The sequence below is a fragment of the Coturnix japonica genome, chromosome 25, assembly GCF_054131305.1.
Source record: "Coturnix japonica strain WE chromosome 25, WE-NBRP24, whole genome shotgun sequence".
Taxonomy (NCBI): Eukaryota; Metazoa; Chordata; class Aves; order Galliformes; family Phasianidae; genus Coturnix; species Coturnix japonica.
In genome coordinates, this window is record NC_140687.1 from 6404367 (window position 1) to 6474960 (window position 70594).

General features: G+C 46.7%; 4 protein-coding genes across 4 annotated transcripts; 1 reads left to right on the forward strand and 3 right to left on the reverse strand.

Moving 5' to 3' along the window:
• Window positions 1–3298: 3298 nt before the first annotated feature.
• On the reverse strand, window positions 3299–5466 carry LOC146756846 (rho GTPase-activating protein 32-like). The gene is made up of 2 exons (XM_085523944.1): window positions 5280–5466; window positions 3299–5069 (listed from the first exon to the last, which is right to left on the reverse strand). Exons 1-2 carry the CDS (start codon window positions 5344–5346, stop codon window positions 4612–4614), a joined length of 525 nt encoding a protein of 174 aa, XP_085380070.1. The 5' UTR covers window positions 5347–5466; the 3' UTR covers window positions 3299–4611.
• An 8348-nt stretch (window positions 5467–13814) lies between these two features.
• Window positions 13815–17383, reverse strand: LOC146756847 (C-Jun-amino-terminal kinase-interacting protein 3-like). The gene is made up of 3 exons (XM_085523946.1): window positions 17268–17383; window positions 16537–16655; window positions 13815–15144 (listed from the first exon to the last, which is right to left on the reverse strand). The coding sequence occupies exons 1-3, from the start codon at window positions 17366–17368 to the stop codon at window positions 15011–15013; spliced, it is 354 nt and encodes a 117-aa protein (XP_085380072.1). The 5' UTR covers window positions 17369–17383; the 3' UTR covers window positions 13815–15010.
• A 2361-nt stretch (window positions 17384–19744) lies between these two features.
• Window positions 19745–35489, reverse strand: LOC146756848 (C-Jun-amino-terminal kinase-interacting protein 3-like). The gene is made up of 5 exons (XM_085523947.1): window positions 35157–35489; window positions 27857–27977; window positions 27511–27581; window positions 27006–27097; window positions 19745–22040 (listed from the first exon to the last, which is right to left on the reverse strand). Exons 1-5 carry the CDS (start codon window positions 35472–35474, stop codon window positions 21752–21754), a joined length of 891 nt encoding a protein of 296 aa, XP_085380073.1. The 5' UTR covers window positions 35475–35489; the 3' UTR covers window positions 19745–21751.
• Window positions 35490–37046: 1557 nt separating this feature from the next.
• Window positions 37047–41907, forward strand: LOC146756849 (uncharacterized). The gene is made up of 8 exons (XM_085523824.1): window positions 37047–39083; window positions 39265–39384; window positions 39911–40034; window positions 40362–40448; window positions 40535–40639; window positions 40951–41090; window positions 41268–41335; window positions 41814–41907. The coding sequence occupies exons 1-8, from the start codon at window positions 39030–39032 to the stop codon at window positions 41905–41907; spliced, it is 792 nt and encodes a 263-aa protein (XP_085379950.1). The 5' UTR covers window positions 37047–39029.
• The last annotated feature ends 28687 nt before the right edge of the window (window positions 41908–70594 follow it).

Genomic DNA, 70594 nt, shown 5'->3' on the forward strand with positions numbered 1-70594 from the left:
TGACTGAAGCTTTGCTGAGGAAATTTTAATTTCTCACTTTCCTTTTTACTATACGCTCTGGGTGTCTGGATGAGGAGCTATGAGATGTGGTTGTGGCAGCAATGGCGATGGGAGGGCGGTTGGACTGGATGATCTTGTAGGTCCTTTCCAACCTTGTGATTCTATGATTCTATGAGAAGCAAAATCACAGAAGATAAGCAGGCAGCAGGAGGGTCTCTCAGTGCCGTGAAACATCCCAAGTTTCTAAAACCATCTTTCTCTAGCAGATGAGAATATTCTCCATTTCCTACAGGCCAAACTTAGTTAGGACTGAATAAAGAAGTTGAACCCACTGAGAGACCAGGCAAAGGCAGAAGAGGCAAAACTTACACGGTGTTCACAGCCCAGAACAGGAAGGCCTGTCTGTTTCAGAAAGACTTTGGCTAAATGACACTCTAAATGGATACATATAATAGTCATTAAGAACCTCACGTTAAATGAAATCCAGTGAACCCTGGCAAAACAGAAAATGGAAGCATTAAATGAAGAGAATCACCCTGCCACAATTAGCTTCTGCTTCTTCCCTCTCATTCAAAGTAGTTTCAGGTTTGCTGTTGTAAACTCAGCATTCACGAGCTGCTTCTGCACATCAAGTTCCTCAAATTTCAGAAGCAAGGTGTGCAATTTAAAGTTTGGTTCCATTGCAGTTCATTCAGTGCTGTTCTGTTCCAACACATACAAACCTTACTCTTATTTTCGGGCAAAAACCAAAATTGGAATAAAAACCCAACCACTAAAATTGGCCTAAGAAATGTACAAAGTAACACAGAGTTCAACTGCAAGAGGGAAAAGTGGCCAGGGACTGTTCTGCTGCTTTGTTCCACCCAGACACATCACCATCTGCCAGGACTCAGCTGGTGCTATTTTCCTCTTAAAGTAAGTTACTTTAAGCTCCGAATATATCCAAATAAAGAAGTACCTCAAGGAGGCTGATTTCTAAACCCACTACAGCATCCAGATTTGATGTCAGAAAACTGAGGAACTCCCCCATCACCTGGTGAGTGCTGCTTGCTGTGGCAGATGGACTTACTGACTTTCTGTCTTTGTTATCTCATGGATTTCACTGTACAATGGAATTTTATCTCTCACTGTCTTGTTTGTAAATAGGTGATAATTCTTCCACAGCTTCCAAGTGAGCTGTTAAAATAAATGGAGAGATTTCTTGTAAAATATTTGGATTATCTTCTAATCTACAGGTCATATGCCTTCCCATTCTTGATTGGATAGAACAGCCAGCTCCTTTCGACTCCATATGAATATTCCCCCAAAACACACTTCTTGTGAGAAGTGGTAGAGGTGGGTGAAGCTCAGAAATAAAGGGAGGAACAGATTCTCCTTCAGGAACAGCAATAGTAGAGGCTACACGGTGCCTGGGTTAGTTCACTCAAGAAACTAACAACTATTCCCTCCATGTTGTTCTTCTGTGTTTGCTCTTATAAATGAAGCTTATCGTTCGTGCTTGCTTGTGGATTTGACCAGCTGCACACTTAGATAGCTGAGAGAATTTCTATCAAAACACTATTTAAAAGCTCCAGCCATTCAAGGAACTTCAGGCTTAAGGTCTGGGATTTAAAAATACATATATATAAATATATATGTTACATATGTTATAGTTATTTGACTACCTTCTATATTTAGTTTACATACCACCGGGTCAGGGAAAGTATAAAGTCCTCCCAGCTCCCAGTCTTAGCCACAAGTTACCTAGAAAAGACAAAGCTTTCATCCTCTGCCTTGAGGATTAGATATAAAGGATCCTGACACCTTGCGAGGTATATTCTTTTTCTGTCAGCGTTTTCTGCTTGTATGTTTCTTTCTTTGTTTGTTTTGTATATGATTTTATTATTATTGTTCTGTTTTTCCTTGCTTACTATGGGAGTTGGAGAAAAGTACAAGGTATAAAACGTCCCATCAACTCTAAAGCTTAATGCCCTTCTTAAATGGTTTAATATGTTCTGAATTGGTCAACAGGGAGAAGTGTTTGGAGGCTGAATGAATGTCTTGCATGTTGTTGTGTGTGCCCTTTATTGCTGTACACTGTAGTCTGTGTAAGGACTTGTTCTCCAAACCATCTGAATGTTTGTTTGCCATGATGCAGCAGCTGTCTCCTTCGTAAAGAAGGAAGCACGAAAAAGACCACATTAAATTCATTCATTCTTAGCAGAAAGGAAACAAAGAAAAGAATTTTTAACCTGCTGTTAGCCATGTTTGGAAATAAAAAATCACTGTTTAGAAATACCTGGAAAGTAAGTACACCATTCTGGAAAGTCAAATAAATGTGGTGCAAAGCAAACTGTCTCTGGCTTTGCCAAATCAGGCCTTCATTAGCCAAAGGATCCCTCCCTTTTTCTCGTAGTGATAAAGAAATTCCTTTTATGGTTCTACTATTTTCATTAGTTATTTTGGGAAGATTATCTCCAGTCCAGCAACTCAAAGGTTTTGGGATGTACCTCTGGTCCCAGTTCACCTTGCTGAACCTGTCAACAAAACTAACATCACCTGTCACAGAATGATAGAATCATGAGAGCTGGAAAAGACCACTTAGATCATCCAGCCCAATCATCAGCCCATCACCACCATGTCCACTAAGCCTCCTCTCCTCCTTCTTCACTGACCTTGGTGACTGCAGGGCTGTTTGTCTCACATCATTCCTGCTCATAGCTCTCACATATGCTATGCAGTGGTTTTAACCTTCCTTAACAAAGTTATCACAGAAGTGCCAGCAGCATCACTCCTTGACTCAGCTTTGGCCAGCACTTGAACTGGTTCTGTCTGACATGGGGCAACTACTGGCCTCTTCCTACAGAGAACAACACTGCAGCCTCTTTTCTGCCACAGTCCAGACATTAGATACACATGTGAAACCCCTTCCTTTCACTCCCAAAGTGCACGCACACACCGGTACCACAATGTCCTTGTGCAGCTCCAACACTCTGCACACCCCTGTGCACACACATATATGTGCATGCTCATCCTTGCACACATACCCACAGACCTATACACACCTGAGCAACCCCACTGGTTTGGGCAAAGGACATCTGAACATCAAGACAGTAGTTTCGGTCTCTGAGTTTACACTTAGAGAAGTCTAATCTGGGACAACACAAGTCAGTGAATATTGGGCCAAATCCTTCTGTACTTAATTTTCTTCATCATCATTGTGAAGACGAATAAAACAACAGCACGTTTCTCATTGTTTTTAATGTTCTTTTATTTCTATTGTACAATAAAATTTACATATAAATATGTTCACTATAAATTTATTTTTCCCATGAAACACCTAGACATTTTATAGTTTGAATAAGAACTGCGTCTGCTTTGTGTTTCTTTCCCATTTACAAAACTCAGTGCTTTTAGGTTTATGCAAAATTGTTGAGGATGAGATCACATTGATCTGCTTGGTTCATGCAATCTAACCTGGATACATATGACATAGGAACGTGGTCATCCAAGAAATTCTCAGGAATCAGTGAAGTAAGATTTAGGGTGATTGGGCCCTGGAACAGCCTCCCCAGATTAAGTAGTCACAGCACTGAGCTTGCCAGATTTCAGGAAGTATTTTGGACAGTGCTCTCAGACACAGGGTCTGATTTTTGGGTAGTCCTGTGTGGATCCAGGAGTTGTACTTGATGATCTTTTTGGGTTCCTTCCAAACTGGGATATTCTATGGTTCTATGGTGCTAAAAGTATGTTTAGTCAACAATGCAAACCATCTCTCATACTCTAATAACAGAGCATAAGATGATTCTGTCTGTATTAGGTGGGATGAACTCAGGATATATTCTGAAGTAGGAGCAGTGTTTGGTCATGTGTTATTTCACTCGGAAAATCTGGTAAGACCATACCATAATTCAGGGCATACAGCAGGCCAAATCTTCACTGAGCTGAGAAGGTAGCAGGATCTTTGGCAGGTACAAGTGGAGTTCAGACACAGTATTCATGTGAATAAATCACCACATCTTTCTGTTTTGCAAAAGGTGATGTTGATCTCTTAAAAGAGGCCTACATATGCCACAAAGACTTCTGACCACATTTCTAGTGCTCCTACCAGGAAGTTTCAGAGAAAATATCAACTCGTTGTTCCTGTAACATTTCCTCTGAATCTTGTTGGATTTGATGAACTTTGCTGAATTCAAATCAGGGTTTCCAGGGGAACTCTGCCAGTTTTTCAGCAGTGCACTGTGACGTTCACAGCTCCGAGGCAAATCAGTTACATGGACTAACTGAGGACCAAGGATTCTTTTACTTCAGGGTCTCCAGCTCAGGAAGATGCCCTCTGTGATGACAGCTCTTGAAATGAAGAAAAGGGTCTGGGGCCATGAGCTGGCACTCAGGGTGGTATTTTTAGTGATTGGGTATATCCATAAACAGTTATTTTCTGCTCTTATCCAAGTTTCCTCAAGATGGACTTTCCCAAAATTTGATGAGGTGCCCTTTATCTGTCAACATCTGCTTATTCTATCTTCTTCTCTTTTTAAAAATGCCATATTTTAAAATGAACACTGGAAATTTTCTCTTCTAAGCATTTCTTCTTCCAACACCCCATCCCGTTGACTGAGCACGAGCGTGCCTTTAGTCACTTGGAAAGACAGGACTCATCCTTTGCTGTTGAGGAGAGAGTGGCTCGGAGCTCGTGCTGCTGCCGGGTGCCTGGGACTGGAGGCCTGACTCCAAGTCCCCCTCCAAGAGGCTCGGCTGCTCCTCAGTGACAGTGACTTCGTCCTGCTTGGAGGTGCTGCTGTTGGGGCACTCGGGTTGTGTTTGGTCTGGGCTGCTCTGCAAAGGCACCAGGCCACAGTCCAGGCTGGTGACTGTGTTTTCTGGCAGGCTCAGATCAGCCCCTTCAGCAGAGCTGGGAGAAATGAGTGCCTGAACAATGACCTCCTGCTCTCCGTCGCTGCTGGCACACGGGAGGCTCTCATTTGAATTGCAGCAACTTGTGCTTCCCATGAGGTCTCTGTTGATGGAAGCACTCTCTGAGCAATCAGCACTTGACCGGGCTCTTCTGGGTTCACAAGAGCTCGATTCACCTAGGAAGGAGTGGATACACAGGGGTTAGCATCCAACTTCCTCTGCCCATGGAGGCAAAGGCTTCAGAGGCTCCTTTGGGAAAACAGGGGTCAGCTGAAGATGTCAGGTATGGGCTTGAACGCCAGAAGGAGGTACAAGCCCACTGAAAGCATGAATTCTACCCATGTTGCTGACAAGCAGTGCTTTGAAAGCTGGATTTGCACCCTTACCTGCCAGGACCACGCGTTCTGCTTTGGAAGGCTCCCTGGCACTGCTCTGCAATTGGTGTTTGGCCATATGGGATCGTTTGCGCAGGCAGAAACAGGAACACCAACTGCCAGCAGGTGATTCCTTCCTCTTGCCGGGAGAACATGGTCTGCAGAGAAAACAGAGCAGTCGTGGTGCAGGGTGAGGGAAGAGCTGCACCGAGCCCTTGCCAGCAGCTCCCTACTCCTGGCACTGCTCATTCTTGCTCATAGCTCTCACATATGCTATGCAGTGGTTTGAACCTTCCTTAACAAAGTTATCACAGAAGTGCCAGCAGCATCACTCCTTGACTCAGCTTTGGCCAGCACTTGAAATGGTTCTGTCTGACATGGGGCAACTACTGGCCTCTTCCTACAGAGAACAACACTGCAGCCTCTTTGCTGCCACAGTCCAGACATTAGACATGTAATACAACCTGAGAAAAATATACAACTTGAAATTATGTAGTTCTTTTATTGAAAATCTCTTTTTAAACCCTGTGTTTGTCTCAGTATTTCATGACCTCTACCACAGTTCTCTATTTCCCTCAGCATCACTTTGCGTTTGTCTTCTGAATGTCATGCTTGGATCTGAATTGATAAGTGAAAAAGCTGCATCTGACAGTCCTTTCCAGATGTGCCTGTTTGACTCCAGCTGGTGAAGTTGTTTCTCAAGACTTGCTTCCTCTCATTCATGTTCTTTCATACTGAACTGTAAAATCAACTCCCACCTCCCGGTCTTTAGGATAAGTGGCACCTTTTTGAATTTCTGATGGGTTTCAGCTTGAGGGAGATGCCATGAAGATGAACAGCAGGAAGTCAGTGAGAGAATTGTTTAAGGATATTGAAAATGAGAGATGGTTGAGTGTCAGGGAGTCATTTGTTTCCTCAAGGCATAATATATCCACAGGATAAACTTTCATCTCCACTGATCACAGCAAAGTGGTGGTGATAGTTAAAATAGAAAAGCAGGTTTCAATGTAACAAAACGTTGCTGGAAAAACTAAATAAAAGCCAATACTTGGCATTACAATTCAGGGCAGATAGCAGGCCAAATCTTCACTGAGCTGAGAAGGTAGCAGGATCTTTGGCAGGTACAAGTGGAGTTCAGACACAGTATTCATGTGAATGATGTGATACCAAGAATACAGATTATTTCCTCAATAATGAGAAAGGACAAATAGAAGCTGCTTCACCCCATCTGAGGTCAGGCTGTTTCCACACATAGGAAAATTGCAGGTAAGTGGAGGGGATTTTATCTAAGTGTAGGAACCAGGGGTGAAAATGTTGATTTTCTCCTCTATGAGAAGGGCAGAGCCAGCCATGCACACCCACAGAGTTCAGAGCTTTTCATTGCTTCTTCATTTTTAAGTAAAATCATAGGGAAACTGTCAGACAATCAATGTGCAGAAGTGGTACAATCTCTTGAAAAGCCACTTACAGATCTGCAAAACTTGCAAATAACAATTTTCTGTTTATCCAATTGTTTTCCCATCTCCAGATAAGACCCCGTGCTCTGATCCATTTTTTGTGCGTGCATCAACAGATTTACAAAAAGAAACAAGTCAGCAACTGGCAATTTATTCAAGGTGTTGAAAGTATCAGACAGTTGGTAGATTAGAAAGCAAACTGATTCCTCCAGAATTTCTTGTGGGACTCTCAGGAAATGGGATCCAGTAGGAGCTGGTCTGAAGTGGGGACTACTCCATTTCTAAGGAACTGTACGTCAATGAGGAACTAGTTCAATGCTTTCTCAATCAAAGAAAAACCTGACTTCAGTACACGTCTGACCAAATGCCCAAGCTGTACAAACCTAAGTCAAGGTGTGAATGCAACTCTCTGAAAGGAAATTTTGTCATTTATTTCATTTATTTCATTACTAAACATGGAAGTTTGGTGGCCCTTCCAGGCAGGGGGGCTGGAGCTTCATGATCCTTGGGGTCCCTTCCAACCCGGGTCATTCTGTGATTCTGTGATTCATTTCTCTGCATTGACAAGACTATCTTCCTTGTGTAAGCAGAAAGAAGAGCTGCTGGAGAGGAGCTCTGCTGAGAGGGACCTGGGCGTCCTGGTGGACGACAGATTGACCATGAGCCAGCAGTGTGCCCTTGTAGCCAAAAATGCCAGGGGTGGGTAAAAGATCTAACACACATCTCTATGATGGGGGTGGCCCAATCACAAGCAGTGCTGCGCTCAGTTGTTCTGCTTGCCTGCTCCTCGAGGAGTTAGGAGAAATCTATGCCTGTTGCGTGTTCGAGTGCGTGTGCAATGCCATGTGGAGGGCTTATCGCAATAAAGATTGGCGGATTTGCTGCGTAGACCGGTCAGAACTCAGATCTGCGTTGTGCTTCCTGCGGCACCAAACGCCCAACAGTGGCAGTTCCGAGTATTGACCAGCAGGTGGCAGCAGAGACCACGGAAAGGACGTCTGCGGGACAGAACCTGGGGATCCGTTCTCTTTTGATTATAGGGGAAATATATTGAAAGCTTCAGATTTCATTAATCTTTGTGGGAATCATATAATGTGCAACTCAAATCTACCTCTTCGTGCAGTGACTGCCTGTAAATTTGCTAGAGCCTGATATAATATGGCCTTGTGCTTTCCGCTAACTCACCATCATTTCATTTTCATTACATTTGCTTGGTAGTCAGATTTTGGTGTGTGGATATTTTAAAACAATCTAACTGACATTGGCAAAAAAAAAAAAAAAATAATTAAAAAAAAATGCACGACAGCATCAATTGTATCAATTTTTATAGATAAGATAAAGAAGAGCAGTTTCCCTTAGTTTTCTGTGCCTCTTTACTTTCTTACCCTCTCCCCTTGTGTGAGAAACTCTCAAAGTCAAAGATTTCTAGTTAGGCAAAGCTGGCAGCGATAGCAGCAGTGCTTATTCATTACTGCAATACTGCGTGCACATCCCCTGTTGGCAAGGGAGAAATTGCACACCAGTCAGTGACATTAATTCTGTTCTATGCCCTAAACCCAATGCAGGTGATGCTCTCATGGCTCTCATTGGTTGAGCATCTCAGGCTCACACACTCCTTCAGACTGTTGCTAGGATTCATTTCCATAGAAGGTCAATTACCAACCTCTTGTTTTTAGGTCTGCCTTGTACTTTTCTGCGGACAGAGAAGGGCAATGTTTCCAACAGTCAGTACATTCATTCTGTGCTGTGCTGGGCTCTACCCACCCTGTGTATTTATCTTGTGCTTGTCTCAATTCTCCCCATGTCAGAATGCCCCCAGTCTGAACTTAACTCTGTTCAGCAACTTTCTTGGTGGAAAAACTACTTATACAGCTGTTTTACAAGAGGGTTATACATTCAGTTAGGGCCTACACTATGTACTGAAAATACTGGAAACTTCCACTGCAAAAACACAATCTACCTCTCCCATCTGTGCAGCCTTGCAGACCCAGAGCACGCCAGGTTATTTCTGCTTTCATAGCATTTGCATGCTGTAGGGTGAGCACAAGGTTCTGCTGCTTGATTCTTCTGCAAGAGCTGCCTACCGGCAAATGGTTGCAGGGATGGAGGATGTGACAGAAAGCATTTGTCTCCACAAGAGCAGAGTTACATTCAGTGCAGAGTGTGAGAGTCAGGTTGGTGTGGAAAAGCACTGACACGCTGGGGATGATGCAGTGCTCACATGTCTAACACTCACAGACATTACTGTCAGAAGGATGGTGCTGTGTTGTGCTTCTACCTTTGGCAGCCCCTGGAGAAATGCTATGGCACACAGAACGCCTTTGTATTGCACTGACTGCTGCCATGCAGCATGGATTTAACACACCAAATCCAGAGGAGCATGACTGCATCTAACTGCCCTGAGAAAAACTACTGTAGCTGAAGAGATGAGGAGGCAGCTGCTCATCTGCAGATCAAGCAGCACTGCCAGACACTGGGCCAGGTGAGCACCTCCTGCTGCAGCGTGATGATGACAGGGCTGGAGATGATCTGCAAAGCCAGCTTCAAAGTGGGAGACATGAGTCAACATGGCAGGAGGACAGAGGTGTTAGGGAGCAGCCAAGGCATCAAAGAGTATCAAAAGGCTTTAAAAGGTATCACAAAGCGACAGCCAGGAAGACTGGGATTATCATGAGCAGCAACCTGGATGCTAGAGATTATTTGCTGCCATACAAAATGGTAGAGATCTTGCTGCTGACATCCCAAAGCCATGCAAAATGGGAACCCAGAGCTCTGCCTGCACGAACCCCACAGCCATAGCATTGCAAGCTGAGCTGCCTTGCTGTTTGTTGCATTCATCCCAATCCCTGTGAATGAAGACTCGGAATGCAGCCAAGGCGAGGATTGAGCATGAGAGTGACTTTATTCAATAAAAGACAGGAGGGCTTGAGAGGTCAAGGGTGAAGATGGGACTCCTCTTGTCAAGATGAGAGTGGCTCAGAGCTGGTGCTGCTGCCTGGTGCCTGGGACTGGCAGCCTGACTCTAAGTCCCCATCTAAGATGCTCAGCTTCACCTCACTGATGCTGCCCTGCTCCTGCATGGTGGTGCTGCTGCTGGGACACTCGGGCTGTGCTTGGGATGGGCAGCACTGCAAAGGCGCTGGGTCACAATCCAGGCAGGTGACTGCTGTGTCTGGCAGGCTCAGGTCAGGAGCTTCAGCAGAGCCAGGAGATATGAGAGCATGAACGTGGATGAGCCCCTTGTGTCCATCACTGTTACCATGTGGAAGGCTGTCATCCGAATTGCAGCGATTTGTACTTAATAAGAACTCTCCATTGATGGAAACACACTGCACATCACTACTTGGTTTGGATCTTTGGGGTTGACAAGGGCTCGAATTATCTAGGAAGGCACAGAAACACAAGGGTTAGTGTCAAACGTTTGCAAGTTGAATCATGCAAGAGGTTGTTGATACTTGGTAATAGAGTGGCGGCAGGACGAAGCAAATAAGCTTGAAGCAACAGAGCCACTGTCTTGAAAGTGATCCTCGTGCAGGTCCATAAGTTTTGACTCTGCCTGGACTTCATATGGGGTAGTATGACATCACAAAGGGGTGATATGATGTCACAAAGGGGAATTATGATGTCACAAATAAGCATTATGATGTCACAAAGGGGCATTATGATGTAAGAAAGGGGCATTATGATGTAGCAAAGAGGCATTATGATGTCAAAAAGGGGCTTTATGACATCACAAATAAGCATTATGACGTCACAAAGGGGTATTATGACGTCACAAAGGATCGTTATGATGTCACAAAGAGCCATTATGACATCACAAAGGGGTATTGTGACGTCATAAAGGGGCATTGTGATATCACAAAGGAGCATTATGACATCACAAAGGGCATTATGACATCACAAAGAAGCATTATGATGTCACAAAGGGGCATTGTGACGTCACAAAGGGGAGACATTATGTCATCACAAAGGGGCATTGTGATATCACAAAGGAGCATTATGACATCACAAAGAAGCATTGTGATGTCACAAAGAAGCATTATGATGTCACAAAGGGGCATTGTGATGTCACAAAGGGGCATTGTGACGCCACAAAGGGGCGTTATGATGTCACAAAGGGGCATTATGATGTCACAAAGGGGCATTATGACGTCACAAAGGAGCATTATTATGTCACAAAGGAGCATTATGACGTCACAGAGGGATGTTACCATCACCCTGCGCCCAACTTCTCTCTCCCTCCTATTGGCTCCCTCTCCCACCAATCCCTGATCTCCCCTCCCCTTAGGCATTGAATTCTCTTCTCACTACCTCCTCCCATTCCTCTCCTAGGAACAGAAACCATTCAGATTCTACAGCAAACTACAGCATCTGCACTGCAAGAGCACACTGAACCACCTGCAACAGTGAAACATGGTTTTGGAGAGTGGGTTTGAAAACACACCTTTAGACAGCTGTCTCCCTGTAGCCAAAAGGAAACCAAGCAGCCAAAGAAGAGTCCAGCCTGAAACATGCCCATGCTACTAGCCCAGGTTTTTCACAGTCAATGCAGAATCCATCCTGTTCTTGAGGTAACAAATGACCAGTGGGTCTCCCCTTGCTCCACCCCTTCTCCTTCAAAGCCAGAAAAAGAAAGAAAAAACAAGCAGAAGAAACCCAGACGTACCTTTCCACACACAGAGCAGAAAGTGGAACAGCAGTTGTCTCCTTCCTGAGACATGGTGGGGAGCATCCCAGAGGAAGCCCAAGTTCTTTGCTTCTCTCCACAGGGACTTCAAGCACTCTTGGCAAGAGCTGCTTTGGTTCTTTCTTCAACTGCTTCCAGCACCAGAATCTCCTTTGGAAAAGGATCCCTAAAGAAAGAATCAGCAAATGAAAAAGAATGAGCAATAACCACTTTCCCAGTTTTCTTCTGACATGCAATTTAGACTCTCAACTCTGGCAGGGTCTTAAAATCAGCTGGTTACAAGAACTGTCCCACAATATATCCAGCTTCTGTACAGCTGCCGTTATTTCTGACAGCGAGTGTAATCACAGAATCATAGAATGGCCTGGGTTGGAAGGGACCTCAAGGATCATGAAGATCAATCGCCTCCCTGTCACTGCTGGCCATCCCCTCTTCTGATGGAGCCCAGGGGACCATTTGCTCTCTGAGCTGCAAGAGCACGCTGATGGCTCACGTTCTGTTTTTCATCCACCAGGACCCCCAGGTCCTTCTCTGCGGGGCTTCTCTTAAGGACTGCTCCTCCCAGTCTGTAGAAATGCCTGGGATTCCTCCAGCCCAAGTGCAAAACTTGCACTTTGCTGTGTTCCACCTCATTAGATTCACCTAGGCCAACCTCTCAGTTGAGCTCCCTCTGAATGGCATCCCTTCCTTCCACTGCATCAGCCGCACCACTCAGCAAACAGCAGAGGGTGCACTCCATTGCATCATTGGTGTCACTGATAACCATGTAAAAAAGCACTGGTCCCAAGAACTGGTCCTGAACACCTCCAGGGATCCCACCACCTCCCCGGGCAGCCTGTGCCAGTTAATTCTGTGGGCAGAACTGCCAGTATGAAATATTATGCTATCGTGACAAAGAAAGAGAAGAAAAGCAAAATTAAGACTAGCTGACAAGCCTTGGCAGGGTGTTCTGCTCTCCTTAAATTTATACCCATTATTCAATTCTCTTTGGAGCTGTCTCCATGCCTCTCTGGAGTTTGTTCTTTGAGAAGAAGCAATTAAGTAAGCTCTCCAATGCCAAAGTGCATACACTACTCTAGGGCTTTCTCGTCTCTCCATGGATCAACAAGGGTGACAAGCCAGCAGAATATGATGAAGAGCCTCATGCATACTCAGTGTAAAAAAAAAAAAAAGGCAATTGTTGCTGGGAAGAAGGTGCATTTGCATTTGTGTCATTTGCAGAGGGTACTGCAGAAATGGAAAGTCTTCCACTGGAGCAAACAAAGGGCTCTCATTTATTGCAATCAAGGCCCAGCGTGTGGATCTCAGAGATCAGACCTACACCCTGCAGCAAAACAGAGACCTGCGTGGGAAAGTTCAGTTTCTCTCTACATCTGTGTAAGAAAAAGCCCACCATGGAATGACAGCTAAGGAAACATCCCTGTGACTCTTCACAGGTCTCTTCTACATTTGGGATCACTGCTACAAAAAGAGCTGTTTACATCATATCTCGTGGCCAACCTGAGAGAAGAGCAGGAAGGCTGGGATGCTCTTTTTCCTATCTTTCCCTTGATTTCCTCTATATCTTAGGGACGAATCACAGGACAGAACACAGAAATCAAATGGCTCTACAAAGCAGATTGGCCAGTTCAAGTCAAAACAGCCACTGAAAACACCCCAGATGCTGTCTGACAACAGCTGGACTGTCGGGGAGTCAGGTGAATGCAGTCTGCTGGCCCTGGGCAGGAAGAGGACAGCCCAGACTGTCACATACCTTTCACTGAAAGCTGATAGAGCATTTTATCCCCCTCACACATGCACTGACAACTTCCAGCATCATCCATTGAGACGCTGTGAATTTTCAGGGTGTGTTTCTTCCCCACAATTTGCAGTTCATAATTTTCACTGGCCTTGAGCTCCTTCCCATCCTTCATCCACCCCACAGTAGCGCCTGTGTCTGAAAGCTCAGCCTGCAATTTGGCTTCCTCATGCAGCCGAGCGGAGATCTTTTCTACATCTTTGCTCTTATTGGTAAATCTCACTGCAGCACCTGTCAGGAGCAAAGACCTCGTTATTTCAATTTAGATCAGGCTAATGTGGTCAATGTTTGCTGCAACATCTCTGAAAAAGTATCACCTTCTGTTCCTGCACTCATCATTGTGTCAGTGCTGAGCAATTCAAGATATTTCATTTGGTCTTCTTGCCGGATTTACTAAGTAAAAATCAACCAAACATCTCCTTCTACTGATTAATAATGCTCTAAACATGCTTCTGCAGAGGTTTCAACCCAATGACAAACAGCTCCTCCCATCATGAATGTTTATTTGTAATATTTTGTCATGCAAAGCTGATTGATAAAGATATTATTGGAATGATTGCTCCCCTACTTCTAAACTATTCCAGTGCAATCAGAAAGGCTGTCTGAACCTGGAGCTGAAAGTACTGCTCTATGGTGATGCAGTGGTAAACCTGCTGACTGAATGCACTGGCCAATAGCTGTGAACTGCAGACATTCATCAGCTGGCATGAAGCAGTCTGGTTCAGATACCAAGCAGCTGGGTAGATTGGCTTACCCTACACTCAGTGCTATCATGTTTAGGTCACTTACCCTGGACTAAATATCTCTGTGCATTCCAACCCCACCACAGTGGCAAGTCAACAGACATGATGAACAGGGTGAAGGAAGGGCAGGAGAAAAAACAAAACGGGAGGGATATCAGAGCTGTTATCTGGCCTTCCTGCACAGATCCAAATCCACTTTGCTACTGAGATAAATTCCAGTGCCACTTCAGAGGGGGAGTCTCTGAGAAAAGACCACCCAAAAATGGCCTACAGTGACAGCCCAAACAATCTGAACTAAGAGAGAAGATGATGCCGTTCCTTCCTCCCTTTTGTGACCTTACAGACCCAACATCAGGAGGTTCCGTGCAGAGGAATGTGACAGAGCTCAGCACTGCACAATTATGCCACAGATTTTGTACCGTATCAGCCCAAGTCGCCTGTCCTTATTACAGGTGAAGCTTCATCCAGTTTGCACTGAAATCAACAGCGATTTCCTTGATTTCATCTAATTATTTTTTTTATCAGTACCCAAATGCATTTTACAGAGAGGTGAAAATTCTGCAATTTAGGCCTGCTGACCTTCGTATGGGACAAAAGGCAACAGAGGCGGCACTTCAAACTTCTACTGAAAAGACAAAACAAACAAAAAAAGGCCTGTGGTTCTGCCACTCTCTTCCCTACAGAAAAGTCTTTCTTTTCACTGCAGCTGTGGGTCAGGATGCATTAAGAAACTCATAGTGAGCATCATGCAAGCAGAGGGACTCCTCACAGTCTTGTTTACTTGAAGAACAGGAGTGAACTATGTAAATCCTGTGCTCAGCTGAGCTCAGCGCAGAGCACAGCGCCTGCCCTAAAACGAGGCACTTTGCACCCCAAAGCAAAGGAAAGGCACAGCGTGGTTTTCTCAAGACCTTGAGACGGGCCAGTGTCAAAACCTGCAGAAAGCTACACAAAAAGCGGATCAAAACACAGCAGACACGTGAACACCAAGCAGGAATAGCCTCCTGCCCAGGAACCCGCCAGTGCAAGGAACCAAGCAAGGCAAAGGTGGGAGAAAGTCAGCAAAGCCAACCGTGATTGGACAAGAGCAGGGGAGTATCACACGTGTATACCATATCATTGAGTCTCAACGAGGTAAAAACAAACAAGAAAGGAAACTGAGCAGAGCAGAGATACACACCTGAGAACTCCCCTATGGGCCATGTCCAGCGAAGCACAGAGAGACAAGGGAAAAAAGGAAGTGAAAAAAAGGATCGATCAGTGACTGAAACCAACAAAACTAAAAGTTTGTTTCAAAAAAAAAAGAATTAACAATGATTCAGCCATTTCAGTGTCATAAGGCATGAAATAGTAAGGACGGGAACTGCCACGACTCTACATACAGGACAAAAAAACCAAGGAGAGGGAACCCCTGTTAGAACTGCATCCACACGCCTCAGCCACTCCCAGCCTTCCAGACACGAGTCTCAGACAGTCGCATCTCAGCCTGGATAAACCTTTCTTTTCTCAGTCACACAGCACTAAGTGCAGAACGGCCAGTTTCCACTGCCTTCTTGTTCCCCTCCCTTTGTGATCATTCTCCTGTTAGCAGACAGATCTGCTGAAATTAAACGTGCACTTCAGCCACATTTCAGCATGCAAAGGACAGCTGCATTTTACAACATTTTTTTTTTTCCAACAGCAGCGCCAGGGCTCAGTCTGATAATTTCATTTAAACTTCTGTATAGAAAAACATCATTTATATACATGAACTTACCACTAATGTAACAACTGCTGTTTTCACCATAAAACACCCATTAAATGAAGTAAGATTTTAATCTCCAAGCAAACACAGGAGGCCACCCTAACACTGAAAAAAAGGACTTTGCAGGGCCCATTACCCAACTGTTAGTCCTACCCTATGTCCAGAGTAAAGGGATAATGAAGACCAGGAAAGGAGTTATGAGAGAAAGGGGGAACAACCCACAAGCAGCTGGGACTGCTACACTTTCACAGCTTTATCAGACTGCTACCTGACACAAAGCTGCTTCTCTGACTGCTTCAAAGTCCTCATTGGGAACATAGAACATAATCAGACTTCAGATACAAGAAGCTCCTTCAATATCAGCCTAAAAGGAGAATGCAAAACTCTCTTGGATTGACTAAGAAGGTAAAAACTGCAGTGAAATCTATGATGTTTCCATACGAGAACGACAATTGTTCCCCTTAAACTTAAAGAAATCATAACAAAAGGGTTTTTTTTTCTTGCAAACTTCCAAGAAAAGCTCTATTCCAAGTGAAGCTGCCAGAATGCAGAATTACTGGCGTGAAGATTTGTGGGAGGAGGGGAAGAAGCAATCTTCAAACAAAGGAAAATAACTTACAGACACAAAGACAGCCCAAATACACAGCCATTAACTCAAGCTGTTGGGTAAGAATTACTGCTGTAGGTGCATATTTCTGTCACAGTGTATCCCAAATTCCATGCCATTTTCTAAAGGTCAAACATCCAAGTTCGGAAAAAAGAGTGAATCTAAATGCTTCTAGAAGCCTAACGGAGCTGTCTTTGCTTCAGAGAAAACAGAACAGTCCCAACAAATTTTACCTAGCAGATCTGCTCCTTCATCAACATCTCCGATCACCTCGGATCCTGCTGTGGAAAGTTCATGATAGAGGGAGTCTGTGTTGATGCCAAACGCTTTGTTCACAATCCCCTGGGTTGGGCTGTGGTTGGAAGAAAGAAAGGCAAGGATTCTTCTTACTTGGTGATGTTTAAGCCAGAACATAACTCTGAAATACTGAGCATCACAGACCAGTACAGTCAAAACTCTGAGAGTGGATTCTGCCACGGGTTGACTGAGGGAATTCAGTAAGTAAAGGAAAAAGAATGTTTTATTCCCCATACCATGTACCAATACCTACCTTGCATGACCTCAGACTTGCCTCGCTGATGCCTTTTCAAATAGCTGATAACTACTCAAAAATTCATAGAAAACCTTCCACTGGCAGTCCTAAGGCTGTGCAGTGATGCCTACACTCCCACCAACTTCAACAGCAACCCTCACAGCAGTAAGATCAGATAAGGACTCAAATGCTGTGAACAGCCCTGGGTTTCTTTTTTCCTGTCTCAGAGCAGCCTGGGCCACTCACACAGATCCTTCCATATTACTGATATGTGCCTTCCCTGGAGATCTCAAAGGCTGCCAGCACCTCATTTTTGCATTAGGCAGAATTTATGCATTTTCTGAAACAGCTGCATCTTGAGCTCTGGACCACAATATCCACCCTTCACAAAAACAAGACAGAGGGCCAAGAGCAGAAAGTCACAACCAATACCTGTTACCAGGGCGCTCCAGGCGGGGATCCTGACACATATCCAGCTCAGGAGTAGAGTCTATGATGTCCTGAACATCGGACCACTCATCACTGCTTCCCATACCTACGTAAGACAACACATGATCTATGGCAACAGTGCTCCTTAAAGGCATTTCTGCAGCTGCAAATAGCACAGCTTGACAATGTCATGGTGCTGCATATAGTTAAAATTTCACTTTGAAACTCCACAGTTCAGTGCATGAAATCTAACCTGGTCTCTGTATAATCTGTAGCCTAAGACCAATATTTGAGGAAGAAAATAAGGGACTCCCCCTTTTGCCAACTTACATAGAAACCAACATGCTTAGAAACCAAAACATTTGAAAGCTGAGGCAAGCAACATAAACACAATGTCTGTTTGCATAGAGAATTCCCGAAGGATTAAGGATGTCACCTGTGTACTACATTAGCCCCTTTAATGTGTTAGAGGTGACATTTTTGTCCTTTCCAAGCTGCCCCAGAAGTAAAATCTACCAAGCCCATGAGAACAAGAGCGTTCATTGCTTGGTTGAGGCTGGCACTGTGGGCAAGCAATAATAAAATACAGAACTGGACTCAGCTGTGAGTCTTTTTATTCAAATGCTACACTAGAGGATGTTGCACGTTGTTTTATAGTCTCAACCTGTTAGGAAACAGCTGGTGAACGTTAGCACAGGAATTTCCTCTGTATTACACAGAAAAGGTTCTGGTTCTGATGCTAACCTCAGAAACCTGTATTCATAAACATGCTCCAGCTCCCATACCTATGCTGACATTCCTCATCTCCTGCGTGACCTGGACTTCCATGTTCCGGCTGTTCCGCTTTTCTCGTGTCCTCTTGTTGCTCTTGGTTGTGCCATTGTATTCGCTGATGGGTTGGATGCTCTCATTCAGGGATGTGACAGCAGCAGAGGGCACAGATGATGTGGGAGTGTTGGACTTGGTTCCAGTGGTGCTCGGCGTGGCAGCTGCTGAGGACTGCCCAGATTCAGACATTTCATCTTGGGGACATTATGGCAATTCCAGGGTAGGGAAAGAATAAAAAGGGAAAAGCAGAGCTATATATTTCAGTTAATCTCCGGTTTGTTGGTATATGGCTGCCTTAAAGCATTAAGCAAAATGAGCCTTGCTCACTGCACTGACTAAATGCCCAGTGTTCACTGGAGACACGTGGCACTGCAACCAGAATGCAGCAGTGAGTTCCCATGCTGAACTCAGCAAGCAAATCCTACCTGTGAAAGGATTGACATCCTTCTTCTCTTACTATGAAGAGTTATCTTCACAAGCCACATCATTATGCGACCTCTTCATCATGCACCTCAAGGAAGAAGGTCTTTTCATAAGTGAAAAGCACCTCCAATTGCCACTGACTACAGCAGAAGCTGAAGGGCTTTGGCACTCGCAGTAAGCCAGGACAGCATTTCCCAAGACTGGAAGGTAACACGGACATTGCTTGGGAAAGATGCGAGCTCTTAGAGGATCCAGAAGCTGCCATTACAGTAAGCCACTGACATAACAAGAATGAGAATCCCCTGCGTTGAGAGAACAGCAGCGTATTTCTTACACCAAGCTGCAGAAGCAAAGCAGATAACAAACTGATGGTCCGATTTTGCTAGTGGGGGAAGCCCTATGTCCCCGCATGATGTTACACAGAAGCTTGCCAAGCATGGGTCTGGCTTGACAGCACAGAAGAAACAGGTGTGGTCTACCCAAATTGATAAGTGATACCCCACCCAAAAAAACACTTCTGTTGGATGAACAGATTCAGAGCTCCTTCTTGTACCCACAACCTTTAAGCATAACTGAAGTCTGTGAGAATTTCAGCCCTGCAAAAGGGATGTGCAGATGTCAATTCTTGGACTTGGGATCTAGATGTCATTTAGAAGTTCTACAGCATCTATAGAGTGATACTTGTATTGAGAATACAAGCTTCCTGCTTGTTGACATTATCCTTCTCTCACCCAGAACACATCAGGGAGTTATTACAAATGTAATTACACTCTATGATTATACACTTGTAGTTTGTAGTCATCTAGAGAGTGTCCTTTATTAAGACTACCAACCTGCCCTGGAGAAATTCCTCTCAAATGTTAACACTACCAAGGCACTTTTCTTCGCAGTCCAGAACATCTATTAAACTTCGCTGGTATCTTCCTTCTACTGTCCTTCTGATTGTTCCACTATTACTGTTCCAGATATTTTACCGACTGTACAGCTCTCCTCTGCAGTCCAGGAGGCACACTGCATTGCCCAGAGCTCACCCAAAGAAAACTCCACAGCCACCACTTACCTACAGCCATACCTGTCAACCTCCTAAACATCAAATGTGCAGTAGTGACCTCCAAAATGCATTGCAAAGGCTCAACATTCATAGCAGTCATATGTCACCATGAGTAGTCACACTTGTATGGTTATAACACTGAAAGCATAGTACATAAAAACGTTAAGGACTTTCATCTCCAAATCATTATGTAAAATAAATGTGCAACTGAATATAAAAAGAAAATAACAAAGGACAGCAACTTAAACAGAAAATAGTCATAATAAGTACACAAGTCCAATTAAAACATAACTAATGTATGGCCCCGTAAGAAGGAAAACTAGCCAGAAAAGTCAAGATACACATATTGGGAAAATAAAGTCAGTTACGTGTCTGCAGTCGATGTCAGTGAAATATCAGAGCAGATGAAGAAGAAGCAAGAAGTGCACAAGCACCACTGCTGAGATTTCAGCCATGCAGAAGAGCTGAAAAACAGCATTTTTAGTCAGAGTGCACACAAGTAGCTCGCAGGAGGAAAATTTTCCATTCCAAACTGCAAATCCAGAGTCAGATAATCAGTCCTTTTAATTATTCATATGTTTCTTCAACAGCCTTAGGAAATCCTCCCTAACACCCCAGCTATCCAAGTCTTCCATAGCCCGAGCTCTATCTGCACACTATCAGCTGACCTCCTTATTGTGTTTCCCACTTCTGAATTTTCCTAGCAAGCATCAACACAAGCCCCAGACCCACCCATCAAATACATGTAGAGCAGCACGGTACTATTTCTGCATGTTTTCTTTTTACCAGAAATGGACTTTTTGCCTGACATCACCAATAATAAATGACAAAGTCATCAAGTCAGTAACTCTCCATTACTTGAGCTTGGAAACCAAAGCTTACAATCTATGTGGATTCCCGCTGTATTCTCCTGCAATGCAGATCCTGAATTACTGCTGAGTTCCCCTCAGCTCTCACTGAAAACCTCTCAGAAGCCCCGCAATGATATCTCTGAAAGAATGATGCCTTCAGTAGTCTGGAAGGTGGATCTCACCTCAACTTTGTTCCAGCTCCTCTAAAGGCTTACACCTGCCACACATGCCTGACCAACAGAGAGCTCAAGAGCACACCCATACCACAGTGTGCAGTGCTGTTCAGAGATCCAAAGGAATAAATTTTTTCCAGAAGTACAAATACGCTCTCTGTACATTTTGGCTGCCGTGTGATTGTGTGCAGCAATGTGCTGGCACACGTCAGACTATCTGAAGCTACACCTTTACTTCCACATCCCACTGCACTGTGGTTTTGCTATTCCCTAACTGCAGTAAAGCTCTCCAGAAATTAGTGTAGGATCTGATTAGTGCCTTTTAAGACACCTTTAAAGCAGACCAGAAGCTCTGCAGGGAGGACACACTGCAAGCCATGCTGGGTGGATGCATCACTGGCTGTCAGGGCTGACACCAGGCACCTGGGAAACATCGTTTAAGAATCTGGTAGGATTCTGAGCAAAGACTGAGAAGTTTGCAGGCACAGAATGTGGGAAAGATGGCTCATCATGAGCGGCCTCAGCTGTTAATAAATGCACAGATCTGTCAACTAAGAGCACAATCTCTGGGTCTTTGAACTCAGACCAGTCTCCAAATGGCACAGCACCTGAAGCAAAAGGCACAACGATCCAGCTGCTCTGGTGTGGCTGCCATGCTGTGAGGCTTTTGGCAAGCCCCAGTGCAGAAGGCAGTGCACTGAATGTGACAGGCGTACTGGATATACACAGCACAAGACTAGAGCTGCAGACCAGATGTGTGAGGAAGTGAAGAGCTTTAAAAGCACAGTGCAGGACTTGGGCAGTCAGATGTTTAGTACCCCTTTTAGCTGAAAATAGGAAGGCCAGAAGAGTGGTAAGTCAAAAAGAACAACTGCTGAAGAGCAAGAGTAACTCTACTTCTAGCCCCATCTGAGGAGCAAAAGCTTTGCTCTTAGAGAGGGAAAGAGAGGAGGCAGGTTCCATCATTTCCTCTCACAAATAAGCTAAAAAAGGTAAGGATTTTATCTTCACTATATTTCTAACTGTCCTCACATATACTCTTTTCAACTTAGGGCCAGCCAAGAGATTAACACTGAGACAAGGGGGTAACAAGCATGAGGAGCCTTATAAATCCATCCCACACTGTACACCAGATCTGCGATGGGACATCCTCCCACCTCATCACAGCCACCACAAGAGTAAACTCACAGCAGGAAGAGGCTGCAAAGGGTTATGGACACAGGTTAACCTCCACCTTAATGAAAACATGGATGCTATTGACAGTGGCAGAGTGGGAAACCCTCGCTCTGTGATGGTCTGTAAATCCTTGTAGCTGGAGTTGGACTGCAGCTGCCCGAGGCCACGCAGGTGCCAGTGGTCCAGTGTTGGGACGATCTTGGCCCCTATCTGCCCACGTACCATGCCATCCGCGAGGGGGAAGACATTCAGAGAGTTAGGACGCTCCTTCCTGCTAAACAGAGAAACAGAGAGAGAGGGAAAGCCAATCTGTTAGCTGTTTACGAGCTTCATACACAAAAGAAACAGCACACTAGCTCATGCAAAATGTTAGTCATTAGAAACTGAACCGCACTCCTTGCCCCAGCTTAGCAGTTGTGTGGATTCCCAAACCCACAGCTCCATGGTGCTGTTTGTTCAGACCCAGAGTGTCTACAGGTAGAGCCAACCATCTGCCTAGAAAGTCAAAGGGGGTCAAGTGACCAGGACAGGCACAACTGACATCAGCACCCCCATGCAGTGTTTGAAGGAAAAGCAAAAGTGCAAAGAAACCGAGCAAATTCAAACCAATGTGTCCTTTGAGAAATGGGTGCACCGTGGGAAAATGCCACAGCAGACAATCCCACAACAAAATGGGCATCACTGAACGAAGAAAGAGGCTGAAGTGAGTCACCTACACGCCACTTCTGCACATTCCACCCCAAACCTGGTTTGCACCAACAGCAGAAATCAGTGGGTTTTGGATCACTTCTAATACTAAGCAAGAGAAGTAATACTTGCATTCTGTGATTCCTCCTCCATATCCAACTACAGTCTTCTCAAAATTCAGAATTTATACAAACTTATAAATAAATGCATCACTCATAAAGCCAGATGTCTGTATTACTTTTTCTTTATCACTCTCCTTTCTGGCAAGTGCAGGTGACCAGCAAGCTGTGGATTTGATTCTCAATATGGAAGCTGGCACAGATTTGGGGACCAAGTTCCAGTGGGAGAAAATGTAGAGCAAGCAGTGGAGGTGGAAACTCAAAAAAGAAAGTAGCTTGTCAGCATGAACACTCCAGAAACAGGGCAGCAGTCAACACCTCCTTGCAAGACACCGATCTGCTTCCCTGCTCCATCAGGCTCCATGCCAGCCCAGTACAGCACTGCTCCTGGACACAGCAATCATTTCACCAAGACTCAGCTCAGCTACCACCATCACACAGTGGGACCGGCAGCCTCCAGCAGTCCCTTCAACCCAACCTGTTCTGTGATCCTGTGATCTGTGACCACGGGTGAAAAACAACTGCAGCTGCATCTGAGGCTGCCCCAGGACTGACTCAAACACACTGACATGGCAGGGGCAGAAAAGAGTTCATTTACAAAGTGAAAGCAAAATGTCTAACGGAAGAGACCAATGCTCAGCCTTTCCATTCTGAGCACTGTCCAGCTGACACGGCGCACTGCACCGCTGTGCCAGCATGGCTCCTGCTTGGAATGGCTGCTTACTGTGCCCCATCAAGGAAAAACTGCAGGAAAGATAACTTCAGTTTCACAGTCCTGACGTTGGTGTTACCAGTCCCCAGAGTAGTTCAGAATATCCTCAGGGTTGCTATAAATTTTCAGTGCTGACTACAGCCCTTTGGAGTGACTTTCATACACCCACGTCCTTCTGGTCCAGGGGGACTCTGAGCACTTGGTTAGTTCCACCTCATGTTGTGAGGAAAACAGCAAAAGCCTCTATAAGGGCTTGCAGTAGCCAAAACCTGGATCAGAATGCTCCTCCTGTAAGACCTTAAAGCTTAGAAAATGTAACAGAACTACTAGGTTTGCCATCATTGCAAGGTGGCAACAGCCCTCTTTGTAGGCTGAGGGTGCAGAACTCACTGCCTCAGCCAAAGTCAGATGTGCATTCTGACAGTTACTGGTGACACGCATTTCCTGCCCTGCTTAGAAAAGAGGTGTATTTTGTGCTCATATAGGAAGTGCTCAAGAAACGTGTAGATGCGGTAGGCAGGGCATGGTTTAGAAGGGAAATATTGGTAGTAGGTGGACACTTGGATCATTGGGGATCTTTTCCAACCTTGGTGATTTGATGATTCTAATTTAAAGGAGAAAAGACAACTTTTTAAAGTAATCTGGAAGGTGAAGTTCAAATGTCCAATCACACAGGGATGATCCCAGTTTGGAATCCAGCCTCTGCCCCTTCTGCTTTGGGTGCATGAGCTCCTTCCTGATGTAGCAGCTTGCTGGCTCCCTCTGCACCAGCCAAGGGAAGTGTGCCATGTGAGTGAATCTAATGCAGATGCCAGTACACAAAGAGGGCAAATAGGCCAGCACAGAACCTTTCAGCATCACACCACGACCACCCAACAGCAACCTCCAGAACTATGATTAACAAATAGCAGTAGGATTTACCTTTTCCTCCATGACTGGCGATGACTGCAGCGACAAACGTAACAGCCAAAACAGAGCAGCAATTGCACAAAAAGCAAGACAAAAAAAAACAACAAAAAAACACAACAACAACTATTAGAGAATGAAGGTCATGCAAACATGCAGCCCTATCAGAGACAGCGAATGCATGCACTTTTATTCATACTACTTGGAGGTGTGCACTGTACCCATTCCCCTCCTCAGATGGCAGCAGACACACACACCCCCCAGCAGTTCTTGCACCATCTTCTCTCAAGTGACAAGGAAGCACCCTTGGTGCATTTACAGCCTTATGCAAATATGTATTTACACAGTCTACCATATAAAACAAACCCAAGCACATCCACAGGTGAAGGTAACCAAATGCACTCACAAACATGTAGGAAGACATTGAGAGATTACACCCATATCCCCCCCAAAACACATCAGTGTACCAACTCACAAGTGCTGGTGTTCACCCACACGCAGCTGTGCAGACACAGGACCACACAACCCTCAAAGGCACAAACATACACAAATACAGCACACATGAACAGCCCAAAGCTTGAAATGAAGGAAAACGACCCACTTCCCAGCTGCTGTTCCTACAGATTCAGATGGAGGCCTGGCAGGGGCTGTGACAGACACAGAGAGCTGCTCTTTCTTCCCATTCTTCCAGGAACTAGCAACACGTTACATGGAATAGCATCCCTCCAACACAGAGACAATCCTCAGTGCAAGGTTTGTCCTTCATACCAGAGAACGGGGTGTGGGGGGGCAACCAGCCTAACACACTCCAACCATTACAGCTGTGATCAGGATTGGTTTGGGGCAGAGGAAAACAGAAACAACCTATTGAGGGAGCTGTCAGGAACACACACTCTCACAATCCTAACAACCTACTGGTTCTTTTCACCCCATATCTTCTCTTTCCATACCCATCATGCCTGCCTCCATTCACCTACAGAGGCCACCATCCAGCTTCTGCTCTTCTTTCCTTGTATAGATTTCTATATTTTTCCACTGGTCTGCTAGAAAAGCATTACCTTCAGATGGGAAAGGGTTACACTGTATTCTGTAATCAGTTTTATTTTTCTAAGCCACTCTCTGACATGACACCAATTTACTGCTCTGCACAGCACTGAGAACTTACTATATGGAAAGAACTCAGCCAGATCAGAATGTTCCTATTCCAGTTCCTTTTAGATCCGCTACAGATTTGTGCTGTCCTTCAGAGTTTGTGCAGGAGAAAGCCTAGATAAGTCTCTCTGCCTCTGGAGTTTAGGGTATAACTGCTTCAAACTGCTATATTGCTGCCCCTGAAACACTGCTGGATATTCTCCATGGCAGGAGAGCTGAGCTGCTCTCTGCAGAACAAAAGAAACAGGACCACACACTGACACTTGGCTTCCTGCAATGCTGCACCCTGCCAGCTCAGCAATTCCCAGCTCCCCCTGTTCCCAGCTGAGACATGGAGATGGCAACAAGACAGAAACGCACACATCAGCACAGCTGTTCTTCCTACAAACATTCATACCTTTCAGGTAGGTGGGAGAGGTGAGCTGGACTGAACAAAGACCTAATCCACCCTGTTTCTCCTTCACCATGGGTGTGCCTAAGAGCTTGTACAGAGACATCTGACAGCAGAGGCACACAGCCCAGCAGAAGTCTCAAACATGGATGTTCTGCAGTTACAGAGCCCATTTTCCTTCAGCATCCTCCCTTCCTTCTAACACAATGTTACGTTACCAACAGCTGTGAACAAAACTCCCGTTCCCCCCAGCAGCCCTGTGTGCACACCAGTAAGGCACCAGTACAGAACCAGAGGCTGACCCCCAAACCTTCCCCTCACAGCACGATGCTCGGGCAGGAGGCCAAGCACTGGCTGGGGAAGGAACATCACGTCTGCAAGGAATCGGGGAGCAGTTTGTGTCTCTCTTGCTCTCTCCTCTGCTGTTTTACAATACACAACCAAAACCTTGATGATCTGAATTCCTTCCCAGGCACTCCAACCCAGCAAAAGGAAGCCACAGCTTCCAGAGAGCTTATATTGTTTATTTCAAGACCTGGCACTTCCTTCCACTTTCTTTATCCCAAACCTAATGGACACACTAGTATTTAAATGTTACGGATCTAAACAGAAGGTACTAAAATAACCTTATGTTTAGAAAATAGGAAGAATATTTCTTCTTTTCTTCATTTGAAATTATCTTTTTATATGTGGTTTTAATAGAGTGGTTTTATATACTGCACTTCATTTCCTGCTACTGCCATTCCTTTAAGCAGAGGCTGGCTCTGATCACTTTGGTGCTATGAAAACAGAGGGGAAAAAAACAAAGCACTTTCATGGGCATAAGTAGATCTATTGAGTGACTGACTCAGATAAATCTTCCCTTAAGAAACTGGGGAAGAAGTTACATAAAGGCTAATGCATTTAACTACTCCAGTTTCGCTGGCTATCACACATGCACACAGACACACACAAATGAACACTCTCTTCCATCCCCATCCATTTTATGGATCAGTCTTTTACATGATACCTGAGAACACAAACGTTGCTTTCCAGAAGACGTCCATCTGCAGCAGCACAATGAAGTCTAAGCTTTGTAACAGAACACAAAAAACTCCTCTCTGTCAAACCTTAGAGAACTTATCCACAACTCACCCTCAACCCATTACAAAAAGCTTCAGGTACAATCCATGCCCACAGGGAAAGATCCTTTGGTTTCTTTCTCTTGCAAATATGCACTCATTTGATAAGTTCCTGGATGGCAAACATTATATGGAGAGGTTATGGCCCTACCTTCTCCCAGGTACACTGCCCTCAGTTTGATTATTTCCCACAACCTGCTGCATCTTGGATCGTTCGATGTGTTCCACATAGGTCTGGATCATCTGAGAAGAGGAAAAAATACGTGAGGCAAACAGAATAAAACAAAAGACTCCATTGGACTCCATGATCATTATGGGTCCCTTCCAACTTGGGATATTCTGTGATTTCTGTTTTTTGAATATTGTTTTCCAGCATTTACTTCCAATTCCTTAAAATTTCTTTAAAAAAGTGCTATCTGATGTTCAGACAGAACCTCCCGTGTTCCGGTTTGCACCCTCTGATTCTTGTTCTGGCACTGGGCACCACTGAAAAGAGCATGGCTTCATCCTCCTTGCACCCTCCCTTCAGATAATGTTGATGCTCTCAAGTTTCTGAAGCTCTAGTCACTGTCAGGATGAAAAACCCAATTCTCTGATGTGGTTTTATGGGTAAGCTAAGAGTTTGTTTATTTGGAAGGAATCAGGCAACAGCTTACCTCTGTGTGACGCTGATGTAAAGCATTATACTCTTTCTTCATTTCTGATTCACGCTCCTCCAGCCGTGAAACTGCCAAGAAAAGATTCCACCCATCAGCTAACATACAGATCTAGACATGCTCCATGCAAGAGAAGCAATGAAACCTGCACTACACTAGTGTGGATATGTCGCACCCTGTAGATTGCTCTGATTTTTATACCAAAGAAAGGGACAGCCACAGATTTCAGGCTTTCCACAAACTACATTAAAACAAACAAGAAAAAACAGCACATGAAGAATATCTGCAAGTATATGCTCATGGAAAGCAAACTACATAATCGTATCTGGTGCACAACTTTGCTTACTCTGATCTGCATAGTTTTTGGTCTTCAGCTCCAACTGTCGAGTCTGAAATTCAAGGTGTTCCACTTGGATTTGTAGCTCTTTCTTCTCCTGTTCCAGTGCATCTTCAAACTCTATGAACTTCTGTACAGGGAAAAACCAGAGAAGGAAGCAAGGATGAGGAACAGACCTAAACGTATTTGACTTTTCCTCTTCTCTCCTCCTATACTATGTGTGCGTATATATACATATATATATGTACACACACAAAAAAAGCAAGAGATAAGAATTTCTATGTGCTTTAAGTTAAAACAGCATTTACTCAAGCTAGAAATACTTATCTTCTAAAATAAAGTAAAAGATGTACTTTGTGTATCATTAAGATATAATCTGCTGGCCAATGCAAGTTATGTAAACCAACACGGTTCCATCATCTTCAACAACACCTTTATCATGCTAGGCTGAATTTGGATTCCTGTTAGTTTTATGTCAGAAAAGCCAAATTCTGTGTCTACGGTCACACATTTAGAAGTGCCTACGTCAGAAATCTCCTTCAGACATCAGAAAGTTCCCACTATTAATGATGTTGCATCTAAATTTTGCAGGAAACATACAAGCCTTGTGGAAAACCAACCCACAACCGTCACACCTCACAGTCTCCTTTGCAATCCACTTCCCAGATCTCAGACCAGAGGTTTTTTCAGGCACACATCAGAGAAGGGGTAGAGAGTTACACGGTAAAAACCAGAGCAACTTTGACAGGTGATTCTATAAGGATGGCACATTCAGCTCCAGAGCTGCTAAGAAAAACTTGAGTCTTACTTTTTCAGTTCTGTAAGTTGAGTTATGCCTCAATTGGTGCAGAATGGAAGCAGTGAGTGATGAGACCTCACAGCAAGAAAATCCCGGCCAGTCTTCTCTGGGCATCAGTAAAAAAGAAAAAGTTCTAACCAAGACAGCCACACTGAGCAACAGGCCTAAAGAAGCCATTTCACTTGGTTTGGACTGGTTGGAGCTATGCTAAGAAAAGCAGTATTTCCCTCTGCCCCCTCTCAGAGCTTGCTGGAAGCACTCCATGCTAATGCTCTGTTGACAAACTTCCAATTACAGCCCAGCGCTAAATCCCTCTCCCTTCTCACTTGCTTGGCTTTCACTCTTGTGCAGCTCTCCTGGCACAAGGTGCCCATCTCTTCCCAGCTCCCCACCCAGGCGTGTGCCACCCAGCCAGGCAGGAATTGTGCTTGGAGTAGCAATAAACTTTAACTGACTCTAAGGAAAACATTCACAGAACTCTCAACAGTAAAACAGGAAGCAAAAGAAAGCAGGAGACCAATTTTATTCCCACTATGTAGGTCAACTTTAATAGGATTCCTGGATTTGCTACCGTTGCTTTGGTTTAGTTTAGTGAAACCGATTGGAAGATTAAACATTCCACACTAAGGCTCTTCTTAGTCCTGTCTGTCTTTCAGCCTCAAAGTACTCAAACAAACTGCAAACTAGCAATGAGCCGACCACGTGGAGAAGAAACAGAGACAGCAGCAATAAAAATTAATGCCACTCTAAGTGTTCTCAGGGAAGAAGAGCATCTCAGGTGAGTGCACTGCAGCAATATCCTGCTCCATCTCCTACGGAGATCGAACACCAGCTCTGGGCACAGGGACCCAACGGCTCCTCACTCTGTCTGGCTCCAAAACGCTTCTTGGCTGTTCCTCCATCAGAATCTCCCAGCCAGTGTCTCCCCCTGCATCAGAAAGTCAAGACAAGCAAATAAAGTGGGTGCCGTGGGAGTGGCCACCCAGCAAGCATGGGGACATGGAGGCACTGTTCTCTAAGGAACTGAGAGAGACCTGAAATCCAGCTGCCCTGGTCCTTATGGGTGACTTCAACATTGCAGATGTTAACTGACAGTAACACACAGCTATCTATTTTCCACACATGTTTACAAACTGCACCAGAACAGAAGGAAGGGATGCCATGGAGCCTGGACAGGCTCAATAAGTGAGGCCTCAGGAACAGGTAATTCAAATGATGTTGAAGGGAAAATCTTCCTTTCTTTTCTACCCCACTACAATGAAATCAATGGGTGAACTGGAAGAACAAAGAGCCCACTCCCACTTGTCCTGGGAGAGCAAAGCCGAGCACAGCATTACTATTTTTTCCAATCCCTTCATACTTGCTTTCAAAGGATAATTTTCAAGCAGTTATAGGAGCCAGATATATTTTAAACAGTTAGTAATGATGGAACATGACGCTGCTGTACACATACAAATTAGTCTTGCTGGAGCCTCTCCCTGGATTTCAAGCAGGATCGCTGGTCTCTAATATCTCAGGATAAGGTTACAACCAGCACCATGGTTCACACGCTCATCGTTAAATGGAAAACAACGAGCACAAAATCATCTTAAGTGAAAGAACGAGTATTCCTCTGCAAAGCAGCGGTACACTGGAGATGGCTGAGCTTCCTGCATTACTGGCTTTCAGAGGAAGAAAATGACTAAAAATAGTAGCATGCGGTCAGAAACCATCATATCATATTAACAATAAATCAGGCAGAGTGAGCTAGATGTGCATATATGCAGAAATCTTATTATAAGGTCTTAATCTGGGCTGGCTGGCAGCACGTATTACATGCTGACGGGAACAGCAGCAGCTCAGCCGTCACCTTACCCTGCGGCTGGGCAGAGAGCAGCGCTGGGATGCACTGCCCGGGAGAACAGGGAGGATGCACAGCTGGATGCACAGCTGGATACACAGCTGGACGCACAGCTGGATGCACAGCTGGATGCACAGCTGGATGCACAGCTGGACGCACAGCTGGATGCACAGCTGGACGCACAGCTGGACGCACAGCTGCCTGTGAGGAGGGGGCTGTCTGCAGGGCAGGAAGGACTCACACCGCATTCCACTCCCCACCTGCAGGAAGGCTGTCAGCCAGGGAGCCAATGCAGGCTGTGCAGCCTCCAACTCACAATTTGGGGCAGTAATTAACTGGCAATTTGGGAAGTTACGTTGACAGTATTCTGTCTTAGGAGGCCAAGACAAAGAAATAGGGCAGAACCCACTGGTGGCAGGACGCAGTACTGCCTGGTGGGCAGATGCTTTGAGCTACACCCCACGCTCAAATCTTTGCTATCCTCCCCAAAGAGAAACACTCCTCTGAAGGAACACCTCCACCTGCACAGGAGCACACAGCCTCAGTGAAATAACATCCCCTTGACAACTGCAGCCCTTAAGGGCTTTTGCTTCTCTTGCTAATTTCAAGGATTCACAAGCACATCTTTTATGTGTTAGCTACTTTATAGTTGTAGATTGGTCTTCAAATGCTTCTGTGAAATCAAATGCTGTTATTTTGGCATATATCAATAAAACCATCTCCTGGATTCCTATTCCAAGGGATCTGAGCCTTTTTTTGAAGAATGAGATGCTCTGCCCTTTAAATGCTCTCCATGAAGCAGGCCTGGTGCTATGGCAGAGCCAGGGCAGGCAGATGGGCTCTTCCCAGCCCTGACACAGCTCTGCCCCCGCACACCATGGATCACTGTAGAGGAGCACAAAGGGAGCACGGGCAGCTAACAGAGCTCTTCAAGGCAGCCTTGTGGTAAGTGGGGCTGACAGGGCAGGAGGTGCTACTCGAGTGCAGCAGATGAGACCGGACTGGGAGATGCCACTCATGAAGAGAATCAAAACATCACACAGGAGGAACGAAGCGATGCTGATGGTCAGAGAGGAGCTGGGACTGGGCAAGGGCATGCAAACATCGTGACTGCAATGAGAAGACTTGAGAGAAGGGAGCTGAGCACAAAGCAAAGATGAGCCCCAGGTCAGCTGCAACACAGTGTGAGGAGACAGACAGACGTGCTGCCATCTCCAGCCAACAGGATGTCACACAGGTGAACACGCAGGGTGATCACACCAGATAAATCCTACCATTGTCATTTTGAACAGTGCAACATTCCAATTCATGCTGAAGCCTTCCAGGAAAGCCACCTGCTATTGCAGCCCCACACGCCCAGGGATCAAACCAGGCACAGCCAAGTGTCACCCAAACCAGCTGCACACAGATCCCTCCATGGGGCACTCCAACCTGACCCTCCTCCAGCAGGCAGCGAGCAGAGCTCGGCTCGTGCCACCAACACAATGGAGACCAAAGGCAGGACTGGTTTCTATTAATACTTCAAAGGCACAGATATCTCATGGAGACAGAAGTTACTTGGAGTAAAAGTCAATGCTGGCACAAGAACAAACCAGTAAAAACAGGCTGCAAGTTAAAAAAAAAAAGAAAGTGGAATTCAGGAGGAGGTCACTTTTAGAAGAGCAGACGCAAGAGGTTTAAGTAATGGCTTTAAGACAAAGCCTGATACATTTATGAAGCAGCTTCTGTAATGCAACTGCCTGCAGTGCTGAGGAATGGGCTGCTGAGTCAGCAGGTCCCTCCCAGTTCTGTGCTCCTACAAGTGGGTGCCATCCTAACACCTGCTACAGAGCAGGAAGAAAATTCCTATGCAAGGTCCTATGCATAAGCTGCAGATGTCACTAAATAGTGGGAGCTGCTGGCTCCCTGGAGTGTAGGGAGGCCTTGCAGTGAGAGCTTGACGAGTTAGTGGGATGTGCATTAGGCTCCACATGAGGATTAACAAGGGAAGTGCTGTACTCTGCACTGGGACAGGGCAGCCCCAGCTCTGTGCAATGACAGGAGCGGCACAACAGAGGTGCTATAAAGGAAGGGAAGAAGATCGCTCACCTGGAGCAGAAGATCTCGGATTCACATGGGAAAGCTGCACCAAGGGGGGATCTCCAGAAAGAGACCCTTGCCAGCAGCAGTCAGCCCCTAAATGGGCTCTAGGAGAGGTGCAGCCATTACCCTGCGCTCACACAATGCAAAGCAGGTGGAAGAACATGGCAATACTGAAAAGCTGACGCTGTTCCACAGCTTCAGTGGTTTGGAGGTCAAGGAAAAGAAATGTGACATTCTGAGCCCTGCAATCACAGACTGACTGCACTGCTTCATTTCAAGGGACTTCTGACTTCAGTGCTCTTGTCCGGGTGCTTCTGCTGCCCTATTTTAGAGCAAGTGGAAAATATTGAGTCACTCTGCAGTCAAAGTGTCCAGAAAAGCTTCGCTTTTGGCTGAGAGTATTTTGAAAGATACTGAATGCAACCATCCTGGGGAAATGAGTGGCAGAACATGGAGACAGAAACCTCTGCTTCAGAGGAAGGGAAATGAAGGCTGTGCAAGCTGCCCCAATGGAGCAGGACATGGCTGGGTGCACGCTTATGTAAAACAAGATCTGGTGGTTCTGCAGTAGCGGGAACAGGAGGATACGACACAACTTTTATGCCAGAGAATAACATCCACTGCTGGTTTCAGTTCACTTAACATCAATAAACTAACGATGTAATCAGACGCCCATGACATGATATTGCAATACAGGAACAAATTACTTTGTGATCACCGACTCCCAGCTCCCCAGCATTGCTGCAGCTGTTGAAATGATCATTGATACACGCAAAGAACTCAACAGCAAGGGATTGAACATCGCTCCTGGAGGTGGAACCCCCACTGAAGGTGGGGCTGGAAGCTGCAGACCCAGGACAGGCAAAGCACACAGCGCCGAGTGCTGCTCAGGGACGGAGATGGGCTTCCCCTGCTACAGAAGTGCAAGGCGTGCTCTGGTGGGGGGTGCATTTCTCTGCTTACAATGAGCTGATGAACAGCAGAATTCTCTGTAGCATAAGAGATTTTCACTTCCATAACACGTAATCCACTGCACAGGAAGAGGCACACAGGAAACTGCTGCAGGTAATGGTGTGCTTTGGTCACACACAAAGGGAATGACAGCTGTATCTCACACACGTGAGCTGATAGCAGAGGCTACACAGGGGGCAAAACCCATTTGTTCTCATAGAAGCACATTATCTATTCCTTTCTGCTAACAAGGCCCTATGCAGATACTTTTTTGCCCATTCAGCTCAGATGCGCCTGAGGATGACAGAGTGCTTTTACATCTGCCAACAGCACCGTGCTGTGGGTCCGAGCGTCCCTGCAGGACGTAAATGTTGTCACCACATCTGCTTCCAGGAGCAGGCACAGCAGGAAGCAGCACCCCCTGTACCTGGTAAACTGAGAGCAGAAAGATACGAGTCCAAAGATGCAGGATCCATCCATGGGGCTGTTCCACCCCACGCCCCGAGCCCCACTCCTCCCCAGCAGCAGCACATTTCCAAGTATTTAATTCTCAGAAGCTACAAAATACCAGCTTGTGGAATGAAGTCCCACACTTGGAATTGCTTTTCAATCCCTCCCTGCCTTCATATGAATTTGAAAAGATCAGCTGTAAGTTTTATTAACACATACTTAAAACTTAAGGCTACAACCCAAATTGACCAGCATTAGTACAGGGCGATAAATGTCCTGGGCTCACGTCCTCACCATCCAGCACCCAGAGCACCTCCATTGAAATACTGCACGACGCTTTACTCTGGAGTCATGAAGGAATTTCATTTACCACATCTAAGCAAATCAAAACCCGACTCTGAGCAAGACTCCTGGGACGGAAAAAACCCTCTACTCTCCCAGTGTTAAAACACAGCCAATACAGACGCATACATTCCTTTCCCAGCAGCTTTGCAAAGACATGCTGATGACACGGCAGCATTACACTTCTAGCGGTACCAATGTGTCCGGCACGTCGCAGACCGGCCCTGCTGGAGGCTGGAGACGCCCGGCTGCGCCTATGGCCAGAAAGATGCCGGTGGTGTCGGCAGACTCGAGCGCTCAGTGCGGAGCAGCGCGCTCAGCTCGGCTCCTTTGTCCCCGCATGAGGCGCTGTGCCCCGATGCCGCCCGCTCCCAGCACCTGCCGCAGCCCCGGGGATCCGGGACCCGCAGCGCCCGGGGAAAGGCCGCTGAGATCAGACAGAGAATCATCTCCAGGGCAGGGGAAGTACAGGGAAGACATCAACCATCTGAGGGCCGCGTTTAAACCCGAAACCGGCAGGAATCCTCCAGTCATCCCCATGCAGCCGGTGTTAGAGCTCGGGGCAGCGCAGCAACGCGGAGCCATTCCCAGCTATTCCCAGCCATTCCCAGCTATTCCCAGCCATTCCCCTTCCCCTCCGCACGGGCTGCGCGGAGCGGATGGAGCGGGGCCGGGAGCGCGGCCTGCGATGCGGGTACCGCCGCAGCACATCACATCACATCGTATCACATCATCACATCGCATCGCATCATATCATCACATCACATCGCATCACATCCCCGGCCCTTGGCGCCGCGCACAAGATGGATGCCGGGCCCCGTTGGCGCTGGGCCGCTCTCACTCACCACCTCGGCCTGTTTGCGCAGCACCTTCTCCCACTCGTACTGTGTGAGCAGCTGCTCGTTGTCCTCCTGCAGCAGCTCCAGCTCCACCTCGTGCTCCTGGTTATCGGTCAGCACCGAGTCCAGGTTCTCCAGCACCGTCACCACCAGCGGCATCAGCTCCTTCACCACCTCCTCGTTGTAGCAGTGGATGAGCCGCTCGAACTCGCGGTAGATGCTGTTGGCCAGGCCCGACACCCGCTCCGACATCACCGACCCCGAGCAATAGTCGTTGCCCGGGTACCCCCCCACGCCGCCATCATCCAGCTGGATCTCCAGCATCGTGCCAGCCCCACAGCGATGCGCTGCGCCCCGCGTCGATCCGCTCCGTTCCGTTCCGATCCGCTCCGTTCCAATCCGCCGCTGCCAAGACCCACCGCGCTCCGCCCGCCAACGGGACCCAATGAGCCGCGCGGCGCCGCCCCGACACCGAGACGCGGCGCTGAGCGGACGAAGCTGCAGCCGGGCGGGGCGGGGCGGAGCTGTGGCATCCCCGTGTGTGCCGCGCGGGCCGCGCTGCCGCCGTGTGCATGTATGGAGCCGCCAAGGGGCGGGGGGGGGGGAGTCACAGAACGATGCGGGGCCGGAACGAGCCGAGCTGGAGAGCGGCAGGGGAACACCGGGAACACACAACATAACACAACACAACAACACAACACAACAGCACAACACAGCCCGACCCCCGGCCCCGCACGCACCACCCGATCCCGGCGGCGGGGAGCCGAGTCCCGTGAGCTCCGGCAGCGCGGGCCGATATAGGAGCGATATTTCTGGATGGGAGGAGTCAGGAGCTATAAGCTCATTTTGCAGCTCAATTAGTGATGCCCCAAACGCCTCCAGACCTGAACGTCTCTGCCCAGAGCCTGTGAAAACCAGGGCACTCCTGTGCGCCTGCATGTAACAGTAGTTTCAATGTAGGTAATGATCCTTCAAGGTGAAGTGCCTGCGGGTTCTGCAGCAAAAGGGTTTGATGGCCCCATTGAGGCGGGGATGGATCCAGAGAGAAAAACAGGGAAAACTGGCTGCCTGCCGTCCCCTTGGTCACCCCCATAGGACCCCACTGAGCTCCAGGCCCTTCTCAGCTCCATTGCTCCTCTCTGGACACACTCCAGGGTCTCAGAGTCCCTAATGCTCCGAAAAAACAATAAAGGAAGTTGTCCAAGGAGAGGTGAAAAGAACCTCATCGCTTATTCACTGCAGGGAAACATCTTCAGTTTGGGGGGTAAACGGAAGAGAAACGGCTGCATAAAATGACAGCTTACAGACAGGAGGAGGCTGTCAGGTGTCACGGTGTTATTAAAGGCCACAAGAGCACGAAGGGAAGGAGTGCAAGAGTGGGATTAGGGCAGGGGAGCTCCTGAGGGCTGCCAGCAGATCTGCAGCCTGCGTTCGATCTGTGTGAAACCCACATGGCACAGTTTGACTTCAGCACATTGGCACATCCTGAGCACAATGGAGTTATTGGTGCAAGGGCAGTGCCTGGGGGATCCCAGCTATTCTGTGCTGTGTAACAGCAGCAGAAAACAGCTGCAGAGAAACCTCAGAGTGCTCTGTGAGATCTCAGCTGCAGCTTATCTTGGGCTGTGGAGTCTGAGCACAGGGACAGCAGAAATCCATCTCCTGTCCTGCACTGAGCTGGGCCCAGCAGGGCAGGCAAACCAGGGCCTGATCTTTGGGAAGGCTCCTGACGTGGATGTGAGTTAGAGCTCAAAGATGAGTGTGATTCCACAATCATTATTGTCATCCTACAGACTCCACGTTACACAAAGCGGAAGGCACTTAAACCTGCCCTAAAAGCATCATTGCAGTGGGAATATCACATCTCACCCGTGATTCACAGCCTTAAGCCCTGCAAACACTCCATTCTATGTGATGTCATTATACCTACCTATATTGCTAGCATGCTGTAGATTCGGTGCACGACGACTTTAAAAAGACACATTTAAGGCTTGTCTCACAGAAAGGAAGAAGTGACCATGAAATATTATTATTTCATCTGAGATGTACTTAGTTATGGAATGGAGCACTGATGAATCACGAGGCAGCTCTGCTCCGAGCATCGTGCAGAGGAGCTCATGGGCTTCTCTGGGACTGCAAACCTCCCTCTGAGGAATCTTAACTGCAAGAAACCTGGCCTGAAGGTTTGGTCCCCATTCCCAGTGTTGTGACAAGAGTCACCTCAGTTCTCTGTTACTTTACTTCAGATAACCCCACTGGGTGACCCTTGTGTTGGTCTCTTACAATTGGATCTAGGAGGTGCTGGCTGCCTGTGTTTATGATGAAAGAGCAGCAGTGATGTGGGTCTGTGTGAGGTCACAGTCATTGCTGGGTTGGGAGGGTTTGGCCCCCAGCTGTCGAGCAGAGCTGGTGCTCTGGTGAGCATGCTGCACACAGACACTGAGCTGTGAGCGTTCCTTGTTGGAGATCATCCTTTGCGAGCCCACTGCAGGCACCGCTGCGGCGTGTGTGTGAGCTGGGCACAGCCCGGACTGACCAGGCCAATAAGGTGAGCTGGGTTTGGTGCTGGGCGGCTGCTGGAAGGAGTCTGAGCAGAACAGCTGGGCTGGGGAGGAGCTCCCAGCTCAATGGAGGCCCTTCCGAGTGGCTGTTTGCAGGGGAAATTGATTCCTTGTGAGATTCTGTCACACGTTTTGGTGAGGATGATGAACTGCCATTACTGCCCTGTGTGATGCTGCAGTGCAATGGAAAGCACAGCAGTGATAATGGGGTATCAAAGTCCTGGGCTGCAGCAGGTGAGGATAAGCCCAAGTGCAGCAGCTGTGGGCACAGAAAGGAAGGAAAAAACTGCTGACCATTGGAAGGGCTCAGGCAGGCAGTGATCTCCAGTCAGACACCCTCACCTGCACTGCCAACCCTTCAGTGATGTCTGGGAGGGGTTTGCATGTGCCTGAGCTGCCCTGGGTTGGCCCTGCCATCCCACCAGGTGCTCAATCTCTGCTTCAAGCCGTGACTGAGCATCGCTGCTACAGCCCTGCAGAATTGCTGCTGGTCCCCAGCCTTTGTTTTAGACATTAGAAGGGAAGGAGAGCACAGACTTCATGGAGTGCAACTTGTGCTTTATTGACCCCCGGATCCAGCACATTTTTAACAGAACCCCCTGAAGTCCTGGTGAGATCCAGGTGCTGAGCTGGGCCGTGGGCTGTGCAGTGACATCACAAGCACAGTGAGCTCACAAGCGCTGCCTGGGGCCGCGGCTGCCACCAGTGAGTGCCAGAGCCGTGAGTGCTGCGCAGAGTGTGGACACGCTGTGTCAGCCCTCGTCCCGGCTGGCAGTGACGGTGGTGGTGGCTGCTGGTGCTACCTGCTCTCACTGACGGTGTTGCCCAGCCATTGCACTGGTGTGTTAGCTGGAAGGGAGGAGAACTGCAGCTGTGCCCGGGTAAGCCAGAACTGGAGGTTTCTCAAACGTGTGAGTGGTAGCACTGCATCCACTGCAGCTGCAGCAAGGGTAGATGATGGAGTCCTTCTCATGGCAGGAACACAAAACGTATGCTGCAAGGTATATAACTGCTGGTGGGATGGAGAACAGCACTTGCTGGGGAAGTCATGGCACTTAGACACACATTGGTTCCAGAGCTGGCACAGTTCTTGCAACCAGCTGCTTCCAAGGCATTGCCCTCCTCGAGAGCCCAAACTGCATCAAAAGAAAGCTGGGAAAATGCTTATTCCTCATGATTCTTCCCTTGTAGGCACTTCGTGTAGGGTTCCGGTCCGAGAGGACTCTTTGGGGATCCAAGCAGTTCGAGCACAACCGTCTCTTTGCAAGAGCAGGGAATTCCTCTGGAGATAACCCAGACGGGCTCTAAGAATTTCACCATGTCTCAGCAAAGAGGCGACTGCTACTTCTACTTCTACTCCACCTGCACTAAGGTATGGTTGACTTTCTTCTGCCTGGGTTTTCTTCCATTTCCTCATGTTGAAGAGAAAGGGGTGGAGCAGGGGAGACCTGCTGGTGATGTTACCCTCATAGCGCTGCTAACAGCCTGGGCTAATGGCATGGACACGTTTCAGGCTGTGCTCTTATTTTCCTGTGGTTTCCTTGTGCTTGCAGGGAGACAGCTGCCCCTTCCGCCACTGTGAAGCGGCTCTGGGGAGCGAACGAGTCTGCAGACTGTGGATGGAGGGCGGCTGCTCAAATAGAAACTGCAAGTTCCGTCACATGAGGATTGATGTGAGTGTTTGCCTAAAGATGTGCTTTCCAGCTTAGTCTACAACACCACTTTTCATGGCTGTGGTTGGGCTGAATGCACTTCTGCAGGCTGGATATGTTTGCTGTGAAAATCTTACTGGTTTCTGTTTCTAGAGGGGACTGGGAGGAGGTAAAGAAGGCAGAGAATTCAGTGCCTTAGGTATATCACAGCGGGAGATGTTTGCATTAGGAGCCAAAAGCATTTTCTCCCCAGATGCAAAAAGCTCGCATTGCTCAGCCTCCTAAAGCTGCTGGAGCTGGGTGGTAGGAGAGAGTGGCACTGCCCTCCTGCCAGCAGGGCTCGGTTGTGCCCTATCGGGCCTTCTCCGTCCTGGATTTCTCCAGAGCAGTTCGTTCTGGCTGCTTGGAGTAGTGAAAGGACGGGCAGGAAATGAGGGTACAGAGCTAAGGCTCCACACAATGGTTTCTGATGGCTGTTGGAGCACGGCATCTCCCTGCAGACCTGATGTGCCTGTTTCCATGGCCCTTCCTTTCCTTCTCTCTGCAGAAGCAGCGCAGTTTGATTCCCTGCTTCTGGGAGAACCAGCCCGGAGGCTGCCAGAAACCACACTGCGCCTTTCGCCACCTGAAGGAACGCGGTGGGAACAGACCGACTGCGCTGCTGAGCCACAGTGAGTGTCCGATGGCGTGAAGCATGAAAGGCTCAATTCTGAATGTCAGTTCTGAGCGGGTGCAGGATGCATGTCACCATTCATTGGGGAGGCAGGGGAGAGTCGTGATAGTGAAATATCCGTCTGTGCTTTGGCTGTCAGAGCAGCGCTGGGCTTTTTCTGGAGTGAGGAAGATGCACTGCAGGTCTGTGCTGACTGCACAGCATTTGGGCAGCGGAAGGCAAATGTAACAAACAGTGCTTGAAAATGTGAAGCTTGTGGTTGACTGTGCTCAAACCTGCCCCCAAAGAGACGCTCATCAATCATTCCTTGTTTCTTTTCTTCCAGAAGTTGACACCAGTGGCCTTCCTCCAAAGAGAGGCCTTGCAAAAAGTCTGGGGAACCAGACAGAGGTTGACAAGGCACCAGAGAGAGGTACAGATACTCAACAGGCTCCTGGGTTTGATGCACTGTTTTTCTACTGAGATCTGACTGTTCTTTCCTGGGACTCTTCTCTGCAGTTGACATCCCAGTTTCCTCCCATGGCCCAGCTGGACTAAAACGCAAACGGTCGGAGGAGGAGAAGGGAAAAGCAGGGGAATCACCCTGCAAGAAAAGAGTTAAAGGTGAGCACGAGGAGCTCGTTACGGTGCCTCAGAAAAGCAGTGCTGTCATTTTGCATTGCTCTCTGTCAGACTTTTCCTTGCCCTGGATTATTACTAAGTGCAGCTATTGGGTTTCTTTGTTCCTTTGTATGTGTTGTTGGTACACAGAGATGACCGTGTGCAAAACATGGCTGAGAATCCCGGACAGGGCAATGCAATTCCACTGGCCAAATGTATTTAACTTTGTGGAAGGGTGGTGGGACTGATAAGAGAACTTGATCTCTCTTGAGGCGCAGCAAGACAGTACCAGCTCTCTCTTCCTTTTACTTTAGGTGGGCGCAGGGTCTCTGTGAGGCCCATTGATTGGAAAAACACCTTCCCCCCAACGCGGAGACAGAAACGAAAAGCAGCAGAAATTCATCCATCTGCTGCTGAGGACGCGGATGAGTCCCCAGCTAAAAAACTACCAATGGTAAGAGCAGTGGCAAAAGCAGTAGTGGATATGAAAGGTTTACACTGCCCTTGAAGAAAAGGAAGAAATTCCAAGTGTTCTACAGCTCTTCTGTTTCCCTTGAAGGCAGCAGATGTCTCACAAGGTACTTGTAGAAACTCTGACTCGTGCTTCATACTCTGTCTTTTTTCTTCCTAGGAGACTCTTGCTTCAGTCCCGCCCGAATACACCGTGCTCAGCACCGAAGTCATAAAGCTTCCAAGCAGGTGATGACCACAACTTGTTCTTCCTTAATGCCCTTTTCCCATCAGACAGAAGTTCCTTCACACTGGGGGAAAATGGGGTGTTTGAGATGTGTCATGGCATAATGCAACAAAGGAAGAGGTCATCTGAGATCATTGAAACTGCTTTGTCAAAACCTCTGCTGAGTTCATGGGGAAAAGTACCTCAGCCAGCAAGCAGGATTTTGCAGAGGATGATTTCTTGACATGTTTACAGACAAAGCAGTGAGGGTGACAATGTGTTTCTGCTACAAAGCCCAGCCCCTGATTGCCAGACTCAAACTGCTCTACTTGAACAGATGAAAAAGGCACCTGCTGGTTTCCTTAACTCCAAAGGCAGCCGCAGGTTAATCGAATCACCATCCCTATGTGGGTGTGAGGGGCGGGAGGGTCAACTACAGACCTCAGAGCTGAAAGCACATCTCAGAAATGTCACGTAGATTGTTCTTTTCCTTCCCACAAGTCTGGAGCTGCTCCCAGGAAGCCACGCAGACCCCATGGCACAGCCAGAGGAATCCAACACTACATCATGTTCCTCACAAGGGGCAGAAAATTAGCAGCTGAGCTGCACAGGGGCGGGGGAAGCAGCCATCACTGAAGACAACAACCTTGAGGAGCTTCTGATGGAGCTCACAGAAGAACTGGATGGAGAAACTGATGTGACGTTGAGGATGTGGATGAGCTCCTTCTGGACCTGTCCGACATGACGGCTTAACACCATCGCCTGATTGGACAGTTTAAAACAACAACAATTAAAACCAGCCCTGTTCCTTTCCAGCCCTGCTCCTTTTTGTTGTTACTCTGTGGGTATTTCTGAGACTCTGCACAGAGTCTTAAAGCTGAGTCAAAGCAGTGACAATCAGCACCGACTGCATCCTGTTCTGATTTCCTTGTGGCTCTGAGTTCAGGTCCTGCACCCGCCGCCAGCTCTGGGTGCTGCTTCAGCATCGAGGGCACAAAGCTCCTCTGTGGGCACAGAACGGCGTCCATCCAGGGCTGAAACTTCCTCCTTCCTTCACCCTCAGCAAAACTCTGCCTTGGGCCCAATGGGAGCTCTGCTGTTCTGATTCCTTGGGCAACCCTTTGAGAAGGCAGTAACAGTGGGCTCAATAACTGAGGCTGAAGCACAGCACTCACGGCAGGGGCTCATGGGGGAACACAACGACGGGGGATTCAGGAGCTGGGGGCAAAGCCGCTGTGCAGGGAGCGGCCCCAGCAGCCGCCGTGGCTTCGTGGTACCCCGGTGGTCAGGGCCTGGGCGGCCTCTGGCGGCGGCATTGCTGGCACAGCCCTTACGTTCCTTTCCATTCCCTCCCGTTCCCCATCCCATCCCATCCCACCCCATCCCATCCCCATCCCATCCCCATCCCCATCCCGTCCCTTTTCGTTCCTCCCCGCCCACCCAGCGGGGAGGATGCGGGATCATCTATGAAGGTGCGGGGCCGGGCAGGGCTGCGGGGTGTCCGTGCTGCGGGTGCCATTGCCATTGCTTTGCCCCATGTTTGGCTTTAGCGTCCTTCTACTCCATCGGATCGGACCGCGCTCCGCCTGCAGCGCAGCGCACTGAACTCACCACACCAGGTCTCCGAGCCTCAGACTCACGGCCGCCATCTTACCGACACCGCGCAATGCACCACGGGACAGCACAGCACCACGAGGGGCGGGGGCGGCGGAGACGGTGATTGGATAGTACCGGTCACGTGGGCGGGAGGGCTGTCCTTCTTGCTGCATAATCAAGTTTCTGCCAGCCTGTAAGACTTCCCCACGTAGATACCACTTGGGAGGTTTCACAGAAGGAATGGATATCTCGCATTCAAATTTGGCTTCTTCAGGCTCAGTCACATCCTCATCACACAGCTCCGTTACTAGATTAATGGATTGCTCTTTAAGAAGGATGGAACAAGAGAAAGCAGATATTTAGAAAGAATGTAAAAAACTCGTACATTATCACCCTACTTACTCACGTCAGCATTACTGCACATGAACACTACACCTATCACCTCAAAATGCCTTAAAAAATAATTAAAAAATAATAGAAAGAAAGGAATGTTGTTAAGAAGTCAGACAATAAGACTGACAACCTGAAGAGAGCCCAGATCTTCTGATTCCCAGTTCAACATCCAAATCAAACCATGACCTTCCCATCCCGATATCAAACTCCTCGCATTACAAAATGGAAAAGAGGTTCAATGAAACACAAACACTGATAAATACTTTGGTTAAATACAGCAACTTAGCTCTGAACAACAAGTTTTCACCTAGTAAAGGTCTCTGTAGCTCAAATGTAATGACTCAACTTAGGAGAAATTCCTTTTCCAGGATGTTCTTGCCCTTATCATTCTAACAGTGGCAAAGCTGGGGACTGAACTCTTGAGTACTGTGCTAACTCAAATGTCTCCATTTTCTTTATCACACTTAACATCATATATATACCCTAACATTGTATATATTAAAAAAAACCCAAAACCTGTGCTCTTCTGAAACAGACAGAGAAAATGAAGAAAAAGTCAAGCTATGTTTTTTATCCCTCAACGTTCAAACACAAATCTGAAGACTAAAGGTAGAAAATCAACCTCCTAAGAAAATAATCTGTTTTACTTAGCAAAAGTAAATCCCAAAAGACAAGCTGGAGATTTTGTGGGCACAAAGGTAGGTAGGTAGGAGTTTTTATTTCTGTCAAAGGTCCTGGTGGTGTTTAACTTCCTTGACATTAAAGCAAAGGATGTTAGCTGGTTTATAACATAATTTAAGCGAAATCATCATCAGAAGCATAGTTACCTTTAACTGTAAGATGGGCACGAGATTCTGCCCTTTATGCTACAAATTCGATTTCTGCTGCATCATTGACTTGGGCACGTGTGTAAGTCAGCAAGTAGGTCTTTACTGAAGCAGAGAACCACAGAGTCACTAAGGCTGGAAAAGACCACTAAGGTCATCTAGTCCAACCTCCAACTCATCCCTACCAAACTGTGCTCTTGAGAGCAAACCCACAACTATACTTGGCTTCCTTGAGCAAAGAGTTCTGAGGCACATGGCCAGGCTGAGCATCACCCATCTGGTTTCACAGCATCACTGCCTGTTCTCTCATGTCAATGAAACCACCCATTCCCCCACATCCACATCCCCACCAAAGTGTAATCTAAACATGGCTTCTACAAGGACTGACCGAATGCGGCCACTGTCACCATTAAAGTACCTGAGACAGAAGGATCACACTCACTGTCAGACAAAATCCCTTTGGAGAGGTGAACTGACTGCCCTGGTCACCCCCACTTTGGAAAGAACTGCACTCATTTCCTACCTGCTCCTGGCAGTGTGGGATGGTGGGATAGCATCACACTTCCCACACTAAGCTTCCCACCATGTCACTTGTTCCACCATAACCTCAGTCCCAAAACAAAAGGGGAACTCCCTTCTGAACTTTCTTCACTTCATTTCAGATGTCCTTTCTGCTTGATCTCCAACCCACCCCCCACTCAGGAGAAAGATCCCCCGCTTACACCCTACCATCTTGCCGCATTCTGATGTTGTCATCAGCCTTCAGCTTGTCGTCATCTTTGTACCACTGGCTCTGAACCTCATCGTGTGAAATCTCACAGACAAAAGATTCACTCCCATATTCATTCACTTCCACATCTTCCAGTGGTTTAACAATCTTGATATCTCCAGCTGTGAAACACTAGAGATATATTTGTCAGGGTATTTCCAGAACTGAGTGCAGCATCTTTTCCTTACACATATTTGCTTGGAAAATAAGTAGGATTATGTTTTATTCTAAACCATCATCCATTCCTGATTCATTTCTCTCTTCAACACGGTAAATGCATTATTGCCTTTGAACTTAAAGATAGACTTACTAGCTACAATGGAGCTCCCTGCAAACACTTTTCACGGAAACCAGAATCTCATTTATTCTAAAACTCTTCAAGCAAAATTAAGGTTAGAAAAACAATAGGATGGAATGAATCTTCAAGGTCATTTAGTTCCAATGCCCCTGCTATAGGCAGGGACACCTCCCTCCAGACCAACTCTTCTCCTCAGGGTCAAGGCTTCTCTCAAATCATTCTCCTCTAAGCCTGTGCCTGTGCTTGGGATTGCCCTGACCCAGGTGCAGGGCCTTGTACTTGGCCACACTCAAGTTCATGAGGCTGCCAAGGGCCCACCTCTCCAGCCTGTCCAGGTCCCTCTGGGCAGCATCCCTTCCCTCTAGCACATCAACAGCACCGCTCAGCTTGGTGTCATCTGCAAACATGCTGAGGCTGCATTTGATTCCACTGGCCATGTTGCCTACAAAAATGTTAAATAACACTGGTCCCAACACCACCCTCCACCTGGACACTGAGCTATTGACTGCTGCTCTCTGAGTGTGACCATCCAGACAGTTCCCTATCCTGCAACTGGTCCATCCATCAAAACCATTTTTCTCCAGTTTGGTGACCAGGATGTCATGCAGGACGGGATCAAATGCTCTGCACAAGTCCAAGTAGATGATGTCAGTTGCTCTCCCATTATCCACTGATGCTGTTACTCCATCATGAAAGGCCACCAAGTTTGTCAGGCATGGCTTGACCTCGATGAAGCCATATTGGTTACCACCAATCACCTCATCTTTATTTTCCAAACAACAAACCTGTCTGAACCATTGGCTTCTCTGCATGCTCATCATTAGTCTCTCCTTAGCTTGTGTGCCCACAATGTATGGGGAATGTCAGCCACAAATCTTACCTAGGGGACGTCTTTGCTTCAAAATCCCTTGAACATCACACAATCCATTTTAAATCTCCAGGTCTGCACTTATTTATGTCAGAATCAGACCATATTTCTGTGCTGCTATTTCCCTTTCATTCTGAAGGGCTCGGATACAACTTGGATTAACCTCAGGAGCAGAGTTCCTGCATAAAACAGCCAGTACTGAAACAGCAACCCAACCTGGTTGCAGACTGAGAGAGAAAATGAGAGTTCACCACTTGTGAATAATGAGACTTCTCTTATTTCCCTGGGAAGTAATGCCCCCTTTTTTACTTTGATGGAGCTCTTTCCTATCCTAGAAGGGAAAATATCAAGTCAGATCTCCATGAGTCCTTCCATCTCTGCACTGAGCAAAGGCAGCCTTCAGATCTATGCTTAATTCACCCACTCCCCTAGAATTAATGGAACTGTGCTTACTGGCACATATGCTGAAGCTTAAGCACAGTGCAGTGTTTTCAACATGTAGGAATGGCTATAGAAAATTCAGAAATTCTGGCTGACCTATGACAGCTTAAAGCACTGCGGAGGACTGTTAACAAACTCGTTTGGACATCACCTTGAATAAATGACATTATCCCCAAGTAAGGGAAGGAACAGCTGAGCACCAGGGAGGTACACAAAGTGCCAGAGCAAATTCTCACACTGTCAGGTGCAAAGAAAACTGAGATTTCACCCTAAAACCCAGTTCACAACAAGGCTACAAAATCCTGGCTGACAATTTCTGTGTTAGAGATGAAGCTCAAGACTGTACTCCAACCAACAATATTTTGTACAGCAAGACCTCAGGAGTTCACAAGAAACCAAAAACAAACTTCAATTTCAACTTGATAAATGAACTCAGGACATAACAAAGAGTGCTGATCTGGGCAAGTAAAAGAGCACTAAGAAAAGAGAGCAATGCAAAAGCTAGCAGGCAAAAGCTCAGACTCGCAACCCTTGGAAGTGAAATTAAAGGCTCTCATTCATTTCCAGAGAAGTCAGAAAGGAAAATTCCATTACATGCCATACCTTGAACCACTTGATGTCCACCTTGGGCCTGGACAGCTCACACTCAAATGTGACCTTGTCCTTCTGAGTGATGCTAATGTCTGCCAATGGTTTGCTGATTTACAAAGGCAATTCTGAGAAGTAGAAAGAAGGATGTGTATTTAGTTGGGAATGAGGTCTCTAGGAGCATCTGGCATAAAGAATAATGAAAGGCAGTGCCTACTCTCCATGCTTACTAGAACTTGTAATTAACAACAATAAAACCTGCAGTTTTGAGCCCATTATCATTACTTGTGCTAGGGACAATCATGTTACAACAATCCTCTTCATATTGGAGGGATATTCTGGTGGCAATGGCCCAGTGCATAACATTCTTTGCAGCTGGAAGGAAAGCTGGTTCTGCTGTTCAAGTAATCTGGGACAGGAGCAGATAATGACACCTTGCACCAACCAATACCGGTCACAGTGAGCCTCCCCGATGAATTAATGCCTTCTGCTTTAAAGGAAATGAGTCCTGCATCTTCAAGGGTCACAGAAGAAAATGTCAAGGAATGTTTCTTCCCCTGGACACCCATCGTGAAATTTGGTGCAGGCTTCAGCCGCACGCCGTCCTTCTGCCAAGTCCCTTCCACATCCTCATGGGACACCTCCACCGAAAAGGTGACAGTTCCCTTCTCAGGGAATTCCAGGGGCTGCAGACCTTTCACCAGCTTCATCTGCCACACTGAAAGACAATGGGGACAGGTTGGAGATCTCACACCAGCAGCTGAGAAATAGAATCATCAAAGGAATCAGAGAAAGGTGTAGGTTGGAAGGGACCTTTGAGATCATCCAGATCCAACCCCCCCCTGCTGTAGGCAGGGATGCTTCCCTCTACACCAGATTGCACAAAGCCCCATCCAGCCTGGCCTTGAATGCTTGAATAGCATCAGGACTTCCAAAACAAGTTACTTCCCTCTTCCTCTCCCAGGTACAGTATCTGCTAATTAAGCAACAGCCTTTGCAAAGAAGAAAACTTGTTCATAACCAGGTCCATGGGTGCTCTTAAATGGATTCTTCCAGATGGAAAAAACATTTCAGGTGGCCTCCTAGATTTTACCCCTTTTTGTGTTGCACACAAGACTGAAAATAAATTACTTTTGCAAAGTTCTTCTTGTCATAAGGAAACAAACATTTGGGGAATGGCAGAATGGGGTAAAATTTACCGTCACGTCAAGAAATTTGAAATACCACTCACATGTTCTTGGTGTGATGTTTCTGCTATAATTATTTGGACTAATTAAGCTTTTCCCTGATGAAAGCCTAGAAGTATATCACAAGAAGGACCAACTTACCCATGACCTTTTATTTGTCTTACTCAAGCATCTCCTCCTGACCAAAACTGACAATAAAATATTCAGCCAGACTACAGGTTTGAGCAGCTGAGTTGTTTCTAGGATCTCCTGCAATCTCAAGCTTGGAACACACACTTGTCTTTTGACTAAGTGTCTCTTATAGTGCAGTAAAACAACAGGTTTTCACACAGCGATTCCTCATTTACCTTGATCTGAAATCATTCTCAAACCATGTGGGATCACTCCAGGGAGAAGGGGAGGAGAGGGGAAGGGAAAGGGGAAGTCCACAGTCCTCTAAAATCAGGCTTCTTAGCCTAAAGCTCAACAGCAAATAGCAGTCCACTTCCCCACATTGCTAGACTCCGAGCATTTAAAGAACATCAGCTGACCTCATTATGAGCTCTAACATAGCCAAAGGAATTCATATATTCAAATATTCTCTTGAGTGATGAGAAATATGGAGCATAACTTCAGACTTCTGCTGTTAAACTCTCACTTCTATCATAAACCAGAGTAAGAGTTCAATGCTGTTTTAGATGGAGGACTCATATTTTAAATAACTCATCTCATTAAGGCTTGGATTCCCTACTACAATTAGTTAAATTCCAGTTTGGATCATGCTTCACCTTGGATCACTTAGGGCTTCAGCCACTTATTGGAACTAACTCAATTTGTCTACAGAGAAGCTGTTTTCTATAGCAACAATAAGCTGTGATTGCAACTGGATGTCGGGAGAGCACAAATCCCGCAGTTATCCTGTACCAACATCCTCTCCTTCCATCAGAACAGCAAGTTTTTAAACCAGACTCATGCAAGCTTGCATGACACACCTTGTGTAAAACTGTTGGCAGCCATCAGGACAGCCAGTTGCTTCCTGTATAGACACTGTTCCATCAGTTTTGGTTTTTTGTCTCGCTAGAACAACAGCCAGTGTCTGAAAACTCCCACAACTGAAGCAACCACGCTGATATACCGCAGTCACTGGAGGTGCTCAAGAGCCACGGGTATGTGGCACTGGGGACGTGGTTAGTAAGTACAGTGAGGGTGGGCTGGGTTGGACTCAGCTATCTCAGTGGTCTTTTCCAGCCTTGGGTCCAACTTGTAAGAGGGAATGAAGCAGCAAACTGCCCAGCACTGAGCTGCATTCTTCTGACACGTGGTATCAGTGAACTGCTGTATTTCCCTATCTTCTCTGGAGCTATTCATCTAACCTAACTGAAACAGTAATCCTGAACCTAGATATAAATCAGGATCATAGTCACCCGTGGTTGCTTATATATTCAGAAAGATACTCTAGAGGGTAATTCAGTGCACCTAGAAATTAAAGTAGAAGTTCCTTAGAAGTATTCCACAGCCAGGTTTTCAGCTCGCTACCACTACATTAAAAAGGAGAATCCAATTAGTGGTGTGGGTCATTGATATTGTTCCAGGGGGAACTGTGGCTGTCCCATGCCCACAGGGTAGAAGACAGCCAGTCTTCCTCTAAGCCACATAAACAGCTGCTTAGTGCTCCCAAAGCGAATGCTCACCAGTTGTTTCCAACTTGAAGGTCATCTTCTGGCCAGCAGCCTCGCAGCTGTATTCTCCAGCATCTTTCTTCTCCAGCTGCTCCACAACCAGACGCCGTGTTTTGCCCACAGATTCCATTCTGAACTTTCTGGAGGAGGCAAGCAGTCTTCCATCCTTGTACCATTTTACTTCGCTTGGATCCTGTGCTACTTCACAGCTGAGGGAGGCACTTGCTGCCAGGGCAGCACTCACCTCTTTCTGCACCTTCTCCTGGTTTATAAACACAGGTTTTGGCTCTGAGGGAAGAAAAGAAAAAGTATTGACTGAGGGACTGAAATGAGACCATCTTGCAGGTTTGTATGTACAGGTTGGAACAGGTTTAGGTTACCACTTGTGCCCAAACTAATAGCCTTCACTAGAGAATATCAGCTCTTCTGTTGAAACAAAGTGTCAAATCTAGGCAAGAAAGAACCTAGGAACTGAAGGAACCAAGAGGGTCCTTGAACACCAGTCCCATGGTTGCAAGTCACTATGCAAACATATTGAACCCAAAAGAACATCTGTCCTGCAGGCAACCAAAACCTGAGTTCCTTTTGCTTAAGACCCACTGTGAAACATCAAAACACATAAACGTGTGATAGTCAAACCACTGGCTGCCTTTTCATGACCCAGAACAGTACTCCTGGCTTCCTGAACAGACTCCTCATGGCCTCTACCATTGCCACAACTGTGACTGTCAAAGGCACAAAGGAAATATGCTCACCAACGCAGTCCTTTGTTCTTTGTGTGTGATTTGCAGATATCTATATTACTTTGAGCTCTGGCAATAGTCAGCTCTACCAGGTCTCTTACTGTGAGTAGCAGACTCACCTATCCAGATGCAGCCTCCAACATAAAGGCATAGTAAAAAGGCAGTGTACTACTAGGAGAAGTTCCTGCTTCTCCTGCCATGAAAGGCTGCACGTACAACATGCACTCCAGCCTCACTGCACATACTTAGCTTAGTCAAATGTTTCGGTGAACAAGAATTACAGTTTGGGATCTCAGGCACAGGAGAGATTTGAATAATAACTTGAATATTGTTTCCATTGTACAAATATCAGTAATTATTATTCTACAGACAGACTGAAACAGGTCTTTGTGCCATACTAAAACCAAATACTTTCTACAAACCCAGGCAATCAAGTATAGGGAAAAAACCTCAGCACAGACTACTGCACCTGGATCACTGTATAATGGAAACTAGATTTTACTTTACTGTTCTCTGCTGTATTTCATACAACACCTGTCTTACCTGTGACATGAATCTTGAAGGTGAGTTTCTGGCCAGCAGCCTCGCAGCTGTACTCCCCTGCATCTTTCTTCTCCACCTGGCTCACCACCAGCCGACGCTGTTTGCCCTCTGACTCCACCCTGAACTTCTTGCTTGAGGTGATCAGTTTCCCCTCCTTGTACCACTTCACCTCCGTCTTCTCCTGGGCATCTCCTGGGCAGCACAGTGTGGCATTTTCTGTTGGTTCAGCCTTCACCTCCTTCTGCACCTTCTCCTTGTTGATAAAAGCATCTTCTGCTTCTGGAATTGAAGGCAAATGGGCACATTTAAGACATGAATCTTTTCTACACAGCCTTCCCCAAATGCCCAAATTAGTCTTTGGAGTGTACCGTTGAGGACAGCTTTCCCACTCACATTTCCTGATAGTGCTATGAACTTGTATTGGCAGCAACTATGCTGGTACTAACAAGGATAGCAATTACAAGCAAAATGGTAGAAATACAGAAGATATAAGGAAAAGGGAACTCACCAGAGCTGAGGCAATCCTCCCTGGCAAGCAATCTCCAAGAGATGCTGCCTCAGTGAGGGTCAGCCCTTAAATGAGGTCTCAGAGGAGGTGGAGTTGAACTCCACCCCTCCAGGGAGCACAGCTACATAACTTTCACCTGTGCTCCCACAGCTGACCCCACACTTGCCTCAGCTGATCAATCAGTGGTTCACATTGTGATCTCCCATACACTCCACCCCTTCACAACGTGAACCAATGATTAGGTGAGTTCCACTTACTACAGAGACCCAATCACGACGCTGATACAATCTCCCGTCGCATTAGATGTTGATATTATTCAAATGATGATGATTGGATGGGTGTTTATGATCTTCCATGGGCCAGTGCTTGATAGATGTTACCGGAGACAAATCATCTTGAAGTGCAGGTCCGTCTGCGTTTCATCAGTCCAGAGTAATGGTCCTAGAGGCTTAGAATCAATCTTAAGGGGAGTAATATAGATGTTTCAAGGGTACTAGGAGGGGAAGATCCGCCCTCCAGGGCAAGATACAGGCTGTATTCTTATCTTGGGTCAATACGTCTGCTTGTACTGGATTATGTCCCGGCCTCCGATACCATACCCTCTAGCCAGATATCTGTGGCTGTATAACTATATCTGGCACCAGAGGAGGAGTCTTGATCTGCCATATGGACATAATAGGTGTTCCTTTAGCAATAAAGGCCGGAGTATTGACCACGATGTCAGTAGGCCATGTACCTATCACCGAGGGGGTGACTGAACCTCCCACCTCCAATAATCTCCCCCAAGGTGCAAGTAGGCCACACCATTTGGGTCCTACCTGCACCTTCCAAGGCCAATTTATCTTATGGATTCCTGTTTCTAAATTCTCAGGGGCAGGGAGCAGATTATTTTCAGTACCAACCTGCGGTTTTACCTTATTATCGGTGCCTGTAATTTGGATCCTAAGAGGGGAGGCCCATATAGTTTGTAACATTTTCAGGGCACTGGGTCTGCCATCCCGAGGTCTTTCATTCAGGTCCCGCACGGTTTCATATAATCTTTTTGTCCACCCCTGCAGGGACTGAGAGTCTGTCTTCAGGGCAGCCTTAAGGATACCATTATAACGTTCAATAAGGCCTGCCCCTGTTGGGTTATATGGCAGGTGGAATCGCCATTCAATGTTGTTTTCTTCTGCCCAGCGCTGTATCATTGCTCCAGTGAAGTGAGTCCCTTGGTCACTCTCGATAACTTGAGGTGTCCCGTATGCAGACATCAGTTTAGTAAGTGCCTTAATTGTGTATGCTTGATTTGCCTTTGGTACAGGATAGGCTTGCAGCAGTCCACTTACAGTGTCAACGCAGGTCAGGGCATATCTCGCCCCCTCAGACCGAGGGAGGGGCCCAATGTAGTCGACCTGCCATCTCTGAAGAGGACTATATCCTATAGCAATGTGGGATGTTGTTTCAGGCAACGGTCTCGGTCTCATCTTTGAGCAAGCATCGCAATCCTGACATGCTTGAATGATATCAGATAGTTGTACAGGCAGCCCCCATGCTTTAGCGGCTGCCCACATTATCTTCTGTCCAGCATGCCGTAGCTTCTGATGTAACCAACGGGCAGTATTTTCAGATTGTGAATTCTCAATCCATCGGAATCGGGCCAGTGTGTCAGCTTCATCATTTCCTGGTGACTGCAAGGGTTGATGACCAGAGACATGGTAGACACATACTGTCCTGTGTTTGACCGTATTCCAAATGTCTACCCACATGTCTTTACCCCAAATCGGTCGGGCGAGGATAGTCCATTCCTGGGTAGCCCATTGCGTAATCCACAGAGTGAGCCCCCGGTACACAGCCCAACTATCTGTACAGATGTTCAGGACGCCGTCACCAGGTTCTTTAGTTATAACCATCCACACGGCTCGCAATTCTGCCCATTGGCTGCTTTGACCATCCCCCTCATCAAACCAGATGGTCTCAGTAGAGGGATGGTATGCTATTGCTCGCCACTTGCTCGGGTTGCCTCTGCTGGACCCATCTGTATACCAGGCATCTTCAGGAATAGGATATCTTCCTTCCTGAACGGGACTCTTCTCTGGTGGAGCAACCATCAGTTCTTTTGATGTATCACTGTGATACGTCACTGGGCCTAGGATCTTCTGTAGTTCTTCTTTAAGTGGAGATGAAGACAGACTGCTTCTCTGGCTTAGATAGGCGACCCATCGTGCCACCGTTTGTGCTTGGGCCACCCCCGTCTTAGGAAGGTGAGTCAAATCTCTCACCCACCCCTGGATTGGTAATGAAGTCTTAACTATGACCTCTGCTGTTTGCGTTATCGGCTCTACTGCTTGTAATGCCGAATAGGCAGCCAATAACTGTTTCTCAATCATGCTATATCGTTCTTCTGCTCCGTGCCAAACCTGAGACCAGAATCCAATGGGGGTTCGAACAGAACTCTGGCGTTGCCACAGGCCCCAGCCAAAACCATCTTGAGTAACATGAACATCTAGTTCAGCTGGGAGGGTCGGATCAAATATACCCAACGCCTGAGCTTGTTTAACTGCCAGTTTTGCCTGTTGGAAAGCATCCTGTTCTATCTTTCCCCAATTCCATGATTGACCCTTCTTTGTAAGCTTATATAATGGCCTTAATAGCTGAGCTAAATGAGGTATAAAGGAGCGCCAATACCCCAATATACCCAAAAATTCTTGCAATTGTTTTGATGTTGTAGGGACTGGAAACGCTTGGACTTTATCTACTACCGCACTGGGTAGTACTTTGGTTTTCCCGGACCAAATTACTCCCAGGAATTTTACAGATAGCCCCGGACCTTGCACCTTCTGTGGGTTTATAGCCCACCCTCTTTTCTGCAGATAAGCAATCAACAAATCTGCTGCTTGTCTCACCGCCTCTGACGAATCGGATGTTAACAGGAGGTCATCAATATAATGATATAAATTGACATTATTTGGCTTTTCCCACTTAGCCAGATCACGTGCCACTAAATTATGACAAAAAGTGGGTGAATGTACGTACCCTTGGGGTAGGACCTGGAAAGTCCATTGCCTCCCTTCCCATGTAAATGCAAACTGATCTTGCGATTCTTCACTGATTGGAATACTGAAGAATGCATTCGCCAAATCCAAGACACAGTGATATGTTTTGATTTCCCTGCTTAGTGTGTCCATTAGGGAGGCAATATTGGGTACAGCCGCATGAACAGGTGGCGTGACCTTATTTAATTCCCTATAGTCTACTGTCATCCTCCATGTTCCATCCGGTTTTCGCACTGGCCATATTGGGGAGTTATATGGGCTATGTGCAGGCCTTATAATACCCACTCTTTCTAATTCCTGCACCGTCTTTGTTATTTCATCCTGCCCACCCGGGAGTCTGTACTGTTTCACATTAGTAATCCGGCGTGGCTTCGGCAAACAAATAGGCTCATGTTTTGCATGGCCTCTCAATATTGTCTGGATTGCCCGGATACTAATGCATCTCTGCCGCAACCGGAACTCTCCCACTGTTGTATGGAGAGCCAGACCCCACAGGATATCAATTCCTAATATATACTCTGAAATTGGGGCAATGGATACCTTGTACTCCCGTGGTGGAAGACGCCCGACCCCCAATTTTACCCAGGTTTGGGTGACCGGAATGGTTTGTCCACCAAAACCTCCAATCATCACTCTATTACCTTTAAATTTAGTTGGGTCTCCATATATTATAGACGTCTCTGCCCCGGTATCAACTAGGGCCATAACCTTCTGTATATTCTTTCGGGACCAGTATATCGTCAGTTCCACATAGGGCCTCCGGTCCCGTCTAGAGGCCCTAGGGGGACTGACATCCCTCGTCAAGCCATGAACTGAGCCAGATTCAAGTCTTTTACCTCCGATACCTCCGGTGTCGTAACCCGAGGCACCTGAGGTGGCTTCTTTTTCCTATTTGGAACTATAAAATCTTCTAAATTCCATGTTGTTGTTGGTCGCCGCTCTATAAATCTTATCCCTGGCCTTTTGGGTTTATTCTGAAATTTTTGTTCATCCTTCAGTTGCTTCCACAACTGAAGGAGAACTTGATTGGGCTGCCCATCAATTTTTGAAAACCGAACGCCTGCCCGGAGCAGATCATTAAACATTTGTTTCCGGGATACCCTAACAGGTCCTGCCCGAGAAGTTCGCGGGGCCGATCTTCTGGCTCGCACTATTGGAAAAGCCTCGGCATCCTCAATCACCCTGATATTGCGCTTAGCTCGTAAACGCTCAGTTTCTCCGAGGTCTGCTACCAATTGGGCAGCTTGTTGGACTACTGCCTCTGCGGATACTACTGGATTAAGTATGGAAACCAAGGTTCCATACATATGAGAGGGTGCTTGCTGTAAAATTAGGTCCCTCATTCCCGCAGAAAATTTAACCATATCAGGGCTATCGAATGTGTCTTCGTAGATAGCCTCTCTCATACCTAATTCGCGTATATAATTTTGAAGGTCTTCCATAGAAGACCACATCCCTGTGTTTACTGGCATGTCAGTTTTATTTGTCCACACCATGCGGCAAGCAGCCATTATCCATTCTACAATTGAATGGTTTTCTTCAGGGAACTGAGTCCCAGCATACAGTCTCTGCCGAAGGGCAGGATGTATTGTTATTGTGGCCAACTTAGATACTTCGGGGCCACTAACCAGTACACTATCTGCCCCTGAATCCCATAACCGTAATAACCAAGCCGGAACACTTTCCCTTGGCCTTTGCCTAAATCGTTGCACTAGGTCCATGAGTTCAGTAGGCGTATATGGACGGGCTGTTACATGTAAAACAGATTCGGCAGGGGGCCATTGATCAGGAGGCACTCCTGCTGGTCGATCTTGAATTTTCTTTGTTTTTTGAGTTATTACTGGACGGACTTCTAGTGAGTCCGTCTCAGATGGTTTTTCTAGATCAGATTTAGTGATCTTATTTTGATTCATTTCTTCAGGATCCTGATCATCATTAAATGAAATGTATCTAACTTGAGGGTTGGAGGAAGAAAATGACGGTTTTTTTCCTGTCAATAGATTGATCTCACCCTCCAATTTTTCAATACGGGCCTTTAACAATTCATTTTCATGTGCAATGTTGTTTGATTTTATCTCTGCCCGGTTTAAGGCATTTAATAATGGCCAGGCTGCCATAGATGCAGCCATTCGCTTTTCTTTCGTAATTAAGATATCTTTTTGTAGTCCTAGAAAGTAATCAGTTAGACAATAGGCGTCCATGTTATTTTGTACTCTTAAAGGGCCCCATTGTTCAATAATTGTTGCTAATTGGTAATATGGGGACGCCTCAAAACCTGGAATTTGTCCAGGAAGGCATGTCCCTAAGGGGGTGATCTTCTCCCCCTTGTACCAATTAAAGATTTTCCACACAAAGGACATTTTTTTTCCTTATATTTCTAGATGCCAAGTCAGTGGCTCCTGCCTGGCTCGCCAAATGTATTGGCAGTAACTATGCTGGTACTAGCAAGGATAGCAATTACAAGCAAAATGGTAGAAATACAGAAGATATAAGGAAAAGGGAACTCACCAGAGCTGAGGCGATCCTCCCTGGTGAGCGATCTCCAAGAGATACTGCCTCAGTGAGGGTCAGCCCTTAAATGAGGTCTCAGAGGAGGTGGAGTCGAACTCCACCCCTCCAGGGAGCACAGCTACATAACTTTCACCTGTGCTCCCACAGCTGACCCCACACTTGCCTCAGCTGATCAATCAGTGGTTCACACTGTGATCTCCCATACAGTTGCTTTGCCAGCAAAAGCCAGGTGAGGGTCAAGGTTAAATTCTGTTTGTGATTAAGTCATAGTGAGGAAATGTATTTTTCTCACCTACTTATTTCTGAAAACAGTTCTAATATCTCCTGAGTTTTCAGAGGCAGTAATAAAATGGTTTCCCCTATGGAATCATAGAACGGTTTGGGTATAGAAGGAAGCTTTAAAGATCATCCAGTCCAACTTCTTGCCGTGGTCAGGGACATCATTCACTAAATGAGGCTGCCCAGGGTCCCCATCCAGCCTGGCCTTGGACACTCCAATGATGAGTCACCCACAACCTTCACTGGACAATCTGTTCCAGTGTATCACCACCGTCATCATAAAGAACTTTTCTCATGTCCAAACTGAGTCTACCCTCTTCACTTTTGAAACCATTGCCCCTTCTTATGTTGCTATACACCCTGGTAAAAAGCCTTGTCCCACTTTCTTATCAGACTCTCCTAATAAATGAACGCCTGTCTTCCTCCATTTCTGGAAAGAAAAGCACCAGCTTGAAGCCTTTCTATTTTTAAGCATTTCTTTTGTACCTGCTATAGAGAAGAAAACAAAAGAAAATACGGGAAAACCTTTTTAGTTGAAGGTTTCTTTAATTTAATAGAAACCACCAGTGCCGCCTTCTAGCATTGTGACCAAATGCTGTCTCTGAGACTATTTAGGAAGAAGCATTTGCAGGGGTGTGCTTGTGCCCTGAAGATATCTTTATTATTCTTTAATTTCCCCTGAAATTATTGACTTCTCATTTTGCTATCATTGCATCTACTTGAGATCCCCAGGGAAATTCCCAAATTATTTCCAGCCTGTCTTAAGCTGAGGCTACCCAAGTCCTAAGTGTGCATAGCTTCGGAAGGCAAACAGAAAAGCACATGAATGAAACAGAATTTAAGCACGGTCTACATCACTGAATGCTGGGGTTGAATGTGTCAAACCACTTAAATTTCCCCTCCTTCTTTGTTGGGGGGTTCAATACAGTCAAAACAATTTCTCTCACCTGTGACATGAATCCTGAAGGTGAGTTTCTGGCCAGCAGCCTCGCAGCTGTACTCCCCTGCATCTTTCTTCTCCACCTGGCTCACCACCAGCCAACGCTGTTTGCCCTCTGACTCCACCCTGAACTTCTTGCTCGAGGTGATCAGTTTCCCCTCCTTGTACCACTTCACCTCCGTCTTCTCCTGGGCCACCTCGCAGCTCAGTGTGGCATTTTCTGTTGGTGCAGCCTTCACCTCCTTCTGCACCTTCTGCTTGTTGATAAAGGCATCCTCTGCTTCTGGAACTGGAAAACATTGGGTAAAATATACATTAGATATGAACAGCTTGTGACTAGAAGACATTAAAAGTTGCTTCTATGTTGTATTGGACCATTTCCTGGAGCAACACTGCTTCACAGTGTTTATCACACATTATAATGCATCCTCAGCACAGCCCTATGGTCATCCCATCCCTCTGGGTAGTCTTTACTATCAGCTAGGACTCCTAATTTTCAGTTTTCTTCTAATGAAGACAATGACAGATCTTCATCTGTCTGTCTTTTTGATATTGCTGCACTCTACACTGGATATCAGCCAAGTACAGCTCAGTTATGAAGACCTCAAAATCAGGAAACCATAGAAATTTAAGAGCAGAAAACCATCTTTTGACTCTACACTATGGTAATGATATAGCCCTTAATATGGTGAATATTTGGCCTACATTAGGTTTTGTAGCTCGGTTTTATGCATAAAGCATGGTTTTCTACTCTCAGCAACCTCTGATTCTTCAGAGAACTGGCTGAGGTAATCTCCTCTTAATACCTAACACATAAAGAAGAAAGTGTTTAAAGCCCACCTTACCCTTTGTGTCAACAAATGGAGTTAGCATCAGAAAGATATCAAGTTAGGCATACACACTTCAGTTAAGGTGATTCAGTTAATCACTTTGCTAAGTGGGATCGATTGATACATTGAATCTTTTATTGATTACTTTAATGACTGTTTTATCTGATTCTCCTTTTACCAACAACTGGTTGCTGAGAGCGTTCATGCTAGTTCCTATTTGAGGCGTGGGAGAACAGATAAACCCTAAATAAATGGGCTTCCATTTCTATTCCATGGTTTGCCCTACAAAAGGCTGTAGAAGTGCAGAATATTTCTGACGCACTTACATCATGGACTTCTCCAGTGCTAGCCAGCTTCTAACAGCAGAGCAATTTTGAATAAGCTTCCTATGCTTGTTTGGGTCCCAGGAAAGATCCCAGGGTCCTGATGTTGATACCAAGACAGAGGCTCCAAGCATGAATGCAGGACTAGCAGTTGTGAGGGGGATTGACAGTGCCTTTTATTTGCAGTGGAGACATGGAAGACCACTCATTCAGATCATTCATGCAAGCATATTCAGGCATACCCAGCTCAGGTGACTGGGAAGGCTCCTGCTCCCCAGCAGTCATGGCAAACCCTTCCATGACCTGTCCCCTATCTCCTTCCTCCCCGCTGTCACTCTGTGAAGCCTTCTGCTGCCATCCCTTTCCCTTCCTTCATGACTTTCTCCTCTGCATGCTGTCTGAATTCTGAGTGGCAGCAGCTGCCCAGGAGGGTAAGTTCAGCTCAAGTTCCTGTGCTGCTGACCGTTGCAGTACGTGCAATCCCAGGATTCACACCACAGCTCTACCACCAGCACTGCAGTCCACTGAAGGCGAGGGAGCAGGGCAGCAAGCCAATGCAAGAATGCAGTTGACACACTCTACATTTGATCTCCCTGCTTGTATTGACTGCAGAAGCCCATCTCCGCCCATCTTCAACAGCCCCTGTTTTGACTGATGATTTTCAGGGGAGGTTCAAGTTGGATGTTAAGAAAAACTTCTTCTGAAGAGGAATGGTGATGTGGTGGCACAGCTTTGCAGGGAGGTGGTGTTGTCACCATCTCTGGAAGTGTTCAATAACCATGGAGATGTGGCACTGAGGGACGTGGGCAGTGTGCATGGTGGGATGGGTTGAGGCTGGATGTGGGGATCTTTGTGGTCTTTTCCAACCACAATGATTTGATGAAGATCAGAAGGGTTGCTTATTAGCAAGACAACAAACATGGCCTAGACCAACCAGGTGATGCAAAACTTCTCACAAATGCAATGGAGCTTTGGCCCACTTCAAATAAGGATTTCAGCGTGCACCACAAATACTGAGATAATTAGATGGCAGAATCAGCCCTTTTTACTCTAGTTTTCTATAGGTTTCCAAGGTGTGCAGCACTTGTTTCTTTTAAGCAAGAAGGTCTAATCTGCGTCCCATAATGCTCAACACTCAGCACCTAACATTCAACATGTCCTTAAAATGGGATTGTTCTGTGCTACCAGTGGAACCCTGGGGTAGAGGAACCCTGAAAATCTTTCTGAGTGCAATGGTAAGAGGACAAATTAAGACTCAGAAAGCCATTGCACTTTGGGAGAAGCTAGTAAGATGAGGATTTCTGTAGTGAAAGAGCCAACCACTCCAAGAGTACTCATAATCCCTCCTGACTTTCACACCACATCATTTTGCAGTGAGGGCTGGACTTGCACATCATGTTACAGTGAGAAATACATAAGAAATACAGCAACAGTAGCTAGGCAAGCACTCTCCACGTATGGCAGAGGAGGAGGTATTACATTACCCTGTGCAGCCATGAGCTCATCCGGTCTGAAAGAGAACAGAAAACCTTTGGTTTCTGAGGCAAACAGCTAATAATAGCCCTCAGCTAGCAAAATTCAAGTGTAAAAGCACTACATTGCTGTGTTTTCTCCCTACACCTCTGCAATAAGACGTGGGCTGGCTTTGGCTGCTGAGGATTAACTTGGTTGATTCCAGCTGTTGCCATAGTCTTTCTGTCATCGTTCATATTTCATTTTCTCTGACAGATACCTCCCAAATCTACCCTTTCTGTAATCCACTATTTGCTGAAACTGCCAGTTTCCTGAGCCAAAAGCATGAGCTACACAACTCACGGAACAGATCCAAAGGCCCCAGAATCACATCCACGTGGTGTGGGAATAGTAAGAGCTGATGGTTTAGAGTCTACACCACAGGCAGCAGCAAAACTGTCTACTACAGGAGCAGAGATATATTGCACACCAGGGACTGAAGGAGCAGAATGCCCCAAGATGGAGAGAGCAAAGACTGCAACCTTTACAAGGGAACAGAACGCAAGCTATGCCCTGCAAGGACACCAGGTCTGTGTGAGCAGAAAGGCAGTAGACTCCCAGTACAGTTGCTCCTCCACATAGCTGATCAAATGCCAAACCTTGACCAGGATTAAGCTCCAATGTGTTCACTGCCATAAGAAAGAAGATGAGAAAACAGATTCCCTGTCCTGATCAGCTCAGAATACAAGACAAGAACTGTAAAATTAACAGAGAACAAGCTGACTTACGAGCAAAAACCAGCAGAGTGCAGCTACAAATAAAACAGAAGACAAACCCTCGTCATCAGCCAGCTCACTAATGGTCACTCAGAATGCAGCTGATGTGCCCATGGCTATCTGGAGTCTAAGTTAAAATTTACCGGATCATGTGCAAAATATACTGACACCAGAGCAATCTCTACTGCAGCTGGAGTGAGAGATCTGCCTCCATGCTAAACTCTGAGACTAATGAGAAACGTACAATTAGAAAGGTATCAATAGATTCATGACTGGTCATTACATTTACAGAACATGGAACGAATGGTCGTCAACATGGGATTCAACAAACCAAAGGCAAGTGCAATGCCTCTGACTAAAAGTTCTTAGGACACCAACAACCAAACCTCAGTGCAGCCACAGTAGAGAACTGTAACTACTACTGTTGAAATATCAACTGGTAGAGCAGTGTTGCACATTGTACAAATCACAGTTGGACATCTATGGACAGCTCATTATAAAAGTAGTCGTAGGGGAAGAGCTGGATGAAACACTGTTAAAAACAAATAATCATTTTAGCTGCACGTTTGTAAGCATTTCTTTTCATCCTCCCCAAAACAGTTAGATGGCAGAATCAAGAGGACACATTCATACACACGTTTCCACAGCCAGACTATGGAATAATCAAAGAATATCAACCAAAATGTGTTTCCTACCAGTGACATGAATCTTGAAGGTGAGTTTCTGGCCAGCAGCCTCGCAGCTGTACTCCCCTGCATCTTTCTTCTCCACCTGGCTCACCACCAGCCGACGCTGTTTGCCCACTGACTCCACCATGAACTTCTTGCTCGAGGTGATCAGTTTCCCCTCCTTGTACCACTTCACCTCCGTCTTCTCCTGGGCCACCTCGCAGCTCAGCGTGGCATTTTGAGTCAGTACAGCCTTCACCTCCTTTTGTACCTTGTCCTTGTTTGTAAACAGGTCTTCTTTCTCTGCAGGGACATCACAACAGTCACACTGTTTTGCTGTAGTCTGCTGCAGAGCTAACTCCAGTTCCCCGTTTTCACTATACTTGCCCTTCACAGAGAGCATCGTGATGCCTCATTAAGACAGGAAAATACTTTCCCCTCTATTTTGCCTTGGGAAATGATAAGCATATCATTTCATATCACATCATATCACATCATATCACAAAGCTAAACATTTCTCAGTCTGATAGCAGATTTGGACATGAGGTTTAGAACACCTGCATGCACTGCTGAACCTCCTCCCTTATCTTTTTTTCTTCTGATGTCTCTCTACATTTCCAGAAAATCAGAAGGGAATGGCCCTCTAGAACAGGTTGCCCAAGGAGACTGTGGATGCTCCATCCCTGCAGGCATTCAAGGCCAGGCTGGATGTGGTTCTGGGCAGCCTGGGCTGCTGCTTGGCAACCCTGCACATAGGAAGAAGGGGGTTGGAACTGGATGAGCACTGTGGGCCTTTGCAACCCAGGCCATTTATGAGTCTGATTAGTGGCATTTTCCACCTAATTGTGTCATTCAAATTTTGTAACCAGATCTCTTCAAACACCTCCCCTTTTCTCACTCCTTGCATGCCTGGTGTGCTCTTGCACTGTAACCCTGCAGACACCAGCTGACTACAAGAGCTGCACAAGTTACCCTCCTTGCCTATTGTTTGTTGCAGTAATTCATTCCTGGATGGAAAAGCACATGTAGAAAAGTGTAGCTATAACACTAGATGACAAAGAAAGTCCTATAGCCAAAATGTTTTGCACCAGAGAGGCTGTCAGATGATCCTCCAAATGTAAGACACACAAAATGAAGCATTCCTTTATCTCTGGGATTTCAAGCATTTTCTCACCTCTGACTTTCACCTGGAATGTTGCTTTGTCATCTTTTGTTTCACAGCTGTAGCTCCCTTGGTCTTTCAGGGTCACATTTTTGACCATGAGCTTGAGGTGCGTCCCCTGGGAGATGATGGTTGTCCTCTGGTCCTGCTTCACCTCTGTTTGATCTTTCTTCCATACGACAGCTCCGCTTGCAGCTGACACCTCACACACCAGCTCCAGGTCTTCAGAAGGACTGACTGATATTTCTGGAGTTGTTTTGGACTTGCTGACAAAATTAATGGCTTCATCTGAAGAAAAAAAGAGAAAGTGGTTTACATCCTGACTCAGGCTTATTCAGCACAGCATGAAGATACAGTTAGAACTGATTGTAATGTCTCTGCTCATTACATTTGGGTGATCGAGTTTCACCTCTGGAGGTACTCACATACAAACGTGTGCTTGATTCTCCTGTGTAAGGAAAGAGTAAGTTCTATGCAGACAGTTCTTATTTCTTTTAATCAATTCTGTATTCTGCACATGTTCTTCTGAAGCTAAAATGAAGGCAGCTAAGTAACGTGTTTGCAATACATGAACAAACCTATTCAACACCTTGTCTCTAAGCTAACAAGCAGCGTTTGATGAGCACATCAGTATTTCATGCCCTTCATTCCATCCACACAGAACCTGCCTGAGGAGCAAGCTGGTGGCTGTCAGCTACAGGCAGACCTAGCTTAGTATTGCATTTCTTAGAGCAACAACTGTTGCTTTCAGTCACTGAATATAACAAGGCCAATTGCTATGCCAGGCACATTTATGGCATCAGTGAACAAATAATTCGTTAAAAATTGTAATAGACAGGAGCCATGTATTCTTTTAAAACTAGGTGACCAAAGAAGAACAGTCCCTCTAGAGTCAAGCTGTTAAGAACTAATAGCATCAATCAGTATCACATAGATAGATTACTTCCCTGCCCTAAACCATCTTGTGACCATTTGGTGCTCCTAATTAAGCCCTCTTGATGGCTTTTTTGTCTGAGCCATGTGACATTTTGTGATAGGAGTTACTGCTAGTGTTCCCTTAACCCTACACCAAAGTAGGAGGTATCCATTCTCAGGGAATCATGCAGGCTTCCTCTGGATTTGATGCTCAGAGACAGCCCCAGAACTTTTTAAATCTTAGCTTAGCTCTCATCCAATAATGTTCATCAAACAGTGCAACTTGTCCTTTGGGGATGCCTTTGTTCTGCATCAACCAGTTCCAACGGAGTCTTTTTGGCTTGTTTTAGATCAGTTTTTCGACAGATAAAGCCAGAGTCTTTGAATTACAAAGTGAAATTGCAGAATGCATGATTCTCAACCAAACAGAACAGGAGGTGGGATGCAGGGTGAATACCTGAGCCAACACCATCTGCAAGCAATCCTTCAATATCTTAGGAATCTCTAGCCATCCCAAATCCAGTGTTGTGCTTGATCTATCATCTCTGCTGAGTTTTTAGCTAGCTGATGGTGAGCATCATGGTGGTGATGGGTGAGCAGTCAGACTAGAGGGTCTTAATCAACCTTAAGGATCCTGTGATCAGAGGAATGTGAATGTGCTGTTAAAGGTCACAAGCGCTGTACTGCAGCATGAGCATACACAGCGAAAGGCTTTCAGTACAGCTTCAGTTCATAAATGAGGACTGGGTTATGGAAAAGAGGCTCAAGATAGAAACCAGAAAACAGATCTTAACGCCAGGTTCTGTGAATGCAGCCAGCTGAATTTCACAGATATTGAATTTCAATGACAATTTCTTGTGTTATTTTACCCTCCAGCTCCACCCTGAACAGGAACATGTCAGTGACAAGCATTACTCCTCCAGGCTTGACCTGACAGTGCTTGACTTGTACTATGAGCTAATGCCAGGAAGAGAAGGAAAAGAGTTTCATCCACATGCCTTCTCCTTCCTTAGTAAAACCAGTGTGAAACTGCAGCCACGTCAGGCTGAAGGAGACGTCTCAGATGTCCTGCCTGGATGCAGGAGCTCACGTGTCAGAGGATGTCTGGCACGTCAAGTCTCATGGCAGTGCAGTGCATGACAAACTGCAACAACACTTTCCTGTGGGCTCCTTTGGGCACGAGGCCCAGCGGGTGACACACCTCTGGCTGCAGCTCTTCAGAGCCTCCCAGCAGCCACATGATGCCCATGGGAGAGACACAGCTGACCCGCACAGCAGATGATTTACCAGCTCGCTCTGATTTACAGCAAGAGAAGATACAAGTGGCGATGCTGAATGGTGAAATACTGCGAGTGTGTGGCATGGGTATAAGATTGGTGAGCCTGAGGATGTTCAAAGTCAGGATGGACAGGGCTCAGAGCACCTGATGGAGCTGCGGTGCCCCTGTTCATTGCGGGGGAGTCCAACTAGCTGACCATTAAGGGTCTCTTCCCTATCTATGAGATACACGAAAGCTGATTCTGCAGTAACCAAGCTACCAACAGCAGTTGTTTGTCTTACAGCTTGCCAACACAGGTTTTAAAATAACAGCATTGATTACTCATTTGATAGTCACATTACAGTGCAAAGCACATGGAAATGTCCATCAGCTAATTCAATTAATTCTGGGGGCAGACCTGCCAGTATGAAATATTATGCTAACATGACTGAGAGAAGAAAAGCAAAATTAAGACTAGCTGACAAGCCTTGCCAGGAAGTTCTGCTCTCCATCAATTTAGTCCCATTATTCAATTCTGTTGGGAGCTGTCTCCATGCCTCTCTGGAGTTTGTTCTTTGAGAAGAAGCAATTAAGTAAGCTCTCCAATGCCAAAGTGCATACACTACTCTAGGGCTTTGTTGTTTCTACATGGATCAACAAGGGTGACAAGCCAGCAGAATATGATGAAGAGCCTCATGCATAATCAGGGGGGGAAATAAAAAAGGCAATTGTTGCTGGGAAGAAGGTTCATTTGCATTTGTGTCATCTGCAGAGGGTACTGCAGAAATGGAAAGTCTTCCACTGGAGCAAACAAAGGGCTCTCATTTATTGCAATCAAGGCCCAGCGTGTGGATCTCAGAGATCAGACCTACACCCTGCAGCAAAACAGAGACCTGCGTGGGAAAGTTCAGTTTCTCTCTACATCTGGGTAAGAAAAAGCCCACCATGGAATGACAGCTAAGTAAACATCCCTGTGACTCTTCACAGGTCTCTTCTACATTTGGGATCACTGCTACAAAAAGAGCTGTTTACACCATCTCTCGTGGCCACCCTGACAGAAGAGCAGGAAGGCTGGGATGCTCTTTTTCCTATCTTTCCCTTGATTTCCTCTATATCTTAGGGACGAATCACAGGACACAACACAGAAATCCAACAAAGCAGATTGGCCAGTTCAAGTCAAAACAGCCACTGAAAACACCCCAGATGCTGTCTGACAACAGCTGGACTGTCGGGGAGTCAGGTGAATGCAGTCTGCTGGCCCTGGGCTGGAAGAGCACAGCCCAGACTGTCACATACCTTTCACTGAAAGCTGATAGAGCATTTTATCCCCCTCACAGATGCACTGACAACTTGCAGCATCATCCATAGAGACGCTGTGAATTTTCAGGGTGTGTTTTTTCCCCACAATGTGCAGTTCCTATTTTTCACTGGCCTTGAGCTCCTTCCCATCCTTCATCCACTCCACAGTAGCACCTGTGTCTGAAAGCTCAGCCTGCTATTTGGCTTCCTCACGCAGCCAAGCGCAGATCTTTTCTACATCTTTGCTCTTATTGGTAAATCTCACTGCAGCACCTGTCAGGAGCAAAGGCTGCGTTATTTCAATTTATATCAGGCTAACGTGGTCAATGTTTGCTGCAACATCTCTGAAAAAGTATCACCTTCTGTTCCTGCACTCATCATTGTGTCAGTGCTGAGCAATTCAAGATATTTCATTTGGTCTTCTTGCCAGATTTACTAAGTAAAAATCAACCAAACATTTCCTTCTACTGATTAATAATGCTCTAAACATGCTTCTGCAGAGGTTTCCACCCAATGACAAAAAGCTCTTCCCATAATGAATGTTTATTTGTTCTATTTTGTCATGCAAAGCTGATTGATAGAGATATTATTGGAATGATTGCTCCCCTACTTCTAAACTATTCCAGTGCAATCAGAAAGGCTGTCTGAACCTGGAGCTGAAAGTACTGCTCTATGGTGATGCAGTGGTAAACCTGCTGACTGAATGCACTGGCCAATAGCTGTGAACTGCAGACATTCATCAGCTGGCATGAAGCAATCTGGTTCAGATACCAAGCAGCTGGGTAGATTGGCTTACCCTACACTCAGTGCTATCATGTTTAGGTCATTACCAGGACTCACGTCAGTCCATGGGATGCAATTTCAGGTATTTGGTACAGTCAGTGAATGCCTGCAGCCCCAGTTCTAATCATCAGATCACAGCAACTATGCCTTGACTGTAAGAGGAAAGGAGAAGGATCAAAGCAAATACCTCTCACTCTCATCTTGCTGCTGACATCAACATTTTTGGCAACAAATTTCACTTCTGCTCCATCATCGTTCTTGGTGACGTTCTTTATGATTAGGCTGGGAGTAGTTTGGGTTCTCTTGATGATCCAGGTCTCGCTTTCCTGTAAGACTTTACCATAGAGGTACCAAGTGCCGCAACACATTGTTGTAAGGTCAATAGTAAACATGGCATCCCCTCCAGGTACAGCTTCACCAGTTGTTAGGGGGGATTTCACAGCCAGGACTGGGTCTGAGGAAGAACAACACGGATGTCTTAATGCTCTTGAGATGCAAGTCTGGTATCTCATTTAGAGATGGAAGATTAAATCATAGGGACATTTCTACTTCTCCCTCTGCATGAGTGCTGGAAGAAGCACTTCTATGCTTAAGATCTGTTACAGAAAGTTCTGCCTCTTGCACATGTGAGATATCAAAAGATAAGGATATTCGTGTCTCTGTCACAGAAACAGAACTTGTATCACTTCAGTGGTAGCTGGAGGTTGATAGGAGATAGGAGAACTAGGAATAAAGGAAAGCCTTTGGTGTGTTAATGCACTACTATCCTTAAAGTCAAAGGAAACATCTTTAGGGAACTAACACAGCTGCTCATGGGGTTTTTGTGCTTACCAAGGTGCACGCTCCCTGGGAATTCCAGAAACGGGCTCTGTCCATGCGCATTGACTGCAGACACTTGGAACTGATCATCAGCCTCTGCAGACAGATTTACAGCCCCTGCACAGCTCTATATAACAGTCTTATAGAACTACCTCTAGTAGAAGCAATCTCCACACAGAGATCCTTTCCCAGCACACTCCGACACGGGGGGGGGGCAAAACAGGGAGGGGGCCACATACACACACAGCGCCAGGGGGGGCCCGTAACCGACCCCCACCCATCCTTTAAAGGGGTGGGGGGTCCGTTTTAATGGGGGGGGGGCGAGACCACCTTCACCCCCCCCCATCCCTTAAAAGGGGGGTGTCCATTTTTAGTGGGGGGGGGGGGGTCAGTGACAATCCCCCCCGCACCCCATCGTTTAAAGGAGGGGGGGTCCGAGACCACCCCCCCACACCCCATCTTTTAAGGGGGGGGGTCAGGGGCTCATGGGGGGCAGCACAACGTGCACAACATTGGGGGGGGGGCCTTTTAAAGGGGGGGGTTACAAAAAGCATAGCTCTCAACTATAGATGGGATTGGGGGGGGCTCAATCGATGGGGGGGGCCCTTCATGCAGGGGGGGCACAGCGTAAGGCAGCGGCTTTGAGGGGGGGGGTTGGGGCTGTTTGGCCTTTGGGGGGGTTATTGTGTGCCCCACCCCCACCACCCCCACACACAATGGGGTGTTAATGGGGGGGGGGGGGGCTTAGATTAGTTGCGTTCCCTATAGCGCTGCCCCCCCCCCGTCATTAACCCCCCCGCTTTATCCTTACGGCTGAGCCCCCCCCCCGACAGCTTGATGGGGGGGGGGGGGTTTGTCACACGATCCCGGCGCAGCTTACGGCAAATCGTCGACCCCACCCGCATCCCCCATAACCCCACCCGGGGGGGTAGGGGGTGATGTGGTGAGTGGGGGGGGGGTTCCGGAGTTGGGGGGTGGGGGTGAGCAAAGCGCAATATGGGGGGGGGGGGGTGTCCTATAACTGGAGGGCAGCGGCTGCACAAAGAGCCCGCGGGGGTCGGAGAGCAGCACTTTTGCTGGGGGGGGGGGGGGTCCACGGGGTCCGGGGGTAATGCTGCCCCACCCCCTCCCCCACCCCCCACTGCCGACCCCCCCCCCCGCGTTGCCCCCCCGCCCCAACGTCAGCTCCTGCGGCAGCTCCTCGTCGCTCTCCTCCTCCTCTTCCTCGTCTGGGGGGTCAATATGTGGGGGGGGGGGGGGTCCCATCGGGCAGCGGCAGCTCCGCCGGCTCCGATTGGCTGAGCCGCAGTGCACGGGAGCGGCTGTTGTGTGCCGGTCGGTGGAGGGGCGGCTCTTCATGGAGCTGCCCCGCAGCCAACAACAGCCTGAATGAGATCCTGGAGTCCCAGACGCTGGAGGATGAGCCGGGAAAGAGCAGAGGCTCCCCACAGAAGGGCAAATCACGTCTGATAACGTGAGTGTGGAGCACAGCCAGCCCCTTCCTCACATGTGTGGGGCTTCCATGTTCCTCTGTGCCCATTGCAATGTGCCACCCCAATCCTGCTGCCCAGCCAGGAGTGGATGGGATGAGCAGGTTGGGATGCACAGAGCAGTGCTCAGACATTGCTGGGACATTTGTGCACTGCTGTTGAGCTTCCCTTTGTGCAGCAGGGGAGAGGATGGAGGTTTACAGGTGGATGGTTGTTATTTCGATGGCATTGCACAGGTGGTAGAACCTTGTCCATTCCCAAAGTTATTGCAGGGCATGCGGGAATTTGTGCAGTTGTAGTTCCTGAATTGTGTTATTTAAAAC

What these genes read in the sequence shown, in the direction of transcription:
- LOC146756848 (XM_085523947.1), bottom strand. Translation starts at nt 35,474, where the DNA reads ATGCTGGAGATCCAGCTGGATGATGGCGGCGTGGGGGGGTACCCGGGC. An exon ending in TGCGCAAACAGGCCGAGGTG is followed by an intron (nt 27,978 to 35,156) that starts GTGAGTGAGAGC and finishes TTCCCTGTACAG; the next exon opens with AAGTTCATAGAGTTTGAAGA. An exon ending in CAAAAACTATGCAGATCAGA is followed by an intron (nt 27,582 to 27,856) that starts GTAAGCAAAGTT and finishes TTTTCTTGGCAG; the next exon opens with TTTCACGGCTGGAGGAGCGT.
- LOC146756847 (XM_085523946.1), bottom strand. Translation starts at nt 17,368, where the DNA reads ATGGGAAGCAGTGATGAGTGGTCCGATGTTCAGGACATCATAGACTCT. An exon ending in CTGGAGCGCCCTGGTAACAG is followed by an intron (nt 16,656 to 17,267) that starts GTATTGGTTGTG and finishes TTCCAACCACAG; the next exon opens with CCCAACCCAGGGGATTGTGA. An exon ending in TGAAGGAGCAGATCTGCTAG is followed by an intron (nt 15,145 to 16,536) that starts GTAAAATTTGTT and finishes CATGGCCCATAG; the next exon opens with GGGAGTTCTCAGGTGTGTAT.
- LOC146756849 (XM_085523824.1), top strand. Translation starts at nt 39,030, where the DNA reads ATGTCTCAGCAAAGAGGCGACTGCTACTTCTACTTCTACTCCACCTGC. An exon ending in TCTACTCCACCTGCACTAAG is followed by an intron (nt 39,084 to 39,264) that starts GTATGGTTGACT and finishes TTGTGCTTGCAG; the next exon opens with GGAGACAGCTGCCCCTTCCG. An exon ending in GACTGCGCTGCTGAGCCACA is followed by an intron (nt 40,035 to 40,361) that starts GTGAGTGTCCGA and finishes CTTTTCTTCCAG; the next exon opens with AAGTTGACACCAGTGGCCTT.
- LOC146756846 (XM_085523944.1), bottom strand. Translation starts at nt 5,346, where the DNA reads ATGGCCAAACACCAATTGCAGAGCAGTGCCAGGGAGCCTTCCAAAGCA. An exon ending in AGAACGCGTGGTCCTGGCAG is followed by an intron (nt 5,070 to 5,279) that starts GTAAGGGTGCAA and finishes ACTCCTTCCTAG; the next exon opens with GTGAATCGAGCTCTTGTGAA.